Below are 70242 nucleotides of genomic sequence, written 5' to 3' on the forward strand. Positions count from 1 at the left end.
GCCTCCTGGTCAGGGAGGGCGTATGCCTCCGGCCATTTGGTGAAATATTCCATTACCGTCAACACATACTTGTTGCCCCTTTCTGAAACAGGGAAGGGCCCCATTACGTCCACCCCCACCCTTTCCAAAGGTGCCCCTAAGGGAATCTGTTGCAATTGGGCGTGTGACTGTCCAGGTGGACCCTTCCTAGCTGCACAGCTGTCACACTGTCTACAAAAGTCCTCTACATCGCGTCTATGTCGCCCCCAGTAAAACCCTTTCCTGAGTCGTCTAAGCGTCTTAGTCGCCCCAAAGTGTCCCGAACGTAGTCCCCCATGTAGCTGACCTAACACCATCTGCTGTAAAGCCTTTGGAACCACTACCTGCCAGGTGACCTCTCCCGTCGCGGGCGCCTTCCACCCCCTCTGTAGGACCCCCTCAGTCAGCCTCAGGTTGTCAAAACCGTCCCACAGTCTCTTTGTTGTTGGAGACAGGGGTGCCACCTCCTCTCTCGACGGCCGTTGGCCCTCACGGACCCACTGCAGCACCGGTGCCAGCTCCCTGTCCCCCTCCTGCCTCTCTCTCCACACACTGTCGTTGACCAGGTGAGTGTCTCTGCATACTGGAGGCCCCAGCTGGCTCACCACAGCCACTGTGCCCTCCTCCTCACACAGCTCTCTCTCTCTGTCAACCCTCTTCTCGCAGTACCCACAGCCATCGTCTGCACACGGCCGACGAGACAAGGCGTCCGCATTGGTATGGCGCACCCCAGCCCTGTGCTCCACTTGGAAGTTGAACAATTTACATTTACATTTACATTTAGCAGACGCTCTTATCCAGAGCAACTTACAGTAAGTACAGGGACATTCCCCCGAGGCAAGTAGGGTGAAGTGCCTTGCCCAAGGACACAACGTCAGTTGGCATGACCGGGAATCGAACTGGCAACCTTCGGATTACTAGCCCGATTCCCTCACCGCTCAGCCACCTGACTCCTCCGGCCAGCCAGCCAGCGTGCGATCTGCCCCTCAGGCTCTTTAAAGGAAAGCAGCCATTGGAGGGCTGCGTGGTCGGTGCGCACCACAAAAGCTACGCCACAGAGGTAGTATTTGAAGTGGCGCACAGCAGCCTCAACAGCCAGCAGTTCCCGTCGTGTGACACAGTAGCGCCGCTCCTCTTTGGTGAAGGTCCTGCTAAAGTATGACACTACCTTTTCCCCTCCTGGGCCAGGCTGCGCCAACACCGCTCCCATGCCCACGTTGCTGGCATCTGTGTCCAGGACAAACGGTTGTGACGGGTCGGGGGGGCGAGGACGGGGGCCTCCATCAAAGCATGTTTCAGGGAGTCAAATGCATGCTGGCACTCCTCAGTCCAAATGAACTCCCTTTCTTTGCCCAGTAGGCTTGTGAGGGGGGAAGCAATGCTGGAGAACCCCCTCACAAACCTGCGGTAATAGGAGGCCAGCCCCAGGAAGCTCTTGATCTGCTGCTTTGCTGTTGGAACAGGCCAGTCTATAACAGCTTCCACCTTCTCCGACATGGTGCTGATGCCCCTCCCCCCTATGCGGTGCCCAAGGAAGGTTACCTCTCGCTGCATGAAGTGACATTTATCTAGGTGTAGCTTCAGCCCCGCTCCCGTCACTCTCTCCAGCACCCTCCTCAGCGTTCCCAGTGCCTCTTCAAAAGAGGTCCCATGAGCCAGAATGTCATCTAGATAGACCAGACACTGTTTTCTGGGGATGTCTGAAAGCACACGGTCCATGAGACGTTCAAACGTGGCCGGTGCATTGCAGAGTCCAAAACATAGCACCTTGAACTGCCAGTGACCACGATGAGTAGAGAACGCGGTCTTAGCTCGTGCTTCTGGGGCGAGCGGCACCTGCCAATAGCTGCTGCGTAGATCAAGGGAGGAGAACCATGAGGACCCCCTCACCATGTCGAGGCACTCGTCCACACGGGGAAGTGGATAAGAATCCTTCCGCGTCACCGCGTTCAACCCCCCACGCAGAAGCGTAGCTTACCCCCTTTCTTAGGGACCATCACCACTGGGGCCGACCATGGGCTGTTGGACGGCTCAATGAAGTCGGCCTGCTCCATCTCCTCCACTGCCCTGTCTGCTGCTTCCTGTCGAGCCAGTGCTATGTGGCGGGGCCGAAATTTTACCGGTCGTGCGTCGCCTGTGTCGATCTCGTGCTGCATAAGGTGAGTGTAGCCCACATCCTGTTCACTCCATGCGAAAGCGTCCTTGAACTCAGTCAGGAGTTGTCTCAGCCGTTCCCGTTGATCTGGGCTGAGCCCCTCGCTGCTTCTCCGACAGACCTCCTCCACCGCTACCAGAGTGGGATCCACTCCCTCCACGGGACGTTGGGGCAGAGGTGACAGTTCAGTGGTGTCCCTAGGTGTGAAACTGGGTGCCACTGGAGACAGCAGATGGGTGCGTGTGGCAGAGACCTGTTCCCCCATCCCCCCTCCTGACTCTACAGAGGATGCTGACCGGCAGCCCCCACCACTAAGCAGTTTTTCAGGTGTGGACATTTTAACATCGGGCCCACCTCCAAAGCTCAAAGTGCCTGTGCCTAGGTTTAATTGGCAGCCAGTGTCTCTGAGAAAGTCTAGGCCCATATACAGGGGTCCTGAACACTTGCCACCCACACTAAGTGTTTCACTGTTCTACCAACCACAGTCAATGTCATAATCTTCTTCCCCAGCATTGGAGCAGTCTCACCTGTAACTGTTCGCAGTTGGACCGCTGTGGGCTCCCATGCCAATTTATTAGGAACAATGTCTGGCCGTACAATTCTCACAGTTGACCCAGTGTCCACCAATGCTGTACATGCAGTCCCTTCCACCATCACCGGAACGTGGCAAAAGTCCCCAGATGTTGTGCGCCCCACAACCACAATATCAGTAGGTCTAGTATTTACCTGCTGCTGGTCCTTTTGCTGTCCGTTACATGGGGGCGTGTCTAGAGTCCGCCCTGCCCCTTCGGCACGGACCCTTTCCCGTTTCCCGAGTTGTGGACAACAGAGCAGTCACGGAGTAGATGGCCAGGCTGGCCGCACCCCCAGTAGACTAGAGGGCCAGAGCGCCGACGGCGGGGTTCGCTGGGCTGTTGTGGAGCATTTACAGAGACTGCACGGATTAGCTCTGTCACTTTGGCTGCCCACCTCTGTCGTTCCTCACTCTCTGTGCATGATCCCGCCGCTCTGACCACCGCTGAGTCCCTTGCTCCCTTCCCGACAGTCTCTCCCCAGATAACTTTGTTCCGTCTTGCTACTTCGAACGCCTCCTGCAGCGAACGTGGCCTCGACAGCTGAGTCTGTGCTCGCAGCTCCGGAGGAGCCAAAGCTAGGACGAAGCGGTCGCGTGCTAGCTCGTCCTGCGCGGTCGGTGTCATATGACCACATGCCCGCCGGGTCAAACTTTTGATCTCGTTGGCCAATAATCAAAGCGACTCCCCCGGTAGTCTTTCCCTACGACCCAATGCCGGAAGAATGAGCTCAGGATGTCTGTCCCGACCATATCTCCTATCGAGTGCCCCGACTAGCGCCCTGTAGTCCTGTCTCTGCTCCGGGATTAGCAACAACAAACAAGCCACAGCCTCCCAAGACAGGCACATAGCTAGCTGCAATGCTCTCTGGTCTACACTCACTCCGAGTCCGCTAAAAGTTTGAATTGTGCCAAGAAAGCCTCGAAGTCGGCATCACCAGAGAACCGTGGTGTCTTCACTCTGTCATTAGCCCCTGGGTGCTGTGCAGCGCCATTGCTGTTTATATTACCCCAGATCTGCACTCCGTCGCATGGTGGCGGCAGCGATGTGTCACTCCGGCCCTGTCGTGGTGGCTCCATTTTGCCGCGCAAACCACCCACAAAGCCGCCGTCTCTCTCCCTCCGATCCACATCCTCAGCAGGGCACGAGGACAAGCCCCATGCACCGTAATCACCCATGTCGATCTTGACCTCCGTCTTCTCCTCCTTTATCCTAGGTCTCGTGCCCTCCATCTTCTCACACAAACTAGGACAAAACTAGCCGGTCCACGACCTCAGTTCGAATCACTTCTGACACCAGTGTAGCACCCCTAGCCGGGATGCTAATTGAGGAGTTGGGAGTCAACCGGTGAAGTGCTGGGTGTTTATTACACAGACAGTTGTGGGCCACTGTCTACGCCTTAACTAATACTCAATAAACAACAGTCTGAACAATCTCAATAATGCTGCTTAATCGCTTGGGTTCTGCTGCTTACACACTCATTGCAAGCACGAAGGAAACAGAGAGAGAGATACCCGCCAAAACACCCCTATATATAGGCTACAGCCAAAAGACCCACCCCAGCTATCCCACAAACCCCCAGCCCCTCCAATGACAACATGAACATTAACAACCAATAACTCAGGGTCGCTACAATATTATACAAATGATAACAATTGAGGTGTTATAAAAAATTTTTTACATTAAACATTTACACAATTTCTGCAGAATGAAACACTTTCTGTTATGTACTGTATTGCAGCTTCGTCCCAATCTCTACAGACTGTGCAGCTAATTTAATGCTCAACACTAGAACGGGGGCTTACTTGAAAGGGGAATTATTTACTGCGTCTTCTCAGTTACATTATCAGGGCTTGGAAATACTGTGACTTGCTAAAGTAGGCAAATGGCTAGTAGAACATAACATTTCATAATAATTTCAGTCAATCAAACAGCTGCAAGACCCAGTGACATGTTATACCGCTAGCAAACATTAGCTAGCATCGCTAACGACATTGGCTAACTCAACTTCGGTAGGCTATCCTCAGTATTTGCAAGCTGGCCAGTGCAAGGAACATGGCATTTTATCTTGAGTTTAAATGTGTCCAGTGGGGCAATACATTTCTCTTCCACTTGCCCTACAAAAAAATCCACTTGTCCCGGACAATCATGTCGTTAGCTGTAGTTCAGATAAGTAGACTAGTAGGCTACTACCGGTAAACCTTATCTAAACACAAGTTTGGAAACGTTATTTAGGTCGATTATTCCTCCCCTTCAATAATACCAATTGGTATTGTATTGTATATCGTTGGAATCGTGCGTTCGTGGAATAAGCAACACAGCTAACCGTGGGTAGCGGCCAAAATAAATTGCCAAAATCCCCTGGAATATTCTTCTGTTGGTATTCACTCTCGTTTTGAGTTGCTTGGTGGATTGGATTATTGCACTCTCCCACAGTAATAAGGAAAAAACAACACATATTGGCAATTTTTACACTTTATTAATTTTACACTGTCAGGGACCTCAGTAGCGTGTGGAAGACCCATACGCAGCCACAACAGCTTGGCACCTCCTCCTCAGCCTGGTCACACACTGCTGTGGGATGGCATCCCATTCCTCAACCAGGATTTGTCGCAAGTCAGCCAACATGTTTGCGTTGGTCACTCTGACCCGCTACCAAATCTCACGCCAAGGTTTTTGGAAAAGTTGGCAGACTTCATGGTCAATGTCTATGTTCTGTAGAGCACTTATCCACCCAAGTAGGCCTACCTCTATAAAATCTACAATGTGTGCCAAAATAATATATCCTGACAAGCCATGCTGATCAATTTGATCTATAAGGCAGCATGCGATCTCTGACACGACTAATGTCTTCCATCATCTACCGAATCTAGGTGTCCCTCCCTATCTGCCTTCGATCTTGTGCAGCTGCGTTGGTCTGAAAATAACCACGCCCCGCTCGTTTGCATGTGAGACTGGAAATAAATACAGCACAGAAATAAATGTGGTGCTCGGAAATATATGTGGCGTTAGGAAATAAAAGTCTCAAAAAATAAATAAATGTGGCATTAGGAAATAAAAAGTCCCATGAAATAAAGGTTGTTTTTTCAAAAACGTCATTTTGAAATAAATAAATGTATTTATTTATCGATGACGGTAAATGGATTCAGCTATATAATTATATAATGCTATATTTATATATTTATTGCCATCTTTTTATTTTTATTTTTTATTTATTTCATAGCCATATTTATTTATGTATGTATGTATTTATCTATTTATTTATTTACCTATTTACTATTTGACTAACTCGGCGTTCCATTCCATACGTGCCCCAGTAATAATGAAAAACATAAATAACGTATTTTATTTGTGTGAAATATTCCTTTATTGTCTTAGCTTGGCTTATTGCGCATGTTCCGACATTTATCCATGTAACCTCCAACATGGCGACGAGAGGCCATGTGCAAGACCCTAACGACAGAAGACTTAGGCCTATTTACGGTAACGATTAACAGGGAATAATTGATAAGTGCTTTGATTAATTACTTGTTTCTAGCAACATATCATAGTGCCCATCTTTGGGAAGGTTTCGTTCGATGCCTGGTGGGGAACACTGCGGCCCCTAAAGCGCTAGCCCCGTATAGTGTTTCAGTTTCCCTTAAGCGCCGAATGACAGTGCACCTTGGCTGTGTGTCAAACAGATAGCTCATAGAAGCAACGCGTTAGCAGCGCCTCTGTTTTCTTATTTACTGGTTAAATTACCTGGTGGTGTAATCCGTAATGATCAAACTGAAACTACAAACTTTCAGCTCGCTAGCACAACACCAGATACTGCCACGGTGTCTCAATCTTGTATCTTCGGTTTATTTGACAACTAGCTTGATGCTGCTAGCTAGCCTACGTGTTAATGAGCTGTCTGTTGCTATTGTTGCTCACAGAAAGGGATAATATATATATATTGTCCTGTTATCCGACTGGGGTATCATTGTCGCTAAATGTACCTATGTACCTGTTGATGCAGTAGTTATGTAGCTACATTGTTAACCAGCGAACGTAGCTAGTTGTATAGCTAGGTAGCTAACATCTTCACATCTGGTGTCTTAAACCCTAGTAGGCTACATTACATCGCTGTTAACTGCAGTGACAAGCTACACCAGCGATTTAAGACTAATCGGGGGAGTCAATTAGTAATGAAGTTTAAGGGTAGAGCGTATTTTCATTCGGTCATAGTTATTAAGCTTTTAGTTTTAAAGCTTTTAGGCGTTTCACTCTCCTTTCCCCATCATTTTAGATGGGCAGTTCTCTCTGGCACACTTATTTTTTATATTCTGGACCCTACTTAATGTGACCTGGGGAAATGGAGTTTGTGCCTTCATTGTGGTCTGATATATATTGTGATTACTAAAAGGCCAAAGGCTACTGTTGTGTACAACTCATGGTCTTAAAGGCAGGGTCGGTAGTGTTGTTGAGACACATTTTGTCATCCTTGCTGACATGAAGTTCCTTCCATCCTTATAGCAACCAATACATCTAAAGGTTTGACAGTAAAATGAAATAAATCCGAAATCTGCAGGCGTCACAGGACTGTAATTAAGTTCAGACCGACTAATGTTCGGACTGCATTTTGGCAGAATGCAGTGATTGGACGGGATACTTGTCTGTCTACCTACCTCCTGGCAGTAGTCAGGCAGCGGTAGAGTGCTTTGAAGGGAGGGGGTGATATATTTTGGTTTGAATCCTTTCAAACTCTAGCTAAAATTGCTAGTTTTGCAAAACTAAACAATCCTTCCTTTGGACACCGTGGGTAACCTAATGTTGCATGTTTTTATGTAGGCTATGTGCTGGTGGTCTGAATCTGTTTTCTTTTTCTCAGATTACCTTGACAATGGCAATAACAAAATGGCAATCCAGCAAGCTGACAAACTGCTGAAGAAGCATAAGGATCTCCACTGTGCTAAGGTATGTAGTTTTAAGAGCTCTTGTTCTGATTTCCATTATGACCCCTTCATGTTATGTTGGTAGGATCTTACAGATGAAACAACCCACACTAGGACTGGAAGCTTTGAAAAACGTTGCTACCGATGCTGTTTTAATTGCTGTTCCTCTCCGCTATCCTCACCCAGGTCCTAAAGTCCATAGGTCTTCAGCGGACAGGGAAGCAAGATGAGGCCTTCAATCTGGCACAGGAAGTGGCCACTTTGGAGCCCACTGATGACAACTCACTACAGGCTCTTACCATACTCTACAGAGAGATGCAACGCCGTGAGTATGCACACACAGTTATTTTAGCTGTTGAAAATGTGTGGTTATACTCTTTCTCTGTCTGCGTAGCTGAGTTGGTTACAAAGCTGTATGAGGCTGCAGTGAAGAAGGTTCCCCTGAGCGAGGAGTATCACTCTCACTTATTCATGGCCTATGCTCGAGTGGGGGAGTATAAGAAGATGCAACAGGTTAGAGGCTTATGTTTAATACCTTAAATGAAATCTTGTAAAAAATACAGTGTTTTAACATGGAAATAATGAAATACACATCCATGTACTCCATAAAAGGGACTTCAGTTCAGAATTAGTATTGTCTCAGTAAGGTGGAATCATGGGATCTGTGAGGTTTTATACCCATTTACGTTTTTCTCTCCAGGCAGGAATGACACTCTACAAGATTGTTCCGAAGAACCCCTATTACTTCTGGTCTGTAATGAGCCTGGTGATGCAGGTATGGTTGTCCTTCCTAACAAAAAACGAACCAGCATTTTGTTAATATGTATTTGTCACTCTAAACATGGACGTACTTCTTGTGTTTTTTCAGGCAATCTCAGCACAGGATGAGAAGCTGGCCCAGACCATGTTCCTGCCCCTTGCTGAGCGCATGGTGGAGAAAATGGTCAAGGAGGACAAGATTGAGGCTGAGGCAGAGGTAGAATGGCATGTTTTTGAACCATAGATGCTAAGAACCCTCTCAGAGGTGGATGTTACATGACTTGTCAGTATCCCCCTAAAGCTGGTTTTTATCAACACTGCTTTAGCCAGCTACACCACCAAAAAGCTAGCAATTTCATGGCACAGTTGAGTGGTTTTTATACTGAGGAATGAGTTTGAACAATTTTGATGGATGGACAGCTCTGCTACATGGATTTCAGTGTGTCATTATTTCTTCACATGATTTGTTTGAATGCATGTCTGCAGGTACAACTTTACTTTATGATCCTGGAGCGCCTGGGGAAGTGTGTGGAAGCTCTAGAGGTAGTAAGGGGTCCACTGGGAGGTAAGTGTGTGTGCATGTATATGTGCTTTTCTGAATAACAAATTAACAAGTTACTCACAACCTCTTACCCTGTGCTTGTCTCTTACCGTAGAGAAGCTGACCAGCGAGTTACAGAGCCGAGAGACTAAATCTATGATGCTGTACAAACGACTCCAACAGTGGCCGGAATGCAATGCCCTGTCTTATAAGCTACTACTCAAAAAGTGAGCAGCGCTCCTGATCGATTATCCCCCCTGGCGTAGTTCTTACACATACTGTAGCATGACTAGCTTCTGGCATCTAACATCTCTCTTCCTATACCTACTCTTGTCTGTTGCTATCCAGTCCAGATGATTGGCAGTTTTATCTCTCCTACTTTGACTCTCTCTTCCACCTGATGGACCAGTCATGGAGCCCTCCAGAGGAGGGAGACAAGTAAGTTGTTGGTGTCTCTCTCTGTTTTCATAATTGTGATGATCATTGAATTATAGTTTTTTTTCTGCTGGTCTCATCCATTTCCCAGTTCTGCGGAGGGTAAAGTGCACTGCTCTATGGCCGAAGCGGTACGGTTCATTCAAGAGAGGATTGCAGTCGAGGACGCTAAACAGTCTCGTCCGCTCAGGGGACCCTATCTCGCCCGTCTGGAACTCATACACAGACTTGGAGCAAGGGGCTGTCGTGAGGAGAGCCAGTTAGGTACACGCGTACATACATCTCGCAAACAGACACACCTTTGTGAATGGTTTTATTTGACCCTTTGCTGTTGCTTACTGAGATGTAATTGGCTGTTTGTGATACAATGCATTGATTGGCTGTGCAGGTGATCCCACAGAGCTAATTGCACAATTCTTTGGGAAGTTTGGAGACAAACCCTGCTGCATCACCGACCTTAAAATATACCTGCATCTAATTCCCCCTGATCTACACATACAGGTAACATCCACATACTCCCAATGATTGTGTTCCTTAGAGGTAGAATTTGATTTGTGATCTGATCAAAACAATAATAATAATAATCTTTAGTTTATCAACCGTCTCGGAGAGTTCGTGCCATTGGGGGAAGCTAGGGAGGAGGGATTTGCGTTTCCGGGGGAAACACGGGATCTGCAGAGGCACCAATGTATGTTTCAGCTGACCCGTGCACTGGGTGTGCACCACACACTCGACATACACGGGAAGCTGAGGCTCATCGCTGAGCTCAAAGCCCACTATTACCATGGGCTACAGTTTGGTAGGAACCACATTTTCTCCCTGTCTCTTTTTCTCTAAGTATTTCTCTTTAATTCTCACTTTATGGTATCTCTCTTTCTCACACCAACACACTCAATTTACGTGTGTATGTGTGTCCGGCGGATTGTGTAGGGAAGTCGTGTCTGAAGACGGAGCTGCAGTTCTCTGACATGTATTGCCTCATGGCAGCACATGTGTACATTGACATATGGACTGAAACAGGTGAGTCTCTAATGTGCATGCTAGAGATGAAACATTTTCATTCAATTGTTCCCAATGAGGAGAGTGTATGCCTAGAGAAAAAGTGATGCACCTTTTTTTAATTTTATACATAGCCATCCAACTTCTTTTTTTGTGGCCGCTACTCTGGGCTAAAAGTATTCCGGCACCGTGCCGGATGTCCGTCGTGCGGCCATGAGAACCAAAAAATTGGGAACTTGCATGCGGTTTAATATTTGAGTCAATTGATTTTCCCTACAATCATATGAGAGGAACGCAACTATAACTAACGTTACACGCCTATGGAGTCAGTTGGCTGAGCGGTGAGGGAGTCGGGCTAGTAATCCGAAGGTTGCCAGTTCGATTCCCGGTCATGCCAACTGACGTTGTCCTTGGGCAAGGCACTTCACCCTACTTGCCTCGGGGGAATGTCCCTGTACTTACTGTAAGTCGCTCTGGATAAGAGCGTCTGCTAAATTACTAAATGTAAATGTAATGTAAATGCCTATCAGAAGAAGAGCGGGTGGTTGTGCACATTTATTGCGGAACATTACTTGTCATTCACAATTTCTTAGCCACTGGTCACCCTGTGTAGAAAACTAGCGGAAGACAAAAAAGCGTTCTCCCCCCCCCCCTCAAAAAAAGTTCCAGCTCAGGATTTGTTTTCACTTTAACCCCTGCACTACTTGGAAATCTGGGAACTTTTCAGAAAGGCGCTGGTGTCATCACTCAAGCTTTCTCTCAGCTAGATAGCCACTGAAGTCAGAGAGTTTAAAACATCCTTTATAATCTGTTATAAAATAAGCAAAGAGAACTAAAATATTGTATACGCTACTAATCTAGCCAGCGGCCAAGAGCTGATAAAAATTGCCAGTGCTCTTCTGCCAGAGCAAAATGCTATGCGGACACATACCCTTAAAAGGCTGAAAAGTCTCCCGAGTGCCGTCACTACCTTCCTTGATGTTATCACACAACAAAACCCATGTTGCATCTTGTGCCTGTGTCAGACTGCTAACTGCTCACTTCGGTTGATGCTGGACAGTATTTAATGTGAATTTGTAAAACCGCGCTAATCAAAACGGTTTAAATTATTATTTAAATTTTAAATGGTAACACTAACCGTGTGGGAATTTTCCCACGATTTATTGTGAAACTTTCATCCCTAGTGCACACACAACGCTTGCTCGCTCACACTCTCTTGTTCACTTTCTCTCCCCTTTCTCGGTTGTTCTTTTTCTTTCTCAGGTGTATGTTAACTTATGCTGAGTTATTGTCAAAGTTTTTACATGTTTACAATCAAACCCGCAAATTGCGTTTTTTAGGGTGATGTGTGTGTGTGTGTGTGTGTGTGTTGCAGGCGATGAGAACATGGTATGGCAGTGCCTGGGGCTCTTAGACGAGGGTCTATCCCACAGCCCTGCAAACGCCCAGTTCAAGCTGCTGCAACTGCTCCTGTTCTGTCGTCTTGGGGCCTTTGAACCCGTGGTAGACCTGTACTCCAGCCTCGACGCCAAGCATGTGCAGCATGACACCATAGGGTCAGTACACAAACACACACCCCAAGTGCATTCGCAATTTGTGTATACATTTATTCTGTGATTTCGTTCCACATCTCGCTTGCTTGCTGGCTTGCTCACACACTTGTTGTCTTTCTCTCTTGTTCTTTTTCTCTTGTTTTTTCTTTCAGGTATCTGTTAACTCGTTATGCTGAGTCGTTGGGTCAATTTGCCGCTGCCTCCCAGTCCTGTAATTTCTCCCTCAGGTTTTTCCACTCCAATCAGAAAGATGTGCGTGTTTTTATTTGGCTATTAGCGTGTTACTCTTCTGACTCATGCAGTGGAATGCTGTTGAACCTCCTCTCCTATTCCATCCTTCTCCCTTTCTTCTTCCAGACCTCAGAGTACATTATCCAGGCGTACAAATATGGAGCCTTCGAGAAGATCCCAGAGTTCATCGCTTTCCGAAGTCGGCTGAACCAATCGTTGCACTTCGCTCAGGTCCGCACCGAGAGGATGCTTCTCGACCTCTACCTAGAGGCTGATATGTGAGTGTCCACACACGCACATGTGCACACAAGCTTGTTTGTTTACCACGGCTAAAAGTCCTCCTGTGTCTCCTCAGCTCATTGAGTCTGGAGGATAGTGTGAAGGTCATGGGCATGTCACCAGAGGAGGATGACATTCCTTGGGACAACATGAGGGACAACAGAGACCTGACTGTGTTCACCAGCTGGGAACCAAAGGACAGGTATGATCAAACAGACACAAACATACTTAGTCATGTGTATACAGTTGTGCACAATGGAAAGAGTTGGTGTTGGAGTTGGTTTTCCAACATCAAACAGTGTTTCCTTTAGGATTTTTTTGCAGATTAATGTAGTAGTCTACTGTCTAATAGCTAATGTAATATTGCACATATTTTCGTCCTATTTCCCTTAAAGCAATAAGGTTAGGCTACTTAAAGACACCCCTTCCACTCATAAAGTATGTTGTAAATGGCATAAATGCTGCCGATTCATAATTGATGTAACAACTTACTGTAAATGGTCAGTAGCCTAGCCTATCGATTAAGGTAGGCCACTCTAAAGCATGTGTACACTGTCTGCTTAATTTGATCTTGACGTATAGTCTAAGCATTCAGTCGCGGTGTGAAGTGCGTGTCTGTGCTATTCTCCGACATGCACTCTAACAATCACTGCTGATAGACGGCTTTTGTACAGCCCTATTTCTGATACCGTGGCGGCTGAAATTTTGCTGTGGCGGGTTGCCACGCCAAAATCAACAGAGGAAACACTGTCATTTTAATTCTACCATGCCACGGCTAACCAACAGAGAGCAGTACAACCAAATGTCTCCATGTGTTTGTTAGGAAGCTTGTTAACGGCCTATTAACTTTTGCAAAATCCCTGGCCATCTTGGTTACTTTTGCCTGCCTGTGCAACGTCCGTCATCGTACAAGATATGATATGACGTCCGCTTTACCCTACTAGTTGAGCTACCAACACGGGACCTACTCTGCGTCACGTAATGCAGGCGTGAAACAGAAGCCTAAAATGAATGGTCGTTATCCAAGCCTGATAACGACCATTCATTTGAATCAGGTGTGTTGGAGCAGGGAAACATCTAAAACATGCAGGGCAGGGGGTCCCGAGGACCAGGATTGAGAACCACCGTCTTAAAGGATACTTTCTTGTAGGAGATGACTGTGGCTCAGAATCTCTCGTCTACTTCATCAGATGACACCACCCGCTCAAGTGCCTTCTCGTCTGCTTAATCAGATGACGACCCATACTCAGCCTCTGCCGTTTCTCTACTCTCCACCTTTAGTTCTTTATGGTCTTCATCACCCTCATTTGGACACTCATCTTTCTCAACACCTTGCTCCTGTTCTGTCAACTGCTAGTGGCTGGAATTCCTCTACTTCTGCTCCCAGCTGGCTTCTGACCTGGTCGAATAGTTCTTCTGGTTGCGTGGTGATGAATCTCCAGTTATCTTCATCCTCGGAACGACTGTCAGTGTCTCTTTTTTTCTGCTTCGCCTGTCTTTTACTCCTCCCATTTGTGTTATCCTTCCTCTTTTCAGTTCCTCTTTTCTCCTGCTTGCCTTCTTTCATGGGTCGCAAGGCAGTAACAGGTCCCTCTGCAGGACACTGGTTTTTCCTGGGCCGCTCTCAGGACTTTCTTCGTGCTTCCTCTCAGTTACAATGTAGACATGCTCCTCCCAATAAGACCCGAGCTTCCCGGGTCCTCCCATGTCCCTGAAGTTCCGTACTAATACCCTACACCTCGGTTCTAGTTCTACTCCATAAGTCTTTCAGTCATACTGCTACTTTGCTCCCTCTGCACCGTTTTTGATGCCAGCCTGTATGCCTCTTGCATCCACCTTCTCTACTTACTGGCATATTCACTGTGAGTGGTGCTCTGGTCACTTGGCGTCAGGCCAAACATTGTCTACAGGGGTTCCTACCATAGAGCAGGTAATATGGAGCATATCCTGAGCTCTTCCAATCAAACTTGGCTTCCTCCGTCAGGCTTCTAAGCATGGAAAGGAGAGTTCGATTACATTCCTCTGTCTGGCCATTTCCTGCTGGATGGTAAGGTGTTGTGCGTGCCTTGTATGCCACAGTATTCTTCCAGTTTGGAAAATAGCTCATTCTCCAACTCCCTGCCCTGATCATGATGCAACTTGGAAGGAAATCCAAACTTCAGCACAAAGTCTCCAAAGATCTTGGCAGCTGCGGCTTCAGTGCCTGTTGGTGGCTTACAAGATCCATGGCGCCATTGTTTAGTGCAATTCAATATGGTGGTGAATGCCACTGAGGCATGCTAGTGCAGTACCATTTGGTGGCTTGTGAGATCAATGGCTCAATCGCTCCGTGCAACTCAACATGGTGGCAAATGCATTCATATAGTTAATTGTTGTGATCCGTGTATCCAAACAACTTCACATGTGACACTGCATGGTCCTTGTTTTCTAAGTATTACACTTTCTGATTTTCAACTTAACACAGTACATAGTTCACCAGACACAGCTTCTTCCCTAAATAGTTCTTGCATAGTTTGGAGCTGTGCTTTTGGTCATTGTCCTGTTTGGCTTTGTTTAAGAGCAAATTGCCTCCAGTCAAGGTCAATGGAGTGATAACATTCCTTCTTCTTGATACCCTTTACCCTGTACAAATCTCCCACTTAACCACCCCTGAATGACCACCATACCATCACATTGCCTCCACCATGCTTGACAGATGGTGTCAAGCACTCCTCCAATATCTGTTCATTCGCTTTGCATCTCATAAATGTTCTTCATTGTTAACATTTCAAACTTTGATTTGTTTGTCCATAGCAAATCTTCCTCTATTACCTGTGTCACCTGCATTGTTTGTTCATATGTATGTAACTCTGTGATTTAACGCTGTATTTTACCCCGTATACATTAGTGATGGGCATTTCGGCTCTTTTTCGTGAGCCGGCTCGTATGGCTCAGCTCACCAAAAAGAGCCGGCTCTTTTGGCTCCCGAACGGCTCTTTAAAAAATACATGTTTTAACTATGAATTTGACTATGATGGGTGTGAAAACAATTGAATTAAATTATGAAATGAAATCATACTCGACCGTAACAACATATCTTTAAAAATGCATTGATTTATCATGGCTCTCCTCCGAGTTTTGACTACTCTCTGACTGTGAGTTGGCTCGGCCCTCCCTCATGCAGGATTGACAGGAACAGAATGTGAGGATGATCGTGTGCGCCTTTAAGACTACAAGTATTTGTTGTTCTTTGAATTAGTCAATTATTTTCAATACAATTAAAATTCATTATTTCATAATCATGTAGTTTTTATAGGCTGTATTAATCTATTAAAAATAGAGTCGGCTCTTCAGATATGCGAGCCAGCTCCCGACGTTCACCTTCAAGAGCCGGCTCTTAGAGCCGGATCGTTCGCGAAAGACCCATCACTAGTATACATCCCTGTGTATTTTTTATATTGGATATTTGTATTTTATATATTTATGCTATTTCCTCTTCTTGCCTGCTGCAACCCCACCATTTCCCCATGGGGATCGATAAATGACCTACCGTATTTTACGGAAAATGTTCTATAAGCCGCATCCCACCAAAATGGGAACTTTGTGTTTGTAAATCTGAGTCTAGGCCCCTGTGGAATATAAGCCGACTGTTTACTTATCCAGGAACATTCGTCAGTGGACAACTAGACAACATTCACAATCAGGGTGAACACTCAAATTATCTAAACTACAGACCATAGAATTACACATATCAAAACAGAACGAACACAACAACAGAACTCGGAAAAATGCTTATCTAACTAAGCTAATGCCCTTAAATTTGTAGCTTTTCAGCTTGCCGCTGGTCATTCTGGGTACCAAGAGCATTGTCGCTACAATACCAAGCAATGCACGAGTATAGGCAATCTTGCCGAGTTGTGTAACACACTTCGGTTGTGGATAGTATGTCCAGAAATAAAGCCAAGTCACTAATTTAGTGGCAAAATCCATTGTTATGTCTACAAAATTATTCGGTTACACTACCGAAGTTGAATGTCGTTAGCGATGCTAGTGTTAGTTTGCTAGCTGTATATAATATTTCACTGGGTCTTGCAGCTTTTTGATTTACTTAAATTATTATGAAATGTTATGTTCTACTAGCCATTTGCCTACTTTAGCAAGTCACTGTATTTCCAAGCCCTGATAGTGTAACTGAGACGACACAGTATAAATAATTCCTCTTTCAAGTAATAAGCCCCCGTTCAAGTGTTGAGCATTAAATTAACTGCACGGTCTGTAGAGATCTTGGGACGAAGCCACTTTTTTGTTCTAAAACCGGGCTATAAGCCACTTTGAAATATAAGCCATACAACCACTAAACTGTAAAATTGGGGTAGAGGCTGTGGATTTATTTCCGAAAAATACGGTGCTACTGTTACTACCAGTGTCTGTGCTCTTCTGCCTATCTAAACAATTTGTTTTGTTGGCTGGTTGGCTGGAGAGATGGCTTTTTCTTTGCAAGACTGCCTAGAATGCCAGGATCTCGGAGTGGCCTCTTCACTTGAATTTGAGACTGGTGTCTTGCGAGTACGATTTAATGAAACTGCTAATTGAGAACCTGTGAGACAGCTTTCTCAAACTAGACTGACTAATGTATTTGTGGTCTTGTTCAGTTGTGCACCGGGGCCTCCCGCTCCTCTTTCTATTCTGGTTAGAGCACTGTTCTGTGAAAGGAGTAGTACACAGCGTTCTTCAGTTTCTTGGCCTCCTCCGGTAGGAGGGAACCTATTGTTATTGTTGGTATTCTTATTCTTATTATTATTTTTCTTCTCCTTGCGCCCCAATATCTCAAAGTCCCTAGTCATAAATTTTCTAATTTGGCACATTGATACTACATCCAAGTGGGTACCCCCACACCAAATATGGGCCACATCGGACCATAGGGGGCGCCACAGGCCACGCCCAAAAGTCCGATTTTCAAAGTGATGGCATTTCCACCCCATTGCTCCAATTCTTCTGAAACTTGGTGTGCATGCCTCATTTTTCATGAGGAACAAAAAAGCCTCAAGGACCCATAAGGTCCGCCATGATGGATTTTCCTGTACTGTGATAATTTGGGAAAACCTTCAAAATTCCTCTTCTCTTGAACCAAAGGTGAAATTGACTTGAAATATAGTACAGATATGTATCATTGACGTATTTAAAAACATGACGTATTTAAAAACATTACTTAAGGCAATTGAATCAAGTACAAAATGGCTGAAATGGGTGTATTTATGTAAATGTACACATTGCCTCAATATGTTTGTGTCACTAAATCAAATGTATTTTTGAAGGATGGTTCAAACTTAATAGGCTTTAAGGTGAGATGCCCCTGAAGTACCATGCAAAGTTTCACTTTGATATGTCGAAATATGACTGAATTACAGATGTTTGAACTTCGACCAAATCTGACAATGCTCGCCATTGGAGAAACGGCTTTTTTTATTATCCAGTTTTGTGTAATCCATGTCTGGGAATGGCTCAATTGGCTGGTAAGCAAATGGTTGTAAGTTCAAAACCAGTCAGAAGCATAGTTTTTAATTTTTTATTCTGGCAAAACGGTTTCTAGTCTTCCGATCAATCCTCCGGTTGTAAAAACATAGCAATGCGTGTTTGAGCCCATCACAACAATCTGTTTAGCGAGACTGTGTAAACCACTGCAAAACAAGCCAGGTTCACCACAGTAGCTAGCTACTTGTAGTCTACGCATGGTAGAGATAACTCCATAAGAGATAATGGTTTTCTCTAATGAAGTCAATTGATTGTTCAGGTGGATCCCTTGCCTGTTGCACAAATTCATTTCAGTAACCTAAGCCAGGACACATTCCCACTGATGCTAGGCATGATTTAAAATTCCCTTCCATGACAAGTTATGGCACTCCAAACAACCTGTTAAAAAAAAACGATGAGAAAGTTATTCTTTACAGCAGCAACCCAGTCATCCTGTTTTTATAGGAAATGTACAAGCAGTTTCAACTTAGGCTGAATCTAACAACACTTACCACAGGAGAAACAGCTTACTTTTTTATACAGTAACTGAACATGACAATATTCAACACTGAGAATAGGGCTGTGATGGTGACCTGTAAAGTATAAGGTTGTAGGTTGGAATCCAGCCATAGTCTTTTGGCCTGTCATAATTTTGATTATCTGTTTAGTTAAACAGGATGACATCATTCTGAAATACGATGCACAATTTCATGCAATTTCACCTTGGAATGTCAACCGTTTCTTAACCTTTGTCCAAAAGCTGACCAAAGCTAATACTCTGCCCTTTCTATTCATACAATCTCAACAGTTGGTGTGTAGCAGAGAGGATAGAGAGACTGACTTGTAACCTTATGCTCATGAGTTCAAATCCCCATTCAGCCTGTTGTTGGCCAAACATGAAGTAGTTTTGCTCCCTTGTTGTCCAACTCTCGATCTTCTGCAGTGTACATGTTTATAATATTTTGCCATTTTGCGGAGGAACCCGCATCGCTGCTTGCAGCTATATTTTTGAGCTTGTAATCGAACCCAAAATTCCTTATGCTTCCGAAACTAAATTTGTCTAAAGGTCCGTTTTAATGGTGGTCAAGCAGAAAAGCTGCGTAGGCAACCTATTGTATTTCTACCTTTTTCTTATTATTTTTCTTATGCATCCTCATCTTCTGCCAGTGGAGTCTATTGGACAGCCCCTAGAACCGTATGGTATAAAGTTGGGAAATTTGGCACACTCATTGGGGACAGTCCCCTTATCCTTTTCACCAAGTTTTGTCTCCCATTGGAGCACTCTTGCGCCACAAATAGGTCAAAGTTGAAGGTGTGTTCACATACAACCTTTTAAGTGTATGCCCGATTTTCAAAAATGAAGTACCATTGGATTGCCTGGACTAAGTTGACTTCAACACAGTCCATGCCGCTATTTCCGGTTTTATTTAAAAAGAATTGACCACTGGGAGGGGCAGCAGCAAGCAAAAATGTGTTTTGTCTTGTGACATCGTGGTAGATCCAAAGTCTGACAGTTTTTTCGTTCACCAAATTGTGCACAGATAATCTTCAGACGAAGCCTCGCAAAAGTTGTGTAACAGATTGTTTTAAACGTTTGTCTGGTATAGCCAATCGAAATCGCAGGTCAGCCGCCAAACAGGAAGTTGGGTCTTTTCTCAGCAAATCTTTGAGGGATTCACACCAAATGTGCTATATGTACTCGGAACCCTGTTCTGAGGATGGTTTTTTTGTAATTTGATCTGCATGGCCCCCTCATTGCTGCTTGCAGCTATAGTTGGTTCTTGAATCAGTTTTTTGCTGTGCTAACAAAATTGCTGAAGGGTTTTCTAATGATCAATGAGCATTTTAAAATGATAAAATTTGGATTAGGAAACTGAACATGCCACTGAAAAACAGTACTTATGTTTTCTGATAAAGGGCCTCTGTACGGCTATGTGTATATTCTCTGAAAAATCAGCTGTTTCCAGTTAAAATAATAATTAACCACTTAAACAATGTTTACACTGTACTTCATATTTTATTGGACAAAAGATTGTCTTTTTATTTAGGTAAAAAATGACATTTCTAAGTGACTCAACTTAATGGTAGTGTGTATGCTCATGTTTTTCTCGTGTGCACCTCCTAGACAATTGACTGAAGAGCACAAGCGTCTGTCTGTGGAGGAAGAGTCCGTCTGGCTGAGAATACGATCTCTCACACTCCGCCTCATTGCTTCGTTGGCCTTACTTATACATGCCCCCTCGCCGAGGATCTCTGACAAGACCAACGAGAATGGTGTGATGGACAAAACCATGGGCCTCAACCTCTTGTCCCAGCTGGAACAGACTCTACAGGCTGCAGCCCAGATGGCTGAGAAACCAACACAGGTGAGAATACCCACACACCAGGGTAGACCAGTATACATTTGTGAAATGTCCTTTATCTCAGTCATTTGTCCTGTTCCAGTACCCATTCCTGGGCCCTCCCTCAACTCGCCTGGTGCAGGCACTGTCCAGCGGGAGCTGCCATTGCCAAGCGGCTGCCCTGCAGCTTTCCGTCAAACTACAGGAGCTGGAGACAGCTGGACTCGGTAAGGAGGAGCTTGGGAGGGTAGGAAAGATTAGTCAATTGTAGCTAGACTTGTCTTATCAGCCTTACACAGATGTCTGGCGGTACGAAGGTACAGTTAGACACATGGAAGGTGGAGGGTAAGACTAAGGAGAGAATGGGGGACTTGTAGACTTGTCATCAACCTTTATAGTTCTCTGCTTGATTTTAGCCTGACTATTTGTTTTATATGTGCTCTTTATTCCTCTTTTTTCCTCAGACGACTCCTCAGAACTGCAGACCCAGATCTGTAACAGTTTCAAATCATTAGTTGTACAGCTCCAAGGTAAGAGACCACTGGTGTTCCCCTGTCAGCAGCCAGAGACACGGTTGTTAATGGGGATTAATATACATCCCCTCTCCCCTCCCTGTGCTTCTCGTGTCTCTACAGAAATCTTAAATAAGAGCAAAGGAGATTTATTGGAAATGAAGGACAATCGGTTAAAAACCAAGCCCTCCTTACTAGAAAACCTTGTCTTCTTTGTTGAGGTGAGTCTTTCACAACACATGACAGATGCATCTAATTTGCAATTCTAAAGTATTTTTTTTCCAAAACCTTGTAGTTAGGCCTAATCTCCTATGGTTGCATCCTGGTCTTTCAGACAATGTGCTTGACCCTTTGGGTAGCCAGTTACTGTGCCAACATCCTTCGACCACTGAAATCCAACCTTCAAAAGAAAAAAAAGAAGAAAAAGGACACAAACACAGCCCTGGTGCATTGTCTCATCTCTTCTATTTATACTTTAATCCACTTACACAATTTGTTTTTGTTTACTTTTCTATAACCCTCATGCACTGCTCCAGTAAACTATACTTAGCAGAAAACTAGGTGGGCATAATGTGGTGTCAAGTAGGAAACTTCTAGTCCAACCTGTGTTATCTGTCCCCTCCAGCCTGCAGTGGTATGTGGGTTCCAGGAGTTGTCAGGAAGTTTGCAGAGCCTCCTTATCCAAGCCCTGGAGTACATCAGAGGGCAGGAGACCAACCTGACATCCCTCAAACTGGCCGGTCTAACTGTAGAGGTAAGAGTGTGTGTGTTTGTTTGGGGAGGGCGACGACTAGAAATCTATCCATCTATCCTCATTCTTTGACTTTGATGTTGTCCAGGACGATGGGACATTCATTAAAGCTGCTATGGACAAGGTGCTGAGCAGTTACTTGCGCTCGCTGCAAGAGCTGGGAGATCTACTAAAGAAGAGAGCAGAAACTATAAAAAGCCTCAAGATCTGAAAGCTATTGACCACCATCCTCCCTAAAAATGACGACATCAGAAAGACTCGCAACCATCATACTGTAAATCAAAAAAACGTAGGCACCCATTTTTCCTGATCCTTGTCCCTTCAAACACCCTGTTATTCTTTCCTCTCTATTCCCACCCATATATCCCTGCTGGGATACTGATTCTGTTGTCTGGATTTTCTCTCACAAGTATATGTACAAACACCCACCCTGAGACTATCACCGCTCTCCCAACACAAAAACATTGGAACTACATGGGATAAAGAATAATTCAATTATGAGTGGGGAAAAAAGATCATAGCTGCTCAACAAAGTTAAAGCGCTGAAATCCATAGGAAAAATAAGTCAACTATTAATAAATTATTGTACATAGTCTGCAGATGAAATACAACAATTACTTGACTGAATAAGAATAAAAGGACAAGCCACTATATCCTCTTAGTCGGTTAGTTTTTAATTTTGGCCTCTGTTGCTTCCCCCCTGCCTTCCATTGTTGTGAATAGAATGGCTATCAACCTCACAAAAGACCTGCAGCAAAGGTGGAAACGTTTGTCTGTCCAACTTCTGCTGACCTGGGCAGGGTGTTGCATTTTTATTTTATTTTTACTGAGGCTTCCATACCAACTGTATTGACCTGAGGGTTGGACCGTGTAGACTTACAGCATCTGCACACATTTTAGACCCATCACTTCCACCTGGTGGCTGTGAAATTTGTCTTCAGATTTTTTCTTTTGTTTGTTTCTTTTTTTATACTGTTAGAATCCCCTTAAAGTGATGTATTTCAAATGACAACTATTTTCATAATTTCTACAGACAAATGCTGGCAATGGTGTTTGTACCCCCCATAGACACGATTTTGATAGTGAGCAATCAGGTTAGCCAGTTACCCAGCACAGATATGTTAAGAACCTTTTTATACAGGATCAGCTTTAATGGATGGATTTTATCAGCGATTAAATGCTAATATTACTTTTCACTTGAATTAGGCTGCAAATTATTATTTATTTTTTTGGTAAGAAGTGTGCTGCATTGATGTCCATCAACAGTGGATTTCTCTGTATGTAGAACACTGGTCAGTACTCGCTTGTGCTATTTTACCAGGTGTGTTAGTTGCCACAAGCCAAACCTGTGTATATATATATATATATATATATATATATATATATATATATATATATATATATATATATATATATATATATATATATATATATATATATATATATTGTTGTACACCAAAAACTTACTGTTGTTGCTATGACATTTTTAACCTAATTAGGGTATTTATAGACACACGAATTGGGAAAGTTATACAGATTATGGATCCTGACAGGAAACTTGAGATGGGAGAGTAGCAATGTTCACACTTTCTCCAGGGCGCACTGAACATAGCCCATTATGTATGCATTTTACCTTTTAATGAAGTAACTGTATACTGATTTGTTTCATTTTATTTTTTTAATTTGACATGGAAAAAAGAGAAATGGGGAATTCCTACTTACCTGCATAGAGACACACACATGCCTGTGCTCATATTTGAAGAAGCCAAGGGATTGAAGGAAGCCCCATCTAGAGGACGAATGGACTGACAGTAGGTCATAGTGTGGAGAATTTGTTGACAATCTGTAGTGATATCTCACCCTGTATACCTTTTCTTTCTTTTATTAGAAAATGGAAAACAAAAACACTGGAATATTGAGGAGTTAAAAAATAAAAAAATAAGTAAATTAATATGTATTAAGTTTTGTGACTGTTTTGATTAGATAGGAATTTCAGAGCTGTGGTCAGAAGATCATTGGTGCTTGTCGTGTTGCAAACCTAAGAAGGTGAAGGAAGCTGTCAAGCTGAAGGGAGGCTTTTGAGGCTTGGTTGCCCCAGGGGTCCGGAAGGCCAGAAGGGCTGCAGTGTCTCTGAAGCAATAACCTGTGTGTGAGGAGTTCGGGGAGTACTTTTGGATGGCCTCAAGTAGTGCTGGGCGATTTGGGTAAAAAATTAAATAGATATTTATATTTCCTTTTTAAAACCTTGCTTTTTACCAATACCTTGGCGCAAACTCGCACTTTCTGCATGTTCCAACGAGTGATTTTTCTTCAGGTGGTAAAAAGGTTTTGTCGTATTACCAGGCTCGGTAGCCACCTGTTTACGACACAATTTGCACCGAACATTGCTCAGCTCTTTGTTGGATTTAATTTTGTTTGTGTCTATTCCAATATGTAATGATGGTATTCAATGACACAAGTCTGTGTTCTAGAAAGAGTGGTCTGGAGTCGCAGAGGTCCGATAATATCAGCTTTAATGCAGCAGTTGGAAATCAACAAGTACAGAGCTCTGGGGTTGTCTACGTTTCCCTACCCACAACAGAGTTTGGGCTGGTTCACGAAGTCCAACTGCCTATCTTTCCCTCCCCAGCATATATTTATACAGTGCAATTGAAACACAAAGATGAAAAGAGGGTTGAGCTTGTTCTCTCGTGCATCAGGGAGTTGTTCTTGCCTACGCGTCCCACCTGCTCGGGTGCCATCTCCACCCGGTTTCAAGGTTGTTTCTGAAATGGAGAGATTAAGACACAAAGAACAGCCTGCTTCCCACACCCTGTGTGAGACACCATGTTTAAGCCTGAGCACACTTCTAAGTTTCATAAGACATAACTTTAATAAGCACAATACATAACTTTAAGACATGCATCCTTCATAAAGTCGTACGAACATTGTTCCTTTTATATTCACTCGTGCACAGTGCCTGTGATGCATTCGGTGATTAAGATGCCACAAATATTAATATTAATAACTGGGATTATAGATAGTGCCGTGCCCGTGATGCAGCTGGTGATTACAGTACTAGAATTGTACTGTAATGTATTATGCATTCTTTAATTTCAAAGAGCCAAACCACTTCCACATAACTGAAGACAAACCCTTATTATCAATCATTTCTTCATTGTAAGTTGCTCCCTCGCCATGGCTATCGCTGCCACTGTTTTCGGCAACAAGACTCATTTTCCACGGTTAATATTAGCTACTCCACTCGAGGTGCTCAGTGTATTTTAGTGGGAGTATTTCTCTGCAACTTCCTGCTGCATCACAGAAATTAAATGGACTGCTGTTCCTAATTATTCTTATCGACATTATTGAAAATGAATCAATGTTATGATATCTTTATTGAGGGAAGTCATTACTTCGATAATATTTTTTAATCAATTTATCACCCAGCCTTAGCCTCAAGGAAGTTTTGCAACTCAGGAAGGGAAAGGAGAACTGCTGACAGGTTGTTGAGTGGTGGAAAGAGCAGTTTGAAGAGCTCCTGAACCTTGGAACATTTGGGAGAAGCCTTCAGCTGTATCCCTGGCAGATGTCGCCAAGGTAGTTAAAAAGCTTTGCAGCAGGGCACTGGGTGTGGATGAGATTTGCCCTGAGATGATGAAGGCTCTGGACATTGTTGGGCTATCTTGACTGACATGCTTCTTCGGTGTTGCTTAGAGGTAGGGGACAGTCCCTGTGGAATGGCAGACCTGGGTGGTGGTGGTTCTTCAAAAATTGTGACAATAGGGTCTGATTATTAGGGTATCCCAGTCTCCCAGCTCAGTCTCCCTGGGAAGGTTTATTCCAGGGTGCTGGAACAATGCAAATTCCACCCTGGCCGTGGAACTGTAGACCAGTTCTTTACCATCGCAGAGTTGTTGAGGGGGTCATGGGAGTTCTACATGTGTTTTGTGGACTAGGGAGAAAATGACCGTGTCCCCTGGGAAATCCTGTGGGGGGCACTCTTCCCTGTATATCCCAAAGTCAAACACGTTTTCCAGTGGGTGTTGGACTCTGCCAACTGTAAATGAGCAGCAACAGATATATGCTTTGTAATCTATGCAATCTTCATAAACTCATACTCAAATACTTCATAAAGTATGCATACTTTATTAAAATGTACAGAAATATCAGTTGTAAAATTAAAGTACGCTGGTAAGCAGTACGGTAGTAAATACAAAAAAAAAAACTGCCACACACAACATAGAAAATGTAGCCTAGTGTTTTTTCTATTTCAGTTTCTTTTTTTGTTGTCTTTTTTTTATTATTAATATCCGTATATGTTTATTGTATGCACCTTCCTGCCACAGTAAATTCTGTGTTTGTGAAAACTTACATGGCAATAAAGACAAATTCTGATTCAGCCGAACTCATTTTGCCCTGCTAGTCGACTGCCCAGTTCAAGCTGTGAATGTTCAATGCTATGCACGCATGACGCAGGTGCAAGCGGTTGCGTGTAGGTAGCTCAACCAATAGGATAAAACGGCAACAAACAAAAAAATCGCAATGACTCTACAATGCTCTTACATTGTTGCACCGCAATGTATTGTACCATGAAATATTGTTACACCCTTAGTATACGTATGTAGTTACAATTTTTTTCAGTTTTTGTTCATACTTCTGGTGACGTTACCGATGACACTTTTTGTTTTTGTTCATACTTCTGGTGACGTTACCGATGACACTTTTTTTTTACCATGGTTCACCACATCTTTACTGTTCATCAGATTTTCTGGCAAGTAGGGTGAAGTGCCTTGCCCAAGCACACAATGTCATTTGCATGACCAGGAATTGAACCGTCAACCTTCTGATTAATAGCCTGATTCCCTAACTGCTCAGCCAACTTACCCCGTTCACTTCTACAATTTAAATTCTCTGTCATCTCTGAAGTACATGTTCCAGGTAGCCTACAGTCATGCAAATGATTACGTAGCCTTCATCTGTCTGCTGTTTCCTACATTATAAATTGCTTATGTTATGTTGATCAAAATGTACTATATTTGTTCTCTGTTAAATTGTCTTACCACTACAAACATCTAAACATTCAGTTCATAACAGAAGTCATTACATGCACAATGGCTGAGCGAGTTGTCATAATTATAGGCATAATTCATCATACAGCGCTTGTACGTTTGCTACTGAAAGTATTGCCATTTTATATTGTCGTTCAGTTCGCTAGCCAGCCCCTTTGAAAGCAGCTGATTATCAGTTGTAAAAGCAAATTCCCTTCTAAATAACTAATCTGAATTTCCTTATTTTCCTTACTACGCTTAGTTTCATTTCATTGCAAATGCCTTTATTAATCACATGTTCAATCGTTATAATTGGGTTATAAAGAGGACACCTGCCAGATATGAATCGTGGGAAACTAAACCCATTCGTACACGCACACAGATTCCTGGAATTAATAGAGAGATAAAGAAAAAGTTTTTTTGATTTTACTGAAATTATTTCAAAGAAAATATTCTATATGATGTTCAATATATTTCTAGACCCAGTTTGGTTTTGTGCATGTCTGTTTTATTCTGAAATACCAATCCAAGATTACTTGTTCTCTTTTTCTATAATTACACTTAGCCTATCCTTTCTGCCACGTGACTCTTATTGCATACTTAGAGTGACGTAGTTCTTTCTAGACATCCAAGTACATTTCTCTATCACATTTCGGAAGACATTATTTGACACATTTTACTTCTCTTTTGAATTTACAGTTTTTCAATCAATTAACTTTTGCAACAGTTTTATACCGATTTTGTAAACTTTATCTTAATTTATTGCTTATTTTTCACTTTTAACTGCCACAACTTACTCTTCATAGACGCACGCATTTGTTCGGACACGGATGATTTTTCCCTTAGTCATCCGTTTTACACGTAAATTGGCGCACAGCATTTTTAAGAGCACTCATACCCAAAACAACTTTTATACGCGGCTCAATTCATTCATTCATACTGGTTTAATTCAATCTTTCTCACAGTTTGTAATTTGACAAGGCACAGACACAGGCCTTCATGCTTAGATTCTTTCAATCGTTCATGAATACAGCTTTTTATCTTTCTACATCATGCTCTGATCAACATAGCGGAAATATCAGGGAGAGGAGAGATTTCAGAGGGAAAAAAATGCCTTATTTAGCCTACACAGCTGTTCAAAACATGATTAAGTCTGCCGCACGGTCCTGATGACAAATTTACCTGAAATTACCTTTTCATGTACTTATTAAACTGCCCAATTCCAGCATATATTTACAGGTTCATAATTCTACTTATTTATTATTTAATTCTGACCAACTTTGAGTTCCAACATATACTTGACTCAACCAGTTGCCTTTTCCCAGAATGCACCACATCTTTTGCTTTCTATACGGGATGAACCTCAATTGGCTCATAAAAACATATATTCAGTACAAGTTCTGCGGTCTCTCAGAAGGTTTTCAAACAGGATGCTGATGATCAAGGTCTTTTGAATCAACAACATGGTCTATATTGAAGCTTCAAGCATAACTCGAGGGTACAATTTCTGGGGAAATTGTACGGGGGTGCTTGCATGCGTCGGTTGCAGATGGGTCCGTCCCCTTAAGTTTTTCCCTTCTCGTGATATTTTCAAGCATTTAGCCGACTCATATTGCATAATTCATTAAGAACCCCTTTGAAACAAGCTATTGTAACGTTGTCACCGGTAGTATTTCAGATGGAATCGCGATTCAAACAGTACCATCTACTAACTGAAAATATGCCCCCAAAAACGTAAATAAGCTTGACATTTATGGGGAAATGGCTAAAGCGCCGGAAATGAGAACGTTTCTTTTGACATAAAGCTTAGGCTGTGGCATTGAAGACAGCGACGCACCACACTAGCTTGAGTTTGAATACATTATTTAATGTGACATTACTTACTGTAGTTACATGCAAGTCTTGATTTGCTTAAATGTACATGTATGTGCTGCTAGTACACCACGGCACGATATGATACTCGCTGTGCAACAGCACATCTATGCAAGTTGTATCCATGCGTCGTTGCTAACGTGTGCTGACGTTGTGACGTAGGCTAGCACTGAGTTCCCTTTGTTGACACAAGGCACTTTGCCATAAAAACGTAATTTCAGCCTAAACCGCGCAACGGAATGTAAATAATACAAGCAACTCAATCGCTACCAAGACGAAACTTTTGACACCGACGTTGTCTATGTATTCCAACTATTGACGGATCCTTAGGGGTGGGAAAAGAAGAAAAATAAAAATATATACGTGAGAGAACAAAGGTTGTGCTCGCCGAAGGCGTGAGCACACCCAATAAGGAAGCCACAAGAGCACAGAAGTATCATTTCATATGATTTCATTTCATATATTTATATATGTTTTCAAACTGGTGTTTTTTCCCCTCCCACAACCACTCAGGACAGTTGCTGAGTAACTCCAGAACAACCCAATGGGTCATGCTGAAATACAACAAACTTTGGGTTGCCTAAATCTTTTGGCCACAATTTGGTCGCCTGAGACAAATTTTGACAATCCTAAAAGATTCCTATAATCCTTAACCCCAAATCTGTAGTCTTCGATCACTAGTTTGACATGCTCCCCGACAGCCGAAAAATGGCCGTAGTGAACAAACTTTTCCTCCAATAAAATTCTTAGTGTCAGAAGATTTCAGGAACAGTCTTGTGGTCTGGCTTCTACAATGATTGTGTCTTTAATTAATGTCGATTGAGTCTTCTTGTGTGTGTCCCCTTTTTGCATCTTGGCTGTCGTACAGTCTGACATTAATGACAACTGAGATCCTAAAGTGTGACATGGCTTACAGCGGGGATTGTGTTCGTACAGTCTGACAAGCAACAGGAATATGAAAAAATGCACAGTGCACCAGGCTTGTTATTTTCCTCTTTGCTTAACCCACACTGTAAAAAAAATCACGTTAAAAAAACTGAGAAAGCACTAGCAGCAAAGTTTCCTGACCGATTCTGTAAAATTACAGTAAATGACCATACCACAAAATTACATGTAATAAGCTGTAAAAATACAGAGCACGGTCTACAGTCAAAATTAATTAAATTACAGTTTATTACTGTTACTTAAATGTTAATTAAACCGCAGAAAAACATACATATTATGTTAAAATACATTTAAAAAACAACTACCTTCTCTCTGTAATTTTAGGGCATTTGTTTGTTACTACATGAAACATTCCAGTCTATTTACAGTAATTTCTTATTAAATTATTGTTTTTTTAAGTATAATGACTAAGAAAAATGTATAAAACGCAAGAAATACATAAACCCCAAGACAAATGTCTGTAAATTTACGGTACTACTCATTCAATTTAAAGAATTAGTAGATATAAAAAAAATTATTGGACAGTGGAAAAACAATCAGTACATAAAGATAGCTACATTTACGGCCAATCAATGTAAATGTAGGCTATCTAGTAGTTAATTTATGAAAATGCCCCGTGTACCTACAGTGATTTCCTGTAGAATTGAGGTTGTTCCAAGTAAAAAAAAAAAAAACTACAACAATGTATAAATACTAAATATCAGAATCAGAATTCGGTTTATTCGACATGTATGTTATACAAACACGGAATTTACTGTGGCAGGGAGGTGCAAACACTAAATATATCCGAATCTTAAATTAAGTAAAGGTACAGAAGTTGAACTATTCCTAAGAACTAAACAATCTAAGAATAAAATAAAATATATATAAAAATAAGAATGGTCAACATAGTGCAAGATACTGGGTTAAATAATGAATGAATGTGAATGAGAGTACTTGGCCTTGTTGAAGAGGCCAGTAGCAGATGGAAAGAAACTGTTCTTATGGCGTGACGTTTTGGTCCTGATTGACCGCAGCATTCTGCCGGAGGGGAGTAGCTGGAACAGGGAGTGGCCAGGGTGGGAGGGGTCGGCCACAATCTTCCTCGCTGGCCTCAGGGTCCTCGAGGTGTGCAGGTCCTCGAGGGTAGGCAGATTGCAGCCAATCACCTTCTCAGTAGTGCGGATGATACGCTGCAGTCTGCTCTTGTCCTTAGCAGTGGCAGCAGCGTACCAGATGGTGATGGAAGAGGTGAGGATGGACTCAATGCTGGCTGTGTAGAAGTGCACCATCATTGTCTTTGGCAGGTTGAATTTCTTCAGCTGCCGTAGGAAGTACATCCTCTGTTGTGCTTTCTTGGTGAGGGAACTGATGTTCAGTTCCCACTTGAGGTCCTGGGAGAGGATGGTGCCCAGGAAGCGGAAGGACTCCACAGTGTTGACTGGGGAGTCGCACAGGGTGATGGGGGTGAGTGGGGCTGTATTCTTCCTGAAGTCCACAACCATCTCCACTGTCTTAAGAGCATTGAGCTCTAAGTTGTTCTGGCTGCACCAGGTTGTCAGCTTCCCACCTATAATCAGACTCGTCCCCGTCAGAGATGAGCCCAATGAGGGTGGTGTCGTCCGCAAACTTCAGAAGTTTGACAGACGGATGACTGGAGGTGCAACTGTTGGTGTACAGGGAGAAGAGCAGAAGGGAAAGGACGCAGCCCTGAAGAGATCCGGTGCTGATGGACCGGGAGTCAGAGACTTGTGTTCCCATCTTAACGCACTGCTTCCTGTCAGACAGGAAGTCTGTGCCACCTGCAGGTGGAGTCGGGCACGTTCAGCTGAGAGAGCTTGTACTGAAGCAGGGCGGGGATGATGGTGTTGGCAGGGCGGGGATGATGGTGTACTTTTAATCAAAAAGGAATGTCTGCACATTTACAGTATTAATCAGTCAATTTAAAGAATTTATAGATATACACATTTTAATTGAACAATGGAAAAACAAGCATAGTTCATAAAAAAATTGCTACATTTACAGCCAATCAATGTAAGTTTAGGCTATTTAATGGTTAATTTATGAAAATTGGTCCAGCATTGAGCAAGATCGCTGTGAACCAGGCTGCAACGTTGTATAGGGCAACTGTGCATGGTCAGTTAGTGTCCACTAAGTTATGTTTTTGCCACTGACAGGAACAGATTATTAAGTGTCTCCTGGAATGTAGAGTCGACAATGCACCATCTTCTCCACTCATACTGAAACATAAGGGAGAGAGGGGGCGGGGGAGAGAACGAGGAGCTCTTTTCACTGGCATAGCTTAGTTTTCAAGATTTGAGCCTTTCTTGACAGTTCATCCACATCCAGCTCCATGATGATCTTCATCATGGAGAGAGCTTTGTAGGGTACTGCATGTTCAAGGTAGCCTGATGTTGTCATACTCATAATTCTCGTCAGAATATGAGTCTGATACCGCCCCGTTGGGCTGTGAGTATGGGGCGTGTTTCAACCGAACCCGGAAAAAAAATGCCTCTTCGCTCAATTGGATAGACCTACAACCAATCAGAGCAACGTAGTATGTTTTTTGTTGAAAATGAATTCAACCCAAGCGCTCTTTGGTGACGTGGTTGATTACGTTACTGTTGATAATCTGTCCATCATCGTATAAAGCCCGCCCTGACAATTTGATTGGTCCAAACAGCTCTTGTTCGGACATAGTTTTTCCCCAACCGAGCATCCCCAGACCCAACTTCCCAACCAAAATGTTTTGTGGGCGTGGCTAAGTTTGGCTGGCACCCAGGCTATGTTCAAGGCATAAAAGAGCCCAAACAACATTGCAGAAGCAAGTGCTACATTCTCAAGATCTTGAAGCACCATCACACCCTCAAGGACTATCCTGACGTCAGAGGGTTCACTGCTGGCAGTGTCTTTCACAACATAGATCCCCACTGTCGTTCTCTCTATGACACTGAGGAAATCGGTCTCAGCCATTTCCTGGTCAAAAGAAAAGATACAATTCTTTAATGATAGGTTCAGCTTCTTATCACTTGGCTTGTAAACAATCCAACGGTGTAATAATTTCTACCTTCAGCAAGGACAAACCATATCTGAAAATAGTAAAAAAAAAAAAAAATAGATCCGATGCCCCACTGTTTATGACCTCCGAACCAGGCAACGCCGCTGCAGGACGGAAGGTAATGTTTTCTCTTTAATTTTTTCAATTCAATTTATTTGATCAAGAGGGACAGAGTACATTCACGAACATTAAAATGTAAATGCGCCCAATTATAGCCAACAGGCTAGTTTCCATTGGCAGTCTTCCTTCCGTGTGTTTGAATGTCGGTCTGTATGTGTGTGAACAGGATTACGCAAAAAATACCGGCCCGATTTATATGAAACTTGTTGAAGGGGTGTAGCATGGGCCAACATAATTCTGACCATGATTCGTAATTAGGCTGCTTAACGATCAGTGCAAAGGAGCTGCAGTTCCTGTGCAGAGACAGGAGAACCTAGCAGAACAACCATCTCTCCAGCTCTCCATCGTAGCCAAATCCCACCTGAGAGGTCACGACAGCTAGTCAGACTCGTTAGATCCTGAGGTATATTAACATCGCATCGTTTGAGTATCATAAAAGTCGAGACTTCAGGACCCCGGGTTCTGGACTGGATGGAGTGCTACAGAGATGGCGTTCGGTCAGAGTCTCCCATGTATGCACAGGAACACTGAAGCTATGTAAGAGTGTCTCTTTTTAGTACAGATTTACTGTGCAACACTAGTTCATTCCCATGTTAAAACTTTGCTAAAACTCATGATTACCGAGATCAAATTGTTTTTCATCGCCGTAGGTTTTGTATTTTGAAATACATGCAAGTGAATGTCTGTGACAGAAAGAACCTCCATCAACGGTCTTGACGTAAACAGTCGACACAACAATAATGGCAATTGCAATTTCATGTAATACTCACCACAAAAACTTGGGTCCACGGTTACAGAGCTGACTCCAGGTGACAATGTAGTGTGAGAAAATGTTAATCTGCAGCAACAGAAAAACACGAGGGCTTCACTTCACCAAACTTAAGTTAGCCTATAAACGAAAGTTAAACAGTGATATAGAATTCCCCTAACTCAACAAAACACTCCTATTTAGACAGTTGTCTGTACAATGGCACTTTGCCAGCTCCAAAATTAATTATCTAATGAATTAAAATGCTTTTATCAACAATGTACAACACTAACATATATATTGGACAAGTGCCTTTGTTTTTCATAAAATATTTCCTACTGACCTAGCCAGCCAGCAGCTAACATTATACTGAGGTAAGAGAAAAAAAATTGAATAAACATAACGTTATAGTAGAGATGGTCTATAAAGCCACACATTAGGGTCATGCAGTACATAACGTTAACCAAATTTTCGTATGGCAAATGGCTGATTTAATTAACTGACATTAGATAGCTAGTTCTAACCCCTGGCTGCTAGCTAATTTTCTAAATACTGCTAACGTCTGCTAGCAATTTGCCTTCAGTTCGGTAAAAGTCCATTCCGTTTTGACAAAAACAGGTTGTAAAGAACATATAACGCACTATATCAGCTTAACATTAACGTTACTTCTGAATCTCTTTGTCTCTTCTTCAGTCAGTATAATTCCTGAATCCTTTAACTTCTGGAGCAGCTCCTCAGTTGAAAACTCCATTCTTCTCCGGTTTTCGCGCCAGGTGTGGCAGTGACAGTTGGGAGAACCAAAGTGCTGCTGCTACAACCACTGCGCATTTGTGAACTCCCTCATTCAAAAATCAACATTCAATGTTGCCTCCGAGATAAATATTTTTACTGTCCAATTATTATATTGCTATTCATTATTGATTTCACAGAGTTCTCTATAGTTTACTAGCATTAATAACAATAGACTTACTGTTTCTAGTCTCCTAGGAAATGAATTTGAGAACTTCATAATTCCTTGACAGCCCTGAGGCACTAGTCATCCAATCCCCCAACATAATTTTGGTCACACCATGGGTCACACACTGACATCTTTCTTATTGTATTTGTACCCCTATATGTTAGAAACATTTTACATCTTTCCAAACCAAGCACAAGTCCAATCATACATTTCTGTGTTAATTACAGGATACATTTGTGCAACAAATAAGTTACTTTTTTATAAACTGGGGCTTTATCTCATTGATAGACATGACTCATATACTGGACTATAAGGTTGGTGCCAAAGTGAAAGGTTTTACACAGAATGCATATTACAGTGGCCCGACGATTGCAGAGATAATTTTGTGGGAATGACCATCAAACTTACATTAGGACTACTTGTGTTACAAGTCCTACCGGCCTTTTTTTAAACCTATGAGGCAGGCTTGGTGACAATGCATGCATTGAAGTCATTAAAGGAGCACTGGACAAAAAATAAATAATTTTTTCCTGCCAGGGGAAGCATGGGTGCTTCCTTTTCTGCTGGTTATTCCCAGCACTGGGATTTACAATAAATTACTTTTGTGTCTGTACAAATACTACTAATTACTTTTAAAAACATAAAATCACAATTTTAAAGAACCCAATGATGAACACCAATTTCTGTAAATTCACATGCATTTCTTCATTATTATTAACCTTAAAAAATCAATAAAATATTACCTCCCATTTCATGTAAAATTACATTTGAATCTGTACAATTACAATGAATTGTTATTAAATATACATAATATCTATGTTATCTTACATAAAGGTAAAACACCTGTAATTTTAGGGTGTAACATTTATTTTACCGCAAATATTGGTAAATCCGCACGCATATCATTGTTTTATGCAAAAAGAGGAAATATCTGGAAAATACAGTGCATTTCATGGTAAAAAAAACTTATTTTTTACAGTGCACTAGTTCCCTACTTACATCTGTTCCTTATTTGAACAGACTTCTCTTTCCTGGTATCCCCATTTAAATTTATCTTGCTGACTCCTCATAACTATTTCTGCCAACCTCAGCACACATGTAAACCTAAGCACACATGTATATGTGTTGCACAAACCCGAACAATAAGTAAAAGGGAAAGAGACACATAGAAATACTTTGGGTGTGAGGCAGCTGACAATGGGAACCACTATAATATTTTTTTTCCGCTAATTTGCAACATCACCATTCATGTACTTATGGTTTGCAAAATAGCCTAATGCAAATGCAATACCTGGGGCAATACTGGGGCATACAAAAGGAGAGGGCACAGCAATGTTTGGCATGGAAATGTGTGTGTTGAGGTTTGGGATGTATATTTACATTCATCAGCGTTTTGCCCCTTGCTTGTAATGCAACCAAAATTTAAAGAGCTCCATGAAGCGGGTTGAATCCCCTCTTTCTACTTGTTACAAATTATGTTCAAGATTTATATTTTTGAGCTCTACAAATGATCTGTAAGTCATCTGCTGAATTTGCTTAACCCTTGTGTTATCTTCGGGTCATTCTGACCCATCAGTCATTGTGACCCACCGTCGTATTGCGACAACTTTACCGCATACAAAAACAAAGCAAGGAATTTTCTTTTAACCGTCGGGCTGTCTCAGACCCCCCACATTGCGAAGGTTAAAAGAAAATGCTATTTATTTGTTTTTGTATTGGGTAAAATTGGGTAAACACAACGATGGTTCGTTGTGAACCTTCAGTCCACACACACATTTTACTCGTTATATTACAGCCGTATTCCAAAATTATAAAAAAAAAAAATCCTCAAAATTCTACACACAATACACCATAATAATAATTTGAAAAAGGTTTGACATTTTTGCAAATCGTCGTCGTCATCATCTGCCGCTTGTCCGGGGATCGGATCGCGGGGGCAGCAACCTAAGCAGGGAGGCCCAGACTTCCCTCTCCCCGGCCACTTCCACCAGCTCTTCCTGGGGGACCCCTAGGCGTTCCCAGGCCAGCCGAGAGACATAGTCCCTCCAGCGTGTCTTGGGTCTTCCCCGGGGCCTCTTCCCAGTGGGACGTGCCCAGAACACCTCACCATGGAAGCGTCCAGGAGGCATCCTGATCAGATGCCCGAGCCACCTCAACTGGCTCCTCTCGACGCGGAGGAGCAGCGGTTCTACTCTGAGCCCCTGGATGACCGAGCTTCTCACCCTATCTCTAAGGGAGAGCCCGGACACCCTGCGGAAAAACTCATTTCGGACGCTTGTATTCGCGATCTCGTCTTTCGGTCACTACCCACAGTTCGTGACCATAGGTGAGGGTAGGAACGTAGATCGACTGGTAAATAGAGAGCTTCGCCTTTTGACTCAGCTCCTTCTTCACCTCGACGGACCGATGCAGAGCCCGCATCACTGCGGACGCCGCACCGATCCGCCTGTCGATCTCGCGCTCCATTCTTCCCTCACTCGTGAACAAGACCCCGAGATACTTGAACTCCTCCGCTCAGATCTTTCCAAATATATAAAAAATTATAATGTATAGCTGCAAGCAGCGATGCGGATTCCTCCTCAAAATTGCAAAATATTATACAAATGTACATTGTAGAAGGTCAAGAGTTGGACAACAAGAGCGCAAAATTAATTAATGCTTGGCAAACAGGCTGAATGGAGATTCAAACTCAAGAGCACCTAGTTCTGAAATTTCTGGTGTAGTGATCCCCCCAGAATGAAACAGCGTTACCATTATGATTGTGCAGCTAGATAGCTACTGTGGTGTACCTGGATCCCTGTTTAACTAAATATATAATCAGTATCATGACAGGCTCGATGACTGTGGCTGGAATCAAACCTACGACCTTGCACTGTGATGTCATCTTGAACCCAATTAGGTTTGAAAAACATCAGTCAAAATTATATTTGATTTATTGACACAAAGATATTGAGGCAATGTGGACATTTACATAAATATACCCCTTTCAGCCATTTTGTATTGCATTTCTTATTCCATGTCACCCTATATAAAGACATCAATTCGACACACCTGTACAACATTTCAAGTCAATTGGATCTTTGGTTTAAGAGGAGATGATTTGTAAAGATTTCCCCAAGTTTTCACTATACAGGAAAATCCAACATGGCGGACCTTATGGGTCCTTGAGGCTTTTTTGTTCCCCATGAGAAATGAGGCATGTATACCAAGTTTCAGAAGAATTGGAGCAATAGGGCGGAAATGCCATCCCAAAATTGGGACTTTAGGGCGGGGCCTGTGGCACCCCCTACAGACGAATGTGTCCCATATTTGGTGTGGGGGTACCCACTTGGATGTAGTATCAATGTGCCAAATTAGAAACATTTTGACAAGAGACTTTTTGAGATATTGGGACGCAAGGAGAATAATAATAGGAAATATTGCTACAAGCAGCGATGCGGGTTCCTCCGCAAAATGGCAAAATATTATAAACATGTACACTGTAGAAGATCGAGACTTGGACAACAAGAGAGCAAAACTACTTCATGTTTACCCAACAACAATAGGCTGAATGGGGATTTAAACTCATGATATAAGGTTACAAGTCAGTCTCTAGCTTCTCTGCTGCACACCACCTGCTGAGATTTTATGAATAGAAAGGGCAGAGTATTAGTTTTTATTAGATATTGAAACTCTTTTAGAGTTGATCTCTTTCCAGGGGGGTATTTGTCGTAGCTCGCTAAGCGGTTTAGCGAGCTAATTTTCAGGCTAAGATAAAAAACGCCCCTCTTTTTGGTTCGTGGAAGCAACTTTGGATAAATCACCATGGTAACATATCAATTAGCACTAACCTGCTCCAGAGCAGGCTAACATAAGTGTAGCTGGATAAGCTTGCCACACCCCCGAAAGAAAACATTGCAGCTCCCTTTTTGAGAGACCCAGTTGACAAAGGAGCTATTCTAGTTCGATTAGCTTTCCATACCGATAGAGTTATTCGCGATCGCCAAGATCCTTTGTGTCACACGGATGAGTTTCTGTTTGAGCGATATCGATTCAGCCGACAAGGACTCATTTATTTGCAAGACCTTCTCGGGCCGTACATTGCAAATCTCACACGCCGCAGCAGAGCTTTAACTGTGCTTCAGACTCTCTGCATAGCCTTGAGGTTTTTAGCATCAGGTACATTTTTATACAGTGTAGGCGATGCAGAAAACATTGGCAAAGCCGCAGCATGCGTTGCTGTAAGAAAAGTGTACTTGGCGCTCAACCAGCTGATTAATAAATTCATCATATTCCCAGGCCATGTCCCAGTCAATGACATCAAAGAGGGATTTTATGCAATTGCAGGTAATTGAGTAAATAAATATTTGACCATTTCATGAAAATGCATTCTTATCACTATTCATTACGGAGCTTATCATTATGCAGAGTTTCCTAATGTCATTGGCGCAGTGGATTGCACCCATATCCGCCTGAAAAAGCCATCTGGGCCAAACGAGGCCGATTTCGTGAATAGAAAGGGCTTTCACAGCCTTAATGTGCAGGTACTTATTACATAATTTTCCTCAAATTACATTGCTCTAAAAACAATCATTTGTCTTTGACAATAGACATGGACCTTGCAATTGCCTGCTGTAGGCTACCCATGTACTGTACAATACCCATGACTTGACTGCAATTCATCTTAGATGATCTGTGACTCCACTTGCCTGATCACAAATGTTGAGGTCAAGTGGCCGGGGTCTGTCCACGACTCCCGGATATTCCGAGACTCCACACTATGCCACAGCTTTGAGCAAGGTATAGCAAATCTCATGTCATTCAGAAATTGATTATTTTATGTAGAGGTGATCCAACATTGTTCATATCATATACTAGGTAACTATGATGGGCTCCTTATTGGAGACAGGGGTTATGCCTGCAGGCCCTGGTTCATGACCCCCTATCCCGAGCCAGCCCCAGGCCCTGAAGTGCGGTTCAACAGTGCTCTCGCTAGAACGAGGGCACGGATAGAGATGACCTTTGGCCTACTAAAGGGCAGATTTAATTGTCTGCGGGGGCTGAGGGTGGAACCGGACAGGGCCTGTGCGATCACGGTGGCCACACTCAGGAGGGAGAGGGTCCCAGTGATCGTGGCCCATCCTGAGGACGATGTGGAACCTATCCATCTAGATGAGCGGTCTGGACCGGCTGCAAGGGACATAATTGCCCAGCATCATGTCAGATAGCTGTCCAGATGACTTTGGGTAATGTTGGACTCATTTCATGTTCTTTATGTTTGCATGTTTCATTTATATGGTTAGCCACCCTCTTTGCTTTTAAGTTACCCATTAATAGTCCATCCTCAGCCATCATCGAGTCCATCCCAACTCAGTCTGGTTTGCACCTCCACTGCCAAGGACCAAGGCAGACTGCAGCAGATCATTTGGTCCCACCCTGACCTGTTCCACTCTAGGACCAGCAAGAGAGCAGGCAGGATCATTGCTGACTGATGACTAAATGTAAATGTAACAAGGGGCTCACAAACAAGCCCCCTGCACCACACTGACTCTGGGACCCCCGCACACAATGCACTGCAGTTTGCATCCTGAAGGATTCTTTATCTATGTGTCTATTCCAATATGTAATGATGGTATTCAATGACACAAATCTGTGTTCTAGAAAGAGTGGTCTGGAGTCGCAGAGGTCCGATAATATCAGCTTTAATGCAGCAGTTGGAAATCAACAAGTACAGAGCTCTGGGGTTGTCTAAGTTTCCCTACCCGCAACAGAGTTTGGGCTGGTTCACGAAGTCCAACTGGCTATCTTTCCCTCCCCAGCATATATTTATACAGTGCAATTGAAACACAAGTATTAAAAAAGGGTTGAGCTTGTTCTCTCGTGCATCAGGGAGTTGTTCTTGCCTACGCGTCCCACCTGCTCGGGTGCCGTCTCCACCCGGTTTCAAGGTTGTTTCTGAAAATGAAGAGATAGACACAAAGAACAGCCTGCTTCCCACACCCAGTGTGAGACCCAATGTTTAAGCCTGAGCACACTTCTAAGTTCATAACTTTAATAAGCACAATGCATAACTTTAATAAGCACAATATATTCTTTAATCCCTCTTTTGATCTCTGAAAACACCAGAGATCAATCAACATAGCCCGGACCAACCACCGCCTCCTCGTCCTGGTCAGCCAGCCCCAGCAACGGCATTTGGAACCCCTTCGTCGGGTTCTCCTCAGCCGAGACAATGATCCTGTTACACAGGGACCTGATACATGGGATACAGCAACAATCATGTTGATATAGCACACTCTTAAGTAAAATAGCGGAAACCTTCTTAGTCCAGTACAATTCTAGTGTGGTCAAGCAGTATCACTCTTGGCCTAGTCGTAACCCTCTTTTCTGGACTCTCACATTCGTAGCAATAGCAAACGGTTCACTGGCCCTTCTCCACCAACTCCTGCAACGTACGACTGGATTCTGGAGCAGCACAACACATGCTGCAGTGGTACCACGTACTTCATTTCCCCAGCACCCTTAGGGCGTGCAAGGTTCTCTCGATGACCTTGAATGGTCCTGTCCATAAATGTAAAACGGGCTTCCCCGAACACCTGATGACGTATTGGGTCAGGTGGGGCATCCAGTGAGAAGGGGGGGGGACAGGGTCTCCAGGGGAATGGGGCCTTAGAACAGGGGTTAGGTAGTCAGACCCGCCGGTCTGACTCGTCCTGAAGCAGAAAAGAGTTACAGTCCCAGCATCACCTTATCTCCCATGATCAAGCAGTAACTGAGTCAAATGAGATGCGAACAGTCGAACACCAATGATTAAACACAGATATTGAAATCAAGAACCCATTTCAGGATTTAAAGTGGATATTTTTAAAGTTCAAATAAATCCCTCCTTTCACACCCTTATAGGGTGTGACAACAAACCCAAATTCAAAAAATATCCCATTACCGATTACACAATGTTGACATACAATAATGATGAGACTATGCAGCGTTATAGCCAAGTGGTGTGGACACACTGGACACAGTGGGAAAACCCTAATGATGTTATAGGGGAAAACCCACCGTCACTCCAGAGTGGACATTCGACATCCATGTATCCACGGCAGACCTGGACATGCTCACAGGCCCCCTTCACCACATACATACAACTTTAGACAAGCTTTTAGAATTGTAATAAAATAAACTAAATTCGAAACAAATAGAAAAACCATAAATTAGACAGGATATTTTAAAGTTCTCATAAGATCCCTCCTTTCATTGATAACTTTAATCAATACCCAATCTCCTCGTTTGACTCCTCCACTCTTTGGTTTACTGCTTCACCTGGAACAGAATTTAGCAGAAGACATCTCTTTTCTAGTTAGCATTTTTTTATAAAATTGGTTAACCATTTGATTCGCCTCTTCATCATGCTATGTGAAAGGTTTAAGTTGTGGTATTACATATGATCTCCAATAAATCAATTCAAATGGTGTTATGCACCTGGTATAGGACTGGGAAAGACTTCAATTCACATAGTAAACATACTGTATCTATAATTACCAGGCAGTATTTTCCCGTCAGTTTTCTTATTGTTGAGCAAACACATGTAACAGCATCTAATAACGAGCCCCCATATTCAACTCCTATTAGTCATGCCTAGAAATGACAATCTGTTTCTTTGTTCCCTTCTTTAGAAAATCAACTGTTAGTCTAATTTCTTTCACTCCAAAAAACCTTTTCTGTCTTTTAAAACAGTTAAGTTTAAGACCAATATTGTTTTAGATTCTCTATTTTACCAAATCACACCTCTTTTTATCAAAGATATGATAAAAGCAATTTTCATTATGCCAAACCAGAATCTGTATGCTTCTTAAATGAAATATAGACCAAATAATGTTCTTAATGCAGCTATTAACCAAACATTTTTCCCAAATATATTTTCTATAAAGGTCAGATAGGTAGAACTTCATAACTCGTTTTGCTGCAGTTCAAAACGAGCCAATTAGCTCAAACCATCATAACCACAATTTATCAGACTTGATGAGTCTTCCCAAATTATTTCAGAACTGAATGTTATAATAATCCTCTTCATGCACTAATACCATTTATCAATACAACATTATCACAGCCTAACTGTTTATCCCAAACAGTATGCCAGGCTTTGATAAAACTCTCAAATAAAACTTAAAACCAAATTACAATTAAACTCCAAATAAAAGTACATTTAGTTATTTTCTCTTTCTCATTTTTAACCAAATTACATCTAATACCTTTATCAAAACTCTTAAAAACCCTAGATTTTACTATTTTGACTTAAAATGTTATCCCATATACCTTTCCAATTGCTTCCTCATAATTTTTCACATACATTTCCTCAAACCATTCTTTGACCAACACAGCTGGTTTGCTCTAGTATAACTCTTCCAATTGTATTAGAACCAATTTATAAACCAGGGGTTCAATTTCTGCATTTTTACTGAATACCCTCACACATCACAGATTTTCCGCCTATAAATCCAAGTTCTGGTCGGAAAGGCTTCAAAAAAAAAAACCCTCCCTGTTTGGCTAGGAATTATAACAACTGTTGATCACGCATTTGTTAACCACCAAACTTGGGATTCATCTAAACGAACACATCTATCAGCATTAATACTCACATAATTATGCAGAACTATACCCTCTGGGATCACCTTTGTAAGATCTCAAGTAACAGGACTCTTTTAGCCCCCACCTTTCTCCAACTCTCCTCAGGATTTCTGTAACTTCTTGGTCAAAGAAAAAAGCACGAGATTGATAAAAGTGAGTGATTTCACAATTTAAAAACTTGTTAGACTTTGCACCGAAGGCAATTATGCTCCTTGGAGGACACCTAGTGGATCTTTTTATTTTTTATTTTATTTTTTAAAGAACGACAGATCTGTTTAAAATACCGTTCAGCTCAACCCGACTCCACACAAATATTACTTTTTCACAGATATGTTTAAAATCCCGTTCAACTCAACCCGACTCCACACAAATATTACTTTTTCACATCAATTCAATTCTGTAACCCTCTTGTACCGGAGAGGACAAAGAAAAGACACACCACACTCCTCTCTATTTTTATTAAACTCAATCTGACTCCACACAAATAGACAGTGAAAAAGACAAAGACAACGAGTTTAGGGACTCTAACCCCTGGAAAGGACTCGAACCTCCCCTTAGACAAGGACAACGAGTTTAGGGACTCTAACCCCTGGAAAGGACTCGAACCTCCCCTTAGACAAGGACAACGAGTTTAGGGACTCTAACCCCTGGAAAGGACTCGAATCTCCCCTTAGACAAGGACAACGAGTTTAGGGACTCTAACCCCTGGAAAGGACTCGAACCTCCCCTTAGACAAGGACAACGAGTTTAGGGACTCTAACCCCTGGAAAGGACTCGAACCTCCCCTTAGACAAGGACAACGAGTTTAGGGACTCTATCCCCTGGAAAGGACTCGAACCTCCCCTTAGACAAGGACAACGAGTTTAGGGACTCTAACCCCTGGAAAGGACTCGAACCTCCCCTTAGACAAGGACAACGAGTTTAGGGACTCTAACCCCTGGAAAGGACTCGAACCTCCCCTTAGACAAGGACAACGAGTTTAGGGACTCTAACCCCTGGAAAGGACTCGAACCTCCCCTTAGACAAGGACAACGAGTTTAGGGACTCTAACCCCTGGAAAGGACTCGAACCTCCCCTTAGACAAGGACAACGAGTTTAGGGACTCTAACCCCTGGAAAGGACTCGAACCTCCCCTTAGACAAGGACAACGAGTTTAGGGACTCTAACCCCTGGAAAGGACTCGAACCTCCCCTTAGACAAGGACAAAACACAAAAACGGTTGATTTCCCACCACTGTTGGTTTGACTAGGTACGATGAAGCATAGTAATCGTCTAAATTTGGTTCTCAGTTCCGAATAGCAGTACTTTGAATTAACAGGTGTCTGCTTACCTTTTTTTTTTTTTTTTTTTGAGGCGCCTCTGACGATTACGTCTGCCTCCTCGTACCGGTGTATGGGTCTCTCCCCCGATCTGTCGGTCGGGCCGGAACCCTCTGGACTCCCTCTTTTCAGCGTCGGGGTCACCATTTGAAGGATTCTTTATCTATGTGTCTATTCCAATATGTAATGATGGTATTCAATGACACAAATCTGTGTTCTAGAAAGAGTGGTCTGGAGTCGCAGAGGTCCGATAATATCAGCTTTAATGCAGCAGTTGGAAATCAACAAGTACAGAGCTCTGGGGTTGTCTAAGTTTCCCTACCCGCAACAGAGTTTGGGCTGGTTCACGAAGTCCAACTGGCTATCTGTCCCTCCCCAGCATATATTTATACAGTGCAATTGAAACACAAGTATTAAAAAAGGGTTGAGCTTGTTCTCTCGTGCATCAGGGAGTTGTTCTTGCCTACGCGTCCCACCTGCTCGGGTGCCGTCTCCACCCGGTTTCAAGGTTGTTTCTGAAAATGAAGAGATAGAGACACAAAGAACAGCCTGCTTCCCACACCCAGTGTGAGACCCAATGTTTAAGCCTGAGCACACTTCTAAGTTCATAACTTTAATAAGCACAATGCATAACTTTAAAAAGCACAATATATTCTTTAATCCTTATTCATTCAATTCATTCTGATTCTGAATAGAGGAACATGCTGAAGAATAATGTAAGAGATCCATGTTGTACAATAAAGCCTTTATTTTTTTCCCCTTTATTGGTTATCCTGTAAATGAAGGTGCACAAGAAATAAGATTTTCAGTTTAGTTACAATTCATGGCAAAGCTCACAAATACTTTAGCCAAAGCTTTGCTTTACAGGGTTAGACTTACATTCAGCTGCCGTTTAAGCAATTTAACCTCCAAATCCAGCTTCATTGAGGTTAAGTGGAGGTTGTGAATCTTGGCACGCAAGTAGCGCTTATATAGCGTGCACACATCTTCAGTGTCAGTCTGGAAAAAATACAAACCATTCATAACTTTGTTCAGTGTGGTGGTCAGATGCCAACTAAACTCAGACCTCACAATGTGAGGGTATTTAATGAGAACTCACCTCCCCATCCCCAGTTCCCAAAGAGCGAGAGGGGCCAGGCTCCGGCGGAGCAGGCCGTGGTCCAGCAGGATTTGCCTAAAGGAATGCATTGATGTAGTGAGTGCCAGGAGTGAGTGGGATAGGAGTATTAGTTAACACAACTTGCATTTACCAAATCGCTGGAGAAGGCGGAAAGTGTGTCCTCATCGTCTAGACCGACCTCCTGTTAGTGAATTAGGAATTATTAGGAACTGTGGGAAAGTGCCTTCGGTTTGAAAAGACACACACTATGAACATGTTTCGAATCATTACACAGTGATGCAGCAATATCAACTTACATCAGTGGGCTCCTCTCCCCTGACCAACAACACATTGGGAGGTGGCTGCAGGAGTGTGATCGAACCTCCGGCCACTGCAAAATGTAACGATGGTTAACCAAATGACTAATTATGAAGGAAACTCATAGAATGAAGTGCACCTACCTTGGACATACGGATTCTCTCCTGCCACCACCTCTCCAGAGGAGCTGCCCCCAGCTATGCCCTGCATGATTGGCCTACCCCTGTTGTTGGCCAGGGCAAGCTCCTCAGCAGGGGTTAGCTCAGGACCTCGGGGTCCTCCCCCCATCTTCAGCATATCCGCCTTTTTCTTGTTTGCTAAAATATGAAGGATATGACACTGACAAGCTGTTCAATACATTACCATGGCACATATTGTATTGACTCACCAGCCTGAATGATGTTTTTGTGCTTCACTTTAACTTGCTCCCAAGTTCTTTTAGTTGCCGGGTTGCAACTACATGGGGGTTGAAAGCACTCATAATTATATGACAGTGTTATTAGTACACCATACCATATCATTATTGTTGGAAATGATTAAAGTGGACTCATGATACAGAGAGAATCTAACACAGTTTCTTTTCACTGCTTCAATTGATTGAATAATACATAGCCTACATACATACTGTGATCCGCCCATACACAGATTTGCACATGCATATTCAAACTCATACTTCTATATGGTCATCTACACATACATGCATATGCACATATATAGTACATGATAAATAAGCGCTTTCAGTACATACATCATCATAAGTGTCTATGAATTCGTATCAATTAGATACTCTTTGGCCTTGGTTTTATCTAGGCCTACTTATTCTGTAAGAGTTGAGATCATTATTTTCGCTAGCAAGATCTCATTCAATGATTAATTTCCATTAAGCCTACTGCCAGCAGGCACATTTAAAGAAATGTGATCTGATTGGGTTAATGAGGCACTTAAGATGAGCCTATACATTTTCCCAAAACTTACGCATTTAGCTTATCGGCAATTTTTTGCCAAGCTGCCTGTCTTGCTCTGGCAGCAGTGGCGGTGTTTGACTTAGCCATTATTATTTCTTTATAGTCTTCGTAGAGACTCATTATTATCGTTTGCTCCGATGGCGAGAATGTCACCGCTCTCTCTTTATCGTTTGTCATTTCCGCCATAATACCGTTAGAAAATCACGGTTTTGGGGATCGACCTTTCCTGCCTTTTGAAGTAGGACATGCACGTGCAATTTCCCTGATAAGTTTAGCCTGATTGAAATTAAACACATGATTTGGATGCGGATCAGCCGTTGACGAACCGATATTTGATGTTCTCACTCATCTCGCTAATGTTATCGCTAATGTTAACGGGCTAAAGGGACAATTGATTAACTTAGCTTCAACCCTTACGACGAACGGGGCCCAGAATCTCAGTCAATGCACAACTAACAACAGTCATGTGGGCAACAGGTCTAGGCAGAGCTCATGTATAGTTGCTTGCAAAAAAAACTTCTGATAATACAGCAGCCGACTCTCTGGTCCCATTAAACTACACAACATGCACAATCAGGGTGACCAACATTATATTAACTAACAAACAATAACATTACAAACATCTAACTGAACAAACACAACAATTGAAATCCCTCGCACGGCTGTTGTAACCAAACTATTTTCCACAAATCTTTGCGTTTTTTGACATGCCGCACTGCATGCTGGGTACCCAACGGCGCTGACGCTGATTATCTAGCTGTGCTAGCGCTATTGCCGCTATTTTTACTAATGTTTTGTCAGCGATTGAATGGTAATGCAAGCTAGCTAAAAACAATGTTAGTTAGCTTGGCTAAACTGGTTTTCATAGCAACAGAAATCAACAAACAACATTATCCCATCTATATGTAAAGATAACATCCAAGCTAACAATTTCGCCAAATCTGACTGCAGCTTTGTATACCATATGTACTGTGTTATGGTTATTTGAGTTAAACAACTTGCTAAATGAATTAAATGTCTGTTAAATGTCAAATCCAACTATAAATGTATAAAAGAGAGAGTTCCAATCAAATCTGAATTTGTTTTAAACCTAGAGGTTTAAAAGGCTACCTTTGCCTAAACTGACATGCACCAACTCAGAGAACTGAGTTTCAACAGCCATTTACACATTTAGTCTCTATTTGTTACTCTACTCTTAAGGCATGTTTAACTTAATGTCTGCACCTCTCTGTCACCAACTGTCTCTGGAGTGGGGGCTTCACAGAGTGTCTACAGGTATAAACAAGTTAAATGTAAGACTTTTTAAGACCTTTTAATACCACTTCCAAATGAAATCAAAGACCAAACTTACGATGGAAATACAAATCAAAAGTGGAAATATACAGTAATCTTTCCAAGTAAACACTGATGTCTGTTCAATATGAACAGTATGGTAAAATGACAACAATCGGTTGAGTTTAAGAACATTGGGCCTCATTCACCAATATCTTCCTAAGTTATTTCTTAAATTTGTTCTTAAGAAAGTTCCTAGGAAAAATCTGTGTGATTCATGACGTGTTCCTAAACAGCAGAATTGTTCGCAGGTGTGGTCTTAGAATGATGAATCCCAATATTTTATAAGTTGAAAGGTCGTGCCCCGTTGCTCCTATTTAGCATAGGTAAACGCCCCATAAAAGGGCATGAGATGGCAAGGCCATGTGCACACTCAGAGAAATGTAAAAAAGACGTGGTAAAGATGGTGGAGGCCTCGACAAAAGACAGAAAAACGTTAGTAATTCTGAGGTCGAGGTACAGCTGCAAGAAGTTGGCGACAAACGACACATCATATTTAATGGCGTCAGCGGTGGATACAAAGCAGTAAATAAAGCCGATGCATGGAATGCAATTACTCATGCAGTGAACGCTGTATCTGGAGAAGGGCGCAAAACTGATGAAGTGAAAAAGAATGGTTTAACTTTAATCTTAATTCTGAAGCAAAAAAAACATATTTCAGTTGACTGTTACAAATATCCGTGAGGACTGCTCTTGGTAGCCTAAAGCGTCCCATCAGGTAGCCTACTCGTCACTCTGCAAATAAATCGGTATGGTCACGGAAGATGCGTTCCCTCCTCAGGGCACGATCTGCAAAATTTTGCAGCAGCAATAAATACGCCATTGTGTGATGTTGTCTTAGTGTGCGGAATAAGCCTACTTTGGGCCTATAAATACCGTGATAAGTCACTTATTATTGGATGGCAAGGTTCCCCGTTAACATAATAGATGTGAATTGAAGGCAAAGCAAGGCTAGTTTATTTATATAGGCCTAGCACAATTCATACACAATGGATATTCAAAGTGCTTTACAAATGAGCCGAAGTGTAAGTGTAGTGTGTATTTATTAAAACAACCATATAATTATGTGTAAAATAATGACAATTATTAGTTGCAAAATTATAAAGGAGAGAAATATTCAAATTTAAATTAGAATGGATGAAAATTGTATAACTACTTATTTTGCGCAAACATGTCAGCTCTCAATTGTGAGCAAGAGTGCTCTTGGGTGTGCGTAAATTCTGTTCTTACCTGAGAACAAATCACAAATAAGAAAACATTGATGAATGCCAGAATCTTCGTGAAAACTGCGTAAGTGGGATTTAAGAACAAATTAGTTCTTAAGAACATTTGGTGAATGAGGCCCATTGACTAAATGTGTGTAATGCAAAAGGATAACACAAATGTAATTGCTGTCCTAAATTATATTTATTATTACACTATGGTGGAAATGGTGGAGCAGAAACTAGCAATTCCATGAATCCCATGGAAACAAAGGCAAATGTGTGAGATCTACTGATGTGGAGCACAAATCATCCAAGAAGCAGTACTTCTCTTGAGTGGTTTTTATTCAGATGAATAATCATTGGATTTAGGTCAAAAGTCTATCAATTGAACTGGTTTCATCACTTAAGACACTCAGTCAGCAGCTTGGCATACTGGGACATGGAAAGGATTAAACATTTAGACTTTCATCTAAGTAAAAAATGCTGGTTTTTCCTTTTTCATCAATGTCCTCAAAAAAGCAGTCTGCAGAGCTACTGTGTCTGTGGGGTGAAGCAGGGCCTGCAGGCAGGCAGGGCAGGCCAGCTGGATGAAACTGTCCTGGGGTCAGGGCTGAAGAGAAGCTGTCCAGCTAGAGAGGGGTAGTCCAGCAAGGGGTCTGTGTTGATCTCAGCATCCTCTGTTGCATCCTCAGTTACGCTCAGAATCCTCTGTTGTTGCTCTCAGCATCCTCTGTTGAACTTGTTGAGCAGGCCTCTGCATGACCCTCCAGACCTGTAAAAGTGAAGAAAGGGTCCATGTCAGTTGTGGAAAACTCCATTCTGGACTGTGAGCTGACGTTACTGTTAGAGCTGAGGTGTTGCGCATGCACACAAACTTTCCATTTCCTTTTTATACCAGCTGCTAACACGAGTGGACATGCTTTCGATATATCATGCTAGCATAAAGTTTATGTTGTGTTGCCGTGTGCGTTACTGCCAATGTAAGTATATGGTTTCATGTTATTGCTAGCATTGCTCTCCTCATGTTGATGTTTACTAGCACTAGCTGTTATAACTAGTCATTTCTCGCATATGTTGCATCGATTTGTTCTAGCCTGTCTTCGACGCTGATCTGGAGATCGAATTGTTTGATATCGCTGGTAGCTTAGAGTTCAGACTGCCAGGCCATTTGTGGTCTTAGAGTGCCATCTTGTGGTATAGTAGTGTAACAGCATTGTAATTACAGTGTTACTGATACACTGAGTGCAGGTATTAATATATTATTATTTCAGTTTGTTTGAATAGCAATTCTGTTTATTGCATAATAGTGAATTATATATTATAAATAATTCATAATTGATATGTAATTATGTATATTGTTAAGATATGCATATATTTATGTATACTGGTACATATTGCTAATTATGTATATTTATGTTATATTCTGTATTTCGTTTATTCTACAGAAACCACACCAACATGTACAAATACTTCTTGTAATGTATGATTATTCTACTGCAAGGGGCACTGAGTTGACCCCCCCGATTGTCATTGTATAATTCGCACACTGAGCTAATGTGTTAGAAGTAGCCTAGTTGGAGAGCTCACTGTCTGCTGTCTCTGGTGTCCATTTTTACTGTTACAGCTCAGGGGAACATTTCATTTATATGCATCTGTATGTTTCACTCATTGAACAAATACATTCTAATTCTATACGGTTTTGTTCGGCTTGACATAGCGTCCATTATTTCGGTCGGAGGTAGGCACTAGGCAGCGAGGGGCGGAGCTTCAGCTCCTTCAGGTGACACGCCCCCCCAGTCTCAAGCAGAGAAGACTGCTGATTTTTTCACGATTTCAAAGCCTAATTTAACATACTTGTCGGTGTTATTTTTTCATTCGAATTTGGATGGGTAGTTAATAACACATTATTCTGTGGTGTGGCGAACTTAAAACTCGTTTCCAGGTCCACTTTACAGGATCTTTAAAGGCTGTCCCCCTCCACCTTCTTGGTGAAGAATTCGCCGAGATGCAAAATGATTCAATAATTATAAATACAGAGGGGAAAAGATAGCTACTTTTCGAGTTCGGTTTTCCGTCACTTCAAGCTCACAATCTAAAAGGTCTAAAAGTGCTCAAACCTTCACCATCATTCAAGAGTAGTGTACTTTCACAAACCCAATCATTGATTCTAGCTTAAAATGTGTAAAAATAGGACTTACCAAACGTGGCTGCCTCCAACACGGCTATCAGGCGATTCCAGTTAAAAACAACAGGCCGCCGAAAAAGAATGTATATTCGTAACGGCGAGCTGCGATTGGAAGCGAAATGAAACAGGAACTCAAGACCGAGGGTGGGGTCTTGGTCAGCACACAATTTACAGAAAGGATGTGTGTGCGTCTCGCCAAGCTCGCGCGTGTCAAGTAGGGTGGCCATCTGTCCCGCTTTGTGCTGTATCCAGGGCAGGACTTAGAGGGGTGGGGGCCCCTGGGCTTGAGTCATTTTCGGGCCTTACCTTCTATACATGACTTTAAATAGAACAAAATGATTCATACACAAGCTATGTATGTTCTGGATAAATTGAGAATACAATAGAGATCACAATACTGAACAAACAACTAAACAAAATAAAATTATTTATGTTAATTGCTGAAGTCTATTTAAAATGTAAAAATAATCTGAATTATAAAAAAAACGTGGTTTGAATGAATGATTCAATTACTCACTTAAATACTTCATTTGTTTCATGGACAAATCAGCATTTTTGAACGAATCTCCTGAATGAACGATTCAAGGACAAATATTTCAAGTCATTATATCTGGTGAATGTCTGGGTGAATACTCGATTCTGATTGGCTGCAGGGGTGTCCATTATCGTTCCAGCAAAACTGTCTTTTCACCATTCTAAATTATTGCGCTGGCTACATAGTACGAGCAAAGAACTATACTCTTTGGTATGAGCCTGTACAAAGTGTCTGAAATAACTAGCTAACCATAACAACAGGGACGCAGTCAAAGCCTCCGTTTACAATTTTGAAAGACTTTAACAAGCTAACATGTAATTACAACAATGAGTGACTTCAAAATTTCTTTTAACCTATTTGGAAAATATTACCTTTCTGAATTTACTGTGTCAGTGTCACGTAACCGCTAATCTCACATCCCATTCGCTATTCACCTCGCTAGTCAATTCAGACAGGCTGCGGCCAACACGACATGCCGATTATTTTGTTCGTAAAAATCTTGATTTGATTTGGGGACAATGACATGGCTGGATAGCTGGCTAGTAATGTTGTTAAACATACGGTCAAATTATAATTACTATTTGGAGAATATGTCAACTTTGATACGATCATCTCACATCCATTTGCTATTCAACTCGCTACAGGCTGCGGCCGTTGATGAAGAAAATCAAAGTACTAAGTCCTTGGGTTAATTTCTCTAAGTTTGAAACAGCACAAAAACTTCCAGGGTTTGATGCAAAGTGTTTAATCAGAATCCAATACAAACAGGGTGATTCCGTTCAAACGTGAGCCAGATTCTGCAGAATAAGACTGAGAAATCTTCTTCGGACATACTCTTTTATATCAAAACCTTATCAGTTCTGTAAATTTGCTATTGGTACAATATTGTTTATCACAAATGCATAATTCATTTTACACTCTATTGGTCTCTCTCTCTAAAGGCTTCAGATTACAGGTGCATAGAGAAATCATCTATTTTTTGTAGCCCGCTCTGACCTTGAAGTCCAGTCACACTGGCCTCCGGGCCGTGGGTTGTAAAATCGCCTCAATACTGCTGGGTTTTGTAGTTTTTCTATGGTAGAAGCCTGATCACATAGCCTTCTCTCACACCCAGCCCCTATCATCCAGATGAACACTTTGGGGCTTAATTTTCCTTCTATATCTTAGAGGAAATACTAAACAGTATTACTAATCAGTAGTGTAACATATAAAGGTATAAAAGTATAAAAGTGATTAATAGGCGTATTTCAATCATATAATCCATACTAATTTCTTCATCTTTCATAATTACAACAGTGTGATATTATTCCACTTCAGTCCCCTCTGTGAGACTTAGAAAATCTCACCACACCTCATACTGTGAACACTACTGTAATTATACAACAGAAATAATATCGGAGCAATTATCAGTGCTGATAGAATATCAGTAGTCAAAAAGCACATTAGGCACTAATTCAGTGTGTCAGTAGAATCATAAAAATACAAAACAAATCATTGTTAATTTCGACCTTACTCAGGAATGTCATCATGTGCGAAACTCATCCTAGGTGGCCTGGTGGACTGTCCTTCTTTCCAATACTCACTTAAGCTTTCAGCTTAATTGCAACACATAGCAGGGGAGTAAAATGATACGGGTATGGGGAACTAAAAACTAGAAACTCCCCGGAGACAATGACACGCATAACGCGAGCCATCTTGGTTAACTATGCTCATAATGCGACATGAGTATCTGTTCCAGCCTCTACCTAAGTATATGTGACAGACTGAGTCATCGCTAGTTGCCATACTGTACCTCCCTGCTCATTCACCATCCACACTGAGGAGCTTCGCACTGAGGTCCTATTACTTATAAAAAATTGGTCCGTTTCATTAACATAAAACAATAAGTAATAGACTAATGTATATGTTCTATATATGACTATATGTTGGTTATACTCATCTCCACAGCCAGTGGTTGTGACGTAGGTTTACATGTTCGTTGTCTCTCCCTTAAAGCAAGCGTTTACACATACACAGGGACTGCAGGTCATTTGATGAGCCAGTGAGCGACGGGGTCTAGACCCATTATTATACTGCAGATGTAAATTGCAATGGATAGCAAACCTTTTACCCATCCCACATAACCCCACATCCATGTGATGAGGACCCAACTTTAAAGCATCTCCAAACAGTATGCGAGACAAAATGAAACGAACAATGACAACAATACAACATACTAGAATGTCATTGAAAACAAACCAGTGACGTGACAGCAAAATAAAAGAAGGGTGCACGTACAGGTGATGATATTTTCTAGATAAACCTGTAAAGTAGTGCTCCATGCAATACATAATATTGGTGCTTGATCGTGAAACAGTGTGACTTATTACTAAATGGTTAAAATATATGTCTGATAATGTCCTGGGTTATGAGCATGTGTCCGATGATGTCCAGGGTGAGGGGCTGGTGTTTGGAGGTGTTCAGGGAAATGGGTTGATGTTTGGTGATGTTCAGGGGAGGGGGTTGGATGTGTGAAGATGGTTGGGGAAATGGGTTGATGTTTGGTGATGTTCAGGGGAGGGGGTTGGATGTGTGAAGATGATTGGGGAAAGGGCTGGGTCTCAGGCGGGGTGTCCAAAGGAGGGCAGTATATTTTAATGGCGGACAGAATAGTCCAGGGTAAAACTGGGTACTCCAGGATGCAACATAATCATCCAAAGGGGAACAGAATAATCCAAGGCGAAACAGCATAATCCAAGGTGAAACAGAATAACCCAAGGTGAAACAGAATAATCCAAGGTGAAACAGAATGATCCAGGGTGAAACAAAATGATCCAGGGTGAAACAGAGTGAGTGGTTGGAGTGAATTACCCTCTCCTCAGCCAAAGCATTTCCTTAGAAGTACCGCCAAATGTTCTCATAGGGATCCATTAGGGGCATGGGTTGATATGCACCCCAACGTTTCTGCCAGCTATTTATCTCCATTCTGAATTCCTCATTCTGGCGTATCAGCATCCTGTTCTTGTTCTGAAGTGTCACCATCTCTTCAGTCTGATGCTCTTTTTCCCTATAGCGTTCTCTCCACCGAATTTGCGCTTGCCTTCTTCGTCTTGCACGATTCAGACGTCTTGTTACCCTCTTGGTCATTTGTCCCTGGAGGTTTTTATACTGATCCGGTGACATTTTTCCAATCCAATGATCCATTTCCGCGGTGCTTGATCCAGTAACCAGCTCGGCTTCGTCCGTGTTGGTGTTTGTGTCTCCTTCGGGGCCTGCATCTGTGTCTCCCTCTGGTCCCTCAGATGTGGCTCCTGAGAGCTCTCTTTCCTCAGGACCCTTTGCTGCTCCTTCCTTGGTCTGGACTCCTGGAGGGGGTGGTTGGTCGTGGATTGGTGACCTGGTACTGCCTGGGACACCGAATGACTGGATCTGGGGGTGGGGGTTGAGAGAGGTTGGCCACATCGGGCCTGGGTGTAGTGAGGTTAGTGGACCGAGGTTGGGGAGTGGCAGCTCCTGCACCTGCTGCTGCCAGGTTAGCCGCGGTGGCTCCGTAACTATCCTGTCTAGGTCTAAATCTATGGGGTGGATCCGTCACTGCCCTAATCGGGGGTCGCTGGGAACCTGACCTGCGTCTTCCCCTACTGTAGTGATTCTATCCAATGGTATGAGAACTGGTGGGATTATTTCTACACTACTCTCTACTGGGGGTGGACTCGCTGGACCTTCTCGTATGGTCATAACTGAGCTATCTATCTGCTGTGGCTCTACTCCTGGTGGTGGGGGTTCCTGACTTGTCAGGTATGGCATGGATGAAGTCGATATCTGCTGGGGGTTTGAGTTGTCTTGGTCGTTCTTCCGATGGGGGTCGTCTGCCGTGTACATCTAGTGACATAACAAAGTTAGTTGTCGCACAATCCCTCTTGGCTCAACTCATACAAACTTGATTTACGCTTCAATTGTTTGTAATTCTATCATCTCGATGTAAGCCCCTTCCCGTGTTTGGTCGTTGGTTGGAACCTCATACAGTGACAGAGTGCTGTCTTCTCCTTCCGGAGCTATTTGTAAAGGAAACTGTCCTGTTATTACCTTTGACATCTTTTTAATTAATTGCCCCACCAGCGGCAATATACAGCATGCAGTTACTACTACTATTATCAAAATTATTGCTATGGCCATCGCTATCCCTCTCAGTAATTTAGGCCAAGTCAAATTCATCAACCAGCTCCATAACGCATTTGTTCCCGTTTTCCAATTGGAATGTATTACATGTTCCTGTCTTAGTTCCTTTAGATTCATTAGGGCCTTACTGAGATTTCCCCCCTCCCCAGTATGCATGGGAATGACAGTGCAACACTCCTCTCCTATCAGTTCGCAACTTTTTGGTCTTCTGCTAACAAAGTTTCTATGATGAACCGGTTTTGCAGGGCCATCAGTGATGTAGCATGTAGCATTCTTTCACTCCTTCTAGTGCAGCTATGGTGTGATTTATGAATCGTTGTTGATTATACCATAAGTAATTTATCCATTGGCTGTTGCGTTCTATGGATTGAGCATTTATTATCTGGCCGAAAAAGGGCACTGAGCCTACTATACGTCCTGTGATTATCCAGTCATTACTCATGGCCAAATGTTCATCGGGCATACCGTAAGGTACTTGGTCGTAAGTGATGTATACCTTGTCATCTGTTTTCCACTGAGTCTGAGTGTCTCTTTTATCTCTGTTTGGTACGCTTCTATGAGGTGCTAACACTGTTACTTTCCCAGTTAACATAGTTGGCGCGCAGATACCCACCCATCCCGGCTCTAGCTTAATTTTAAGAGTCTTAAGTCTTAACTTTTTCACATACCCAAAATATATCTCCCAATGGAACTGTTCCTTCTGCATAACTTGGAATGCGATATTGTTCAGCGTTCGTGGACTCTATTTTATAGATTATGTATTCTCCGTCTAATACAAGCTGTTCGCACTTTATTGTAGTCTTGTCTGTTGTTGCGCACCGTCGGCCAAAAGCTTCCTCCTTGCAACTCACTAATCCCTTGGAGTCAGTTGAGGCGTAGCGTCTAATCACATCCTCTATTTCCGTTCCCCTTACTTATACAAAATGGAAAGATAAGAGTTTGCAGGATTTTGACCATGGGTGGTGCCATATAGTCGCCTTCTTTTTGGGTTTCATCTATTTTGCGCCGGCAGACCGTCTCATCCTTACTCATACTTTGGTATTTACTATTCGCCATGTACATGGTACAGTAAGCAAAGCACTCGTCTAGGTCCGTACAGGACCCTAATGCGCTACCTGGAATGGGCCTGATCTGTGGAAGCCTTTTTGCATTGTAACATGCTACACAGGTTTCCTGACTTACTTGCTGAGCTGAGTACTTCAGCCAGTCATAGAACATGTTGGATTTTAGTTGCGCCGTTCTTAACATATAGCCACTATCCCGGCTGTGTTTTACTCGACAGATCACAGAGTATATTTTGAGCAGGCTCATGGCTTTTTGGTTATATATTACTCGTTTTGCGTTTACATAAATACGTTGAGTTTTCAAGCATTTTACAATTACTCTTGTTGTTCCATTTTTCTTGCACTTTGTATTCCGGGAATAACTGTAGATTATTAGTTTACCGGGGCCGGATGTTATTATCACGTTTCGGTTTGGTGGTATGCGGTATGTTAAGTTGACGTCTTCATCTAATGGTATATACCCTAGATTTGCCGCTAGCACCCCTACAGCTAATGCACACTTGGCCATCTGCACATCTTCCTTTGGTGTTTTTGACTCATTGGTGGATAAAACATATTGTAGGGTTGGGTCGTGTTGGGGATATTTGGTGGGTAAGATATGTTGTGGAGTCAGGTTTTCTTGGGGAGGTGTGGTAGGTGAAACATGTTGTGGGTTAAATTTTCTTGGGGATGTGTGGTGGGTGGAACATGTTGTTGGGTTAAGTTTTCTTGGGGATGTGTGGTGGGTGGAACATGTTGTTGAGTTAGATTTTGTTGGGGATATATGGGGGTGTCAGGTGTCGTATTGTCCACATCACGCTGCCTGCCAACACTATGGCTGTCCATATTAGCATTACCCCTAGCCCTGGTCGTATCTTAGTTGCATCTGGGGGGTCCCTCTCCTGTCTCGTGGTGGCCCTAACACTTGGTGCTCTCTCAGCTGTCTGCTGTATCTGGCTTTGGTGATTTCTTAATAGCTGGGCAGCTGCTGTTAGTGTTTCGGTTGTTTGCGAGTCTCTGTTGGACCAGTCTGTGAGATCGTCTGGGTCCCTGCGGGGAGGAGTGTCCGTCCCCATCCTGGAGTCCCTGCGGGGCGGTGACACATGCCCCTTCTTTTTCCGGTCGAGCTGCTCCTCTCCTATGTGCCTCATTTTGTTCTGGATCTTCGGCTCTACAGCAGTGATTGAAATGGTACCAAAACTTCTTACCGTCAACTTTTAGGGCTGTTTGAGTTGTTAGACGGACTTTTAAGGGACCTTCCCGTCTGGGCTCGTTCCACTTTCTTTTGAATACCTTTACGTAAACCCAATCTCCAGGCACAACCGTCTGCAGGTTCTCTGGAATCTCTGCTTCCCTCTCCTCCGTGGCACCTTTTACCTGTGAGAACACTTCCTTATGTACTTGTGTTAAGTGTAGTAGGTAGCTTTGCAGCTCCCTTTCCAATGTTTCAAGGGGAGGACCCTCAACGGGTCCTCGTAAATACGGAACTGGAAGTGGCCTTCCAGTTGCCATTTCATGCGGTGTTAGAAATGTTAGTCGGTTAGTACTCAAGCGCATTGCCATTAGTGCCAGCGGTAAAGCCTGTACCCAGTTTAACTTACCATCAGCCATGATTTTTGCTAACTTGGCTTTCAAGATACCGTTGGCTCTCTCGACTGTCCCTTGTGACTGAGGATGATAAACACAGCCAAACCTTTGTCTAATACCTAACATTTTCAATGCCAATTTAAATGTTTCAGCCACAAAATGTCTGTTGTCTGAGCTTATGCTATCCGGGATTCCAAATCTCGGAAAGACCTCTCTACACAGAAATTTTGCTACTGATCGGGAGTCTGGACCTGCAGTTGGTACTGCCTCTACCCATCTACTGAACCGACAGATTACTACCAAGATGTATCTCAGCCTTCCTATACGTTGCGTCATATAATCTATCATCAGATGTCTAAATGGCCCATCTGGCGTTGGAATGTGTGAGATGGGAGCAGAAAATGTCTTCCTAACATTGTAATGTGCACATACTTCTCATTCGTGTAGCACTCTATCAACTGTGGCAGTTAAATATGGTGACCACCACACGCTTTGAAGGCGTCTTACAATCTCCCCCCTGGCGCAATGTGGCGCCCCTGGTCAGTACCATGCACATTCCTAATAGCAAAGCGTAACAACGTACTAGGCAATACGAAATGTCCATGACTACTCCATAGACCTTTGTTGGGTCCATCTTGAGTGTTCTGCATGGCCCCCCGTTTCAACCACATATCTTTTTCCTGAGGACTAACCCGGTCTTGTGCTAACACGAGAGAAGATAAGGTGGTAAGTGGGGCAGGGTCATCAGTCACTTGAAGGGGTCCCATTACTGCCCCTGTGCCCGTTGCTGCTTGCCTGGCTGTCTCATCGGCCATGTTGTTTCCTTTGGCAATGAGAGTGTCAGTCTTTTGGTGGGCTGGGCATTTAATAATGGCCAAGGCTGTTGGAGCATGCATGGCGTCTAACAGTTGTGAAATAGACTGTCCATGGCTGATTGCTATACCATCGGCTCTGCGAAAGCCTCTCTGCTTCCATATGTTGCCATACACATGACACACGCCGTATGCATATGCAGAGTCAGTATAAACATTAAGACTCTTACCCTTTGCCAACAGGCACGCTGCTGTAAGAGCTTTGATCTCAGCCAGTTGGGCTGAACATGGTTGATCAACCTTCACAGATTGGATGGTTTCAAATGTGGCGTCATCTTTGAGCTGCACTACGCCGTAGCCCGCATGGTTGCCCACAGCATCTCTAAAGCAAGATCCATCCACAAAACAATGTGAGGTCTGCTGCGATTGGTTCGTTGTGCAGGTCTTGGCGTGCACGCATAAAGACGTCAGTGTCGTGGACACAATCGTGTGGTGTCCCATCTACTGGCAACACCATCTTAGTTGCTGGGTTTACTATGTCACACCTTTGTATGGTGAGTTCAGGGGCAGACAGTATCACCTCGTAGCCAGTTCTCCTGGCCTGTGTCAACACAAATCGTGGGCTTGTAAGTAAGGCATGTAGTTGATGGGACGTGTACAGAGTTACTGGGTGTCCCATTGTCAGTGATGAAGCCTTCTTGAACACAAAAACAGCGGCTGCCAATCCCTGATAGCAGGGTGGCAGTCCTGCCTCTACATTGTCAAGTTTTGTACTGTAATAGGCCAATGGTTGTTTCCCTATGGGCGTGTCCTGTAACAGTACTGCAGTAGCATATCCAGATTGTTCTGCAACATATAGATGAAATGGTTTGGAGTAATCGGGATTGCCAAGGGCGGGGGCTGATTGCATGTCACTTTTAAGAGCTAAAAAAGCTCCCTCCGCCTCTTCGGTCCACTGCAATGTAGCAGCATTACTAGTCTGCCCTGCAGCCCTAATAAGGGCTCGCAAAGGTGCTGATTTGAGGGCATAATCACAAATCCATGGCCTGCTGTATCCCGCCATTGCCAACAAGGTAAGCATTTGCCCTACCGTCTGAGGATTCGGTGCCTTGACTATGGCTTCTATCTGTGACAAGGCTATCTGTCTCTTGTCCCCACTAAGCCTCCTGCCCAGATAATCTACAGTCGTCTGACAAAACTGTAACTTGTCTTTACTGACTTTATGACCTCCCTCTGCCAGCTGTGTTAACACCGTGACAGAATCTCTCTCGCACTGCTCCTTCGAGCTGCTGCAAATTAAAATGTCATCTACATACTGTAAAACGGTACTGGCAACATGCAGATTTTGCAGGTCCTGGGTCAACACCCGATTAAACACCGCGGGGCTGTCCAGGAATCCCTGGGGTAAACGAGTGTATGTCATTTGCTTACCTTCATAGGTGAAAGAAAACAGATATTGTGAGTCCTGGTGTAAAGGCACTGAGAAAAATGCAGAACAGAGATCTATAACTGTATACCATTTTGTGCCTGGTGGGATATTTGTGAGTAATGTATGTGGATCGGGCACAATCGCCTTTGGAACGTTTACAATGGAGTTAATTGCTCGCAGATCATGTACCAATCAATAATCATTAGAATGTGGCTTCTTTATTGGAAAGATGGGTGTATTGCAGGGGCTTTTAGTTTCTATCAAAACTCCTGCGTTCACTAGACCCGTAATGGTGGGTCTAATCCCGTCTATGGCGTGTTGTCGGAGTGGATATTGTCTCTGGTAGGGTAATCTTACTCCCTCCCTTATGTTTATATGTATGGGCTCTGCTGATTTTATATAACCTTCGTCTTATGTTTTGACCATAATGTCAGGGGCACCTGTCCTAACAAATCTTCATGTTCTGATAGTAAGCATAGTTTGGTTGGTGTTTGTATATTTAATATCACTGTCTCTGCTATCCCTACGTTATAATTCTTTGCAGAAATTCTATAAAAACGTGTGTCAGGGGATATGTGTATGTTCTTATTGTTTGTGGGCCTCCATTCTAATACATGTAAAGCTGCTTTAACCATTGGTCCTAATTCTCTAGTCCTATGTCCTTCAGTTGTCATTAATGTAATGTGTGGGGCAGAATCTTGGATTTGATACCATTCTTTCAAGTCTGGTGGGAGTGTTACAGCTGCAGCAGCCCACTCAGGGCCCACAAAAATATCCTGGCTGATGATAGAGTACTGTTTTTTATTGATCAACTCTATCCAACAGTCAGCATAGTCTGTGTGGCTTTGATGTTCGTCATATAGAAAAGTACAGTGAAGCGGCATGTGTTGTGGTTTTGGTTTCCCTACTAGTACTTGGGCCCATGTTTCCCATGATTGGATCAGTGAAGATTCTTGTGGGACCAATTGTAGCCAGTACACCAGCGGTGGCATCTGGCTGTGGGAGTTTTCTGCTGTTGCATTCATTAGTGGACTTAAAACGTTTTGCAACTCTTTTTCTACCATAACTGGCATTATCTGGTTTGTTATGGGATCTTCATGGAACTCCACTCGCAGGCCGCTTTGGGTACACACAATATTGGCTTTTAAAATGCATAAAATGTCTCTTCCTAATAGATTGATGGGAGTGTGTGCCGAATACAGAAGAGGCGCTACAATAGTTTTTCCTTCAATTTGCATCGTGAGTGGCTCCGTAAGAGGTATTACTTGTGTTTTCCCAGAAAAGCCAACAGTTCAGATGGATGAACTTGAGAGGGGGAGATTGAAGCCATGTTTTCCAATACATGAGTATGTCGCTCCTGTGTCCACCACGAAGGCATGTTCTCGGCCTTGCACTGTAACTGATATGGTGGGTTCTTCTCGTGGTTGTAATGAGATAACAGGCTTTTCTGGGCACCTCTATTGCCAGCCTGCAGCTGGCGCCAAACACTGTTCTGATGGACAGTCTCTTTTGAAATGTCCTTGTTGTCCCCAGCACACCCATGCTTGCTGATTGTCCATCGGATTGGGGTTGGGCTGTGCTTGTCTGTCCTGCTGTGGGGGTGGGCCTCGTCCTCCTCGTTTCCCACCACGTTGAGTGGATCCACCCCTACCCTTCCAGTTTGAGGAACTAATGTGTACATGGATCGGCGGCAGGGCGGGAGCTGGGGGGTTGATTGGTGTTGCCTGCACTGGTCTTGGTGGAGCAGGAGGTTGGGGTGGTGACTGGAGCACCACTGGGGCCTGGAGTGTCGGGTTCTCGTAAACCTGGGCATGTGCTGTTACAACTGGGGCTTGTGTTTTGGCTTTGTCTTTCTTTTGCTTGCACAGTTCTCCCAGTTGTAATTGTGTTAGTTTGTTGACAAGTTGTTTGTTCAGTTCTTCTGCTTCTCGTTTTTCTTTTCTGCAGTTATCAACATGGTGGACTATATGTTCTGAGAACAATGGCCAGTCCATTTTCATCAGGCCTACTACACCGTCCAGACACTTTTGTACGTTTGGTGGCATAGCTTTTTTGACCATGAGCATAAACAGTCTCTGTGTGGTGTTGTTTGTGTTCCAAGCTCCCCCAGTCTCATCTCTCCACCTGCGTTGAAAATTTTCAGTATTTCAGTATTACGCCATCTAGCTTGGAGGGATCCATCTTCTCTGGGTAGTGTTTTCTTAGCTCTGCCCATATTAGGTTGCGGTGACCTCAGAAACCTACGCTGTCCACTTGATTTCCGGTCACCACTCTTGGCAAGTGTGCACTATGGAAAACTTCTTCTGTTATCTTTTTTTTCCGGCCGTGTGCATTAGCAGAGCCTTTATGTCTCCCAGAGCCAATGTCACCCCTGCTGTGCTCTCTTCTACTGCTGTTATCCATTTTTTAGCTCCATCAGTGAGCGTAAGCAGGCTTCCTGCCAGGCCGATCATGTCCATGAATGACCATGGTACGTACAAGGGATCTTGTCCGTTTCCTTTTACCACTAGGGGGTATACGGATTGTTTATATCCTCTGCCCCTCTTTCCTCCAGGTGGTCGCTTAGGCTGAGTCTTCTCCCCAATCTTTCTCCATCTCTCACCCATTGCTGTGTTCGTTCTTCTTGTTTTGTTACCTTCCGTTTAAAGCCTTCTCCACTTCCACTGTCTTGTGGAGTTATCATGCCTTTTAGACTTAGATGCATTACCCCTCTGCTGCTGGACTGTTGCCATGCACTGTGGGGGTCCTCGTTTGGCTGTTCCTCAGGTGTTAACCTGGGAGTTGACGTCTTATCTCTGTGGTCTCTTAATTTTGTTGATAGGTTGTGTATTTCACTCTCCATTCTGTGTATTGACTCCTCCCAGTCTTGGCATTTTTGTTTGCCCCACTCTTTCAGTGATTGATCTCTATTTTTTTGTTTTGGGCGTGTCCCAAGTGGCTGATCTGATTGTGGCATTGGAGGTGCTGCGTCAGTGTCCTCACACTCCTTTTGTCTGGTGCCTTGATGGTCATGCTGTTTTTGTTTTCTCCACTCTTCTTCGGTGGATTCTTTTATAGTTTTTTTCCAGGTAATTGGGTGTGCTTTGCCTTCGGCAAGGGCACAACCTTTGTTCTCTCACATATATATTATTGGGTGTGCTTTGCCTTCGGCAAGGGCACAACCTTTGTTCTCTTACATATATATTTATTATTATTTATTTTTGCCCCCCTAAATCTTTGTCAATATTTGGCCTACATAGACAACCTAGGTGTCAAAAGTTTCGTCTTGGTAGCGATTGAGTTGCTTGTATTTTTATTTACGTTCCGTTGCATGGTTTAGGCTCAAGTTAAGTTTTTGTGTCGAAAAGTGAAGCTAATGGTGGCTAATTTGCTAGCCACAGTCACTGACGTTACCGACGTCACTACGTCACTAACGTCACGAAAACACGCGTGACTACCTGTAGCAGAACATTCGTTTCGCATCTGTTAACTTGGGGGATAGCTGGGCTAACTATAGATTTACTGCAAGGCAGCTGCAGAAACGCCACAAGCAAAGAGGCCAGGGTGATAACTATTTACTCATTTTACTTTGTGATGTGAAACACAATTGTGAAATGTAACGTACAATATTAGCTGATATTATGTCGTGGAAGTTTTTGAGAGAATCAATAGTTTAAGCTGAAGTCGGGTGAAGTACAGAGTTAATGTTTATTTGACGTAGATTTGAACATAATAACGTTATCAACATAACATCATCGACACACAAACATAAGACAATAAAACAAAGACAATTCTATACAGCTCCATCTAGCATTCTAGAATGGAACCGGGAGAATCCAGCCCACCAGCACTACCCAGCTGATGGCCCTGAACCACCCAGAACATTCTTCAACAGACCATTTTATAGATACGACAGTTCTCAAAAGTCATTGGTCCATCCTACAGACATGCAGCTATACCAAATCTCTTCTGTCATTGGTTAAATCCTTAGAACAATACAGTTGAATCCACATTGTCTTCAGACCAACTGTCTCTTCCCCCCAGGTGACAAGAACTCTCTCAGGTCACCCAGACTTCACGTCTCCTAGTTAGGTGTCATAAAACTACAGGTGGCATCTCTACCAAATGGAGTTTAATCAACATACATTGTATCAAGCTTCTTAACCAACTGTAAACTTATCCTAAAACACATTCATTGTACATAGGCCCAAAATTTCTTTCACATTCCCACACTTTTTCTTTTCGTACAATTAATGTCAACCAACAGTAGTAAACAGTTCTTTAAAAACAAAAAAAATCTAGCTTCAATACAATTTCTAATCAGGATACAAAATGCCATAGTGTAGTAGTCGTCTCTTGTTGCGTGTGCGCATGTGTTAGGCAATTACCCTTCCGTTGTATCAATTTTGAAACTGCAATTCCTTCGCTTGCACATACCCGCCACCGTCGCTGCTGATTCTGTCTGTAAACTGTGACAAATGCCATTGCCATTCTTCCTGTCTTTCAGGACACTCACGAAACCACAGCCTTGATCTTTCCGATCCAAGCGCTGTCTTTCTGGCAATTTTTGCAGACATTATTCAACAGACGGCGGACTAGCACATTCAGAAGAAAACATTATGTGTATTTTTATGGATTAGTTCTTTTCTTATCTTATACTCCTCGTTGTTTCAAACAAACATTTAACACAAAAGACAAACTTATACAATTTCCTCACTTTTTCTTTAACTTCTCTTTCCTCACATAAAAGAGAAGTCAGGATTCAAATTCTACATGGAAAACTCCACATCAAATTAGCCGTTTACACATACATCCAAATCCTGGTCGGCAATCTGCAACTCGCCCATTTGGTTAGGATTTATTAACAAATGTTTGCCATGCATTTGTCTACCACCAGACTTAAAATGAATCATAACACACACATCTCAGTAGCAATAAACTCATGCAGAACTCGTAACCCCTAATGGGACTCAAGATCCTTTGTACGACTTCAACGCAACGGGCCTCGAACCCTTTAACATGTATTAGTATACTTAGTAATTACATGACTTCAATAGATAGCTCATACAATTCCAAAATATCGCAATAACTTGTATTTGTGAGAAAGAACAAAATTCGGTAACTAGATATGACAATTTCAACCAATCCATTTACAGATCAGGATCCACTGTGAGTTTTGAGAACATTCCACATTACCCATACACTCATCCACACACCCATGGATGGACAACCATATGCACTATGCATATGACAACTGGCGCAGAAACAAATAAACTGTCCATCTGCATCTTTGAACTACACAAAGACTAAACACAGACCACAACTGCATCTTTGAACTACACAAAGACTAAACACAGACCACAACTGCATCTTTGAACTACTCAAAGACTAAACACAGAGGATTTACAGTAGGAATGTAGCAATATCACAGATAGAATTGCACATCTATTTATCGGACTAAAATTGTACCATTCAAACAAAACCCCATCAAATTCAACAATAACTTTAACCTCACCATAACTTCGCTCAAAGTAATCGATCTCAGTAACTCACCACTTTCCCCTGTTCAAAATGCTGCATCGAACCACCTGACCCTGAGGAAGAATCCCGTTCTTGCCACTCACGAGTCCAGGTCGGATCTCAATGAACATCCGGATGCCCCCTCCAAAACTGTCGTGGAAGTTTTTGAGAGAATCAATAGTTTAAGCTGAAGTCGGGTGAAGTACAGAGTTAATGTTTATTTGACGTAGATTTGAACATAATAACGTTATCAACATAACATCATCGACACACAAACATAAGACAATAAAACAAAGACAATTCTATACAGCTCCATCTAGCATTCTAGAATGGAACCGGGAGAATCCAGCCCACCAGCACTACCCAGCTGATGGCCCTGAACCACCCAGAACATTCTTCAACAGACCATTTTATAGATACGACAGTTCTCAAAAGTCATTGGTCCATCCTACAGACATGCAGCTATACCAAATCTCTTCTGTCATTGGTTAAATCCTTAGAACAATACAGTTGAATCCACATTGTCTTCAGACCAACTGTCTCTTCCCCCCAGGTGACAAGAACTCTCTCAGGTCACCCAGACTTCCCGTCTCTTAGACTTCACGTCTCCTAGTTAGGTGTCATAAAACTACAGGTGGCATCTCTACCAAATGGAGTTTAATCAACATACATTGTATCAAGCTTCTTAACCAACTGTAAACTTATCCTAAAACACATTCATTGTACATAGGCCCAAAATTTCTTTCACATTATTAAGGAAGTAGGCCCACATCTACTTTTGGAAACGGTAGTCTACTATTTCACTGAGGCATTAGCATGACATTAACCTCTGTTATACGGGCAACACATACTACAGTGGTCTATGATGCATCTGTTTTCAATCATTAAAATAAACATTCCTCACAAATACATTTTCGTTGTAGGATTTATTATGACATTACATTACAAGTAAACGATTTGTTGGTGAAATTATCATTACCTGTGGTTTCAAACCAGTGTTGCTCACTGCAACGCTGTAGCCTACGCGAGACACACTACAAAAACATCTACACAGCTGTAGGAAGTCAAACGGCGACAGAACATGTTTGGCACTCCCCTTACTTAAATCAAAAGTCTTTGAATAGGTGAAACTATCTGACTACTAACCTGAACTTCATTGCCACAGCCTAAATGTTGTCAATCTGTTCATGAAAATAATTAATTTCAGCCTAAACCGTACAACGGAACGTTAAATCGAATTCAACCAACGCAATCGCTACCAAGACGAACACAGCAGTAGTCTAGTACTGTACTGTAGTAGACTTTACCGGGGCAGCTTCTCCACACGGCTATATCGCATTTTGCGTTGTTACTGACAATGATCGCTACCAGTGAGCTTTTTATGAATGAGCGATTTTCCACTAAATAAATGTCAAGCTTATTTACGTTTTGGGGGCATATTTTCAGTTAGCAGATGGTACTGTTTGAATCACAATTCCATCTTCTACTGCCGGTAACGTCGTAGAATAATCTTCAAAGGGGGTTCTTTATTCATGAATGAATGCAATATGAGTAGGCTAAATGCCTGAAAATATCACAAGAAGGGAAAAACTTAAAAGGACGTTTAAGTCATAGAGATTAGGTCAATTTTTTACACCGGTCTACCAAATGTATTCGTTTTGATTCAGCTATGAGGCTGCCTCTTGCAGGGGAAATGAGAAGACATCTATTTCATTCTACATTTCACTCGTATTTTGAGTTGTAAATGAGCAGCAAAAAAAATAAATGCTTTTAAATCTATGTAATCTTTATAAATAATAAGTATGTATTTTTATATAAAATATACAGAAATATCAGTTGTAAAAATGTCATTAAAAAACGGACCCCTGTGCAACCGACGCAAGCAAGCACACCCTACAATTTCCCCCGAAATTGTACCCTCTCTAGTTATTATTGGGTGTGCTCAAGCCTTCGGCGAGAGCACAACCTTTGTTCTCTCACATATATATTATTATTATTATTCTTTTTGCCCCCCTAAAACTCAGTCAATATTTGGCCTACATAGATAACCTAGGTGTCAAAAGTTTAGTCTTGGTAGCGATTGAGTTGCTTCTATTGGGATTTACGTTCCGTTGCATGGTTCAGGCTCAAGTTACGTTTTTGTGGCGAAAAGTGAAGCTAACGGTGGCTAATTTGCTAGCCACAGTCACTGACGTTACTAACGTCACTAACGTCACGAAAACACGCGTGACTACCTGTAGCAGAACATTCGTTTCGCATCTGTTAACTTGGGGGATAGCTAGGCTAACTATAGCTTTACTGCAAGGCAGCTGCAGAAACGCCACAAGCAAAGAGGCCAGGGTGATAACTATTTACTCATTTTACTTTGTGATGTGAAACACAATTGTGATGTGTAATGTACAATATTAGCTGATATTATTAAGGAAGTAGGCCCACATCTACTTTCGGAAACGGTAGTCTACTATTTCACTGAGGCATTAGCATGACATTAACCTCTGTTATACGGGCAACACATACTACAGTGGTCTATGATGCATCTGTTTTCAATCATTAAAATACACATTCCTCACAAATACATTTTCGTTGTAGGATTTATTCTGACATTAGTAAACGATTTGTTGGTGAAATTACCATTACCTGTGGTTTCAAACCAGTGTAGCTAACTGCAACGCTGTAGCTTACGCGAGACACACTACAAAAACATCTAGCTACAGTACACAGCTGTTTAGGAAGTCAAACGGCGACAGAACATGTTCGGCACTCTCCTTACTTAAATCAAAAGTCTATCTAACTACTAACCTGTACTTCATTGCCACAGCCTAAATGTTGTCAATCTGTTCATGAAAATAATTAATTTCAGCCTAAACCATACAACGGAACGTTAAATCCAATTCAACCAACGCAATCGCTACCAAGACGAACACAGCAGTAGTCTACTAGTACTGTACCGTAGTAGTACAATTTACTGGGGCAGCTTCTCCACACAGGGCTATATCGCATTTTGCGTTGTTACTGACAATGGTCGCTACCAGTGAGCTTTTAATGAATGAGCGATTTACCACTAAATAAATGTCAAGCTTATTTACGTTTTGGGGGGCATATTTTCAGTTAGCAGATGGTACTGTTTGAATCGCGATTCCATCTTCTACTGCCGGGTAACGTCGTAGAATAATCTTCAAAGGGGGTTCTTTATTAATGAATGAATGCAATGAGTAGGCTACATGCCTGAAAATATCACGAGAAGGGAAAAACTTAAAATGACGTTTAAGTCATAGAGATTAGGTCAATTTTTACACCGGTCTGCCAAATTTATTCGTTTTGATTCAACGATGAGGCTGCCTCTTGCAGGGGAAATGACAAGACATCTATTTCATTCTACACTTCACTCGTATTTTCAGTTGTAAATGAGCAGCAAAAAAAAAAGCTTTTAAATCTATTTAATCTTTAGAAATAATAAGTATGCATTTTCATATAAAATATACAGAAATCAGTTGTAAAAATGTCATTCAAAAACGGACACCTGTGCAACCGACGCAAGCAAGCACACCCTACAATTTCCCCAGAAATTGTACCCTCTCTAGTTTAGTTTGTCAGCCAAAACCGCCAATTATGCTTTTTCTGCAGTTTTCTTCTGGTATTCCAGTCTGTGTAGATAGTCTTGTGATTGTTCACTACTGCATGTTGAATTCTTGTCTTCTTGTCCCATGCCAGTCTCGACCAGCTCTCTTCTGTTTGATATCTCTGCTTTTCTGCACCCAGTGTAGATTTCTGGTACTTTGTCTAGAGTGAAAGTGAAATCTCCTTTTAATTGTCCTTTCACTTTCTCTCCCTCAGGGTCAGTGTTCAGGAGTTGATATTGTCCCACTCTGAATGGGTTTTTACTGTC

General features: G+C 42.6%; 3 protein-coding genes and 3 long non-coding RNA genes across 8 annotated transcripts; 4 read left to right on the plus strand and 2 right to left on the minus strand.

Annotated features, from left to right (window-relative positions):
* Positions 1 to 6140: 6140 nt before the first annotated feature.
* Positions 6141 to 22917, plus strand: naa25 (N-alpha-acetyltransferase 25, NatB auxiliary subunit). 3 transcript variants are annotated; one of them, XM_062477601.1, is made up of 24 exons: positions 6141 to 6228; positions 7601 to 7686; positions 7851 to 7989; positions 8059 to 8177; positions 8365 to 8439; positions 8533 to 8640; positions 8910 to 8988; positions 9080 to 9191; positions 9313 to 9402; positions 9491 to 9663; positions 9788 to 9900; positions 9991 to 10198; positions 10330 to 10419; positions 11774 to 11954; positions 12104 to 12203; positions 12309 to 12460; positions 12538 to 12663; positions 20077 to 20317; positions 20397 to 20520; positions 20758 to 20823; positions 20929 to 21026; positions 21140 to 21250; positions 21431 to 21559; positions 21645 to 22917. In XM_062477601.1, exons 1-24 carry the CDS (start codon positions 6171 to 6173, stop codon positions 21765 to 21767), a joined length of 2901 nt encoding a protein of 966 aa, XP_062333585.1. In that variant the 5' UTR covers positions 6141 to 6170; the 3' UTR covers positions 21768 to 22917. The 3 variants fall into 3 exon arrangements, with proteins under 3 accessions (XP_062333585.1, XP_062333584.1, XP_062333586.1); XM_062477600.1 differs by having other exon boundaries at positions 7851 to 8177; XM_062477602.1 differs by lacking the exons at positions 9788 to 9900; positions 9991 to 10198; positions 10330 to 10419 and having other exon boundaries at positions 7851 to 8177.
* LOC134033446 (uncharacterized) lies at positions 10431 to 11210 on the plus strand. The gene is made up of 2 exons (XR_009932124.1): positions 10431 to 10723; positions 10929 to 11210. It is a non-coding gene; the product is annotated as an uncharacterized LOC134033446 (long non-coding RNA).
* Positions 22918 to 23010: 93 nt separating the features above from the next.
* On the plus strand, positions 23011 to 40268 carry LOC134033445 (uncharacterized). Its single transcript, XR_009932123.1, has 3 exons — positions 23011 to 23371; positions 23544 to 24314; positions 40194 to 40268. It is a non-coding gene; the product is annotated as an uncharacterized LOC134033445 (long non-coding RNA).
* LOC134033478 (putative nuclease HARBI1) lies at positions 37411 to 39473 on the plus strand. The gene is made up of 5 exons (XM_062477653.1): positions 37411 to 37426; positions 38155 to 38592; positions 38674 to 38789; positions 38934 to 39045; positions 39124 to 39473. The coding sequence occupies exons 1-5, from the start codon at positions 37411 to 37413 to the stop codon at positions 39471 to 39473; spliced, it is 1032 nt and encodes a 343-aa protein (XP_062333637.1).
* Positions 40269 to 44951: 4683 nt separating the features above from the next.
* On the minus strand, positions 44952 to 46721 carry LOC134033787 (uncharacterized). The gene is made up of 6 exons (XM_062478067.1): positions 45995 to 46721; positions 45750 to 45923; positions 45606 to 45679; positions 45440 to 45490; positions 45289 to 45363; positions 44952 to 45188 (listed from the first exon to the last, which is right to left on the minus strand). The coding sequence occupies exons 1-6, from the start codon at positions 46125 to 46127 to the stop codon at positions 45051 to 45053; spliced, it is 645 nt and encodes a 214-aa protein (XP_062334051.1). The 5' UTR covers positions 46128 to 46721; the 3' UTR covers positions 44952 to 45050.
* Positions 46722 to 49673: 2952 nt separating this feature from the next.
* Positions 49674 to 51334, minus strand: LOC134033472 (uncharacterized). Its single transcript, XR_009932128.1, has 3 exons — positions 51307 to 51334; positions 49848 to 49880; positions 49674 to 49785 (listed from the first exon to the last, which is right to left on the minus strand). It is a non-coding gene; the product is annotated as an uncharacterized LOC134033472 (long non-coding RNA).
* Positions 51335 to 70242: the final 18908 nt, after the last annotated feature.

Source organism: Osmerus eperlanus, chromosome 14 (assembly GCF_963692335.1).
Source record: "Osmerus eperlanus chromosome 14, fOsmEpe2.1, whole genome shotgun sequence".
NCBI lineage: Eukaryota > Metazoa > Chordata > Actinopteri > Osmeriformes > Osmeridae > Osmerus > Osmerus eperlanus.

What these genes read in the sequence shown, in the direction of transcription:
- naa25 (XM_062477600.1), top strand. Translation starts at nt 6,171, where the DNA reads ATGGCGACGAGAGGCCATGTGCAAGACCCTAACGACAGAAGACTTAGG. An exon ending in AGATTGAGGCTGAGGCAGAG is followed by an intron (nt 8,641 to 8,909) that starts GTAGAATGGCAT and finishes GCATGTCTGCAG; the next exon opens with GTACAACTTTACTTTATGAT. An exon ending in AGGACACAAACACAGCCCTG is followed by an intron (nt 21,251 to 21,430) that starts GTGCATTGTCTC and finishes TGTCCCCTCCAG; the next exon opens with CCTGCAGTGGTATGTGGGTT.
- LOC134033478 (XM_062477653.1), top strand. An exon ending in GGGATTTTATGCAATTGCAG is followed by an intron (nt 38,593 to 38,673) that starts GTAATTGAGTAA and finishes ATCATTATGCAG; the next exon opens with AGTTTCCTAATGTCATTGGC. An exon ending in ATGCCACAGCTTTGAGCAAG is followed by an intron (nt 39,046 to 39,123) that starts GTATAGCAAATC and finishes ATCATATACTAG; the next exon opens with GTAACTATGATGGGCTCCTT.
- LOC134033787 (XM_062478067.1), bottom strand. Translation starts at nt 46,127, where the DNA reads ATGATATGGTATGGTGTACTAATAACACTGTCATATAATTATGAGTGC. An exon ending in CAAAAACATCATTCAGGCTG is followed by an intron (nt 45,924 to 45,994) that starts GTGAGTCAATAC and finishes TTCATATTTTAG; the next exon opens with CAAACAAGAAAAAGGCGGAT. An exon ending in AGAGAATCCGTATGTCCAAG is followed by an intron (nt 45,680 to 45,749) that starts GTAGGTGCACTT and finishes TACATTTTGCAG; the next exon opens with TGGCCGGAGGTTCGATCACA.